This window comes from Artibeus jamaicensis, unplaced genomic scaffold (genome assembly GCF_021234435.1).
Source record: "Artibeus jamaicensis isolate MK-2021 breed Jamaican fruit bat unplaced genomic scaffold, CSHL_Jam_final scaffold_3151, whole genome shotgun sequence".
Taxonomy (NCBI): Eukaryota; Metazoa; Chordata; class Mammalia; order Chiroptera; family Phyllostomidae; genus Artibeus; species Artibeus jamaicensis.
Window position 1 is genome coordinate 2,697,987 of NW_026522037.1, and position 63,677 is coordinate 2,761,663.

General features: G+C 52.6%; 3 protein-coding genes across 21 annotated transcripts; 1 reads left to right on the forward strand and 2 right to left on the reverse strand.

Annotated features, from left to right (window-relative positions):
* Positions 1 to 17,355: 17,355 nt before the first annotated feature.
* On the reverse strand, positions 17,356 to 18,324 carry LOC119041525 (olfactory receptor 10AC1-like). Its single transcript, XM_053656945.1, has one exon. The coding sequence runs from the start codon at positions 18,322 to 18,324 to the stop codon at positions 17,356 to 17,358; it is 969 nt and encodes a 322-aa protein (XP_053512920.1).
* An 11,954-nt stretch (positions 18,325 to 30,278) lies between these two features.
* RBAK (RB associated KRAB zinc finger) lies at positions 30,279 to 44,800 on the reverse strand. 11 transcript variants are annotated; one of them, XM_037134871.2, is made up of 6 exons: positions 44,701 to 44,800; positions 43,982 to 44,461; positions 43,284 to 43,343; positions 38,486 to 38,612; positions 38,121 to 38,216; positions 30,279 to 35,710 (listed from the first exon to the last, which is right to left on the reverse strand). In XM_037134871.2, exons 3-6 carry the CDS (start codon positions 43,296 to 43,298, stop codon positions 33,795 to 33,797), a joined length of 2,154 nt encoding a protein of 717 aa, XP_036990766.2. In that variant the 5' UTR covers positions 43,299 to 43,343; positions 43,982 to 44,461; positions 44,701 to 44,800; the 3' UTR covers positions 30,279 to 33,794. The 11 variants fall into 11 exon arrangements, with proteins under 11 accessions (XP_036990766.2, XP_053512910.1, XP_036990764.2 ...); XM_053656935.1 differs by having other exon boundaries at positions 43,284 to 43,305; positions 43,982 to 44,033; positions 44,479 to 44,800; XM_037134869.2 differs by having other exon boundaries at positions 43,982 to 44,033; positions 44,479 to 44,800.
* An 876-nt stretch (positions 44,801 to 45,676) lies between these two features.
* On the forward strand, positions 45,677 to 60,197 carry ZNF12 (zinc finger protein 12). Of its 9 annotated transcripts, none has more exons than XM_053656941.1 (7): positions 45,677 to 45,776; positions 46,016 to 46,148; positions 46,358 to 46,496; positions 47,152 to 47,216; positions 51,015 to 51,141; positions 51,417 to 51,509; positions 56,525 to 60,197. In XM_053656941.1, exons 4-7 carry the CDS (start codon positions 47,202 to 47,204, stop codon positions 58,369 to 58,371), a joined length of 2,082 nt encoding a protein of 693 aa, XP_053512916.1. In that variant the 5' UTR covers positions 45,677 to 45,776; positions 46,016 to 46,148; positions 46,358 to 46,496; positions 47,152 to 47,201; the 3' UTR covers positions 58,372 to 60,197. The 9 variants fall into 9 exon arrangements, 8 of the variants coding, with proteins under 8 accessions (XP_053512916.1, XP_053512917.1, XP_053512913.1 ...); XM_053656942.1 differs by having other exon boundaries at positions 46,445 to 46,496; XM_053656938.1 differs by lacking the exon at positions 46,016 to 46,148 and having other exon boundaries at positions 45,677 to 45,998.
* The last annotated feature ends 3,480 nt before the right edge of the window (positions 60,198 to 63,677 follow it).

Here is a 63,677-nt window from a genome sequence, read left to right on the forward strand (position 1 = left end):
CAAAAACAGCCCCGGACCCTCTGGCTGACAGAGCGGATCTAGCCGGTGCCATTGCATCAGGGGACCCGCTAGAATTGGGGTTTGGGAAGGTGCGCCAGGAGGAGCAGCAGCAACTAGGAGGCAAGGGGTCCCCGAGACGCAGGATGGCCTGGACCACCGGTGTCTCCCCACTCCTGTACGTGCTCACCCCGTGCTGTCCGTGCAGCGAGGTCTCTAGCTCATCCCATCCCGCTGTCGCCTCCATGCGTCACTTCTCGTGGGGCGAGACCCTCTTCTAGTGAAGCCAGGGGACCCGAGTTGCTTCCTTAACCTAAGAGGGTTTCATCTTCCCTTCAGGCTCCCTCCCGCCTGCCACAGTGCCCCCCTAAAGCCCACCCCCTCCCACCTCCACCCTTTCAGACCCACTCAGGGACTTCCTGTCCTCCAGGGACAGGACTCTGCTAGAAGGTCGTGGAGAGAAAGCCCAGTACAATGGCAATGTGTATACTCTTCTGAAAGATTTAAACATTCAACAAGGACCATGTTTCTTGTTTGAAAAAATAGGAAATGCCACGTTGTAAAAACAAACCAAATCCTGCCAGGCAGGGGTAACCACTGTTAACATTTTGTGTGTTTTCTACAGAAGTTTTCTTATGTGTTTATGAAAACCCACCCCACGTGCTGACGTTGGTGTTTACAAACAGGACACGCAGGGAAGTGTCTCCAGGGATGACATGTCACCCGTGCTCTCTCGGGTCTGCCCTCCTGTGCGGGCTTCCTGGGGCTGCAGCCAAAAGTACCAACAACCGAGGGGCCTAAACACAGAAGTTTAATCTCCTGCGGTTCTGGAGGCCAGAGGTCCAAGGTCAAGGTGTCTGCAGGGCTGGCTCCTCCTGGGGCTGGGAGGGAGGGTCATCGAGGCCTCTCCCAGCTTCTGGGGTTTCCCGCCGCTCCTCGGTTTCTGTGGCGTCACCCTGATTTTTGCCTCCGGCTTCACGTGCCGCTCCCCTTGTGCCTGTCTGTGTCCGAATGTCCCCTCTTCACAAAGACACGGTCCCTTAGGGTGCACCCTCAGGACCTCCTGTGAACTTGCTCATCTGCCAAGACTGTGTCTAAATAAGGTCACGCGCTGAGGGCTCGGATGCCCACCTATCTTTTGGGGGAACACAATTCAACCCATAACACTTCCCCACCAGGACGATGTGCGGGGAAGTCCTGGTTGCCCAGTCACTTCAGGGCGGGCTAAAGCACAGTCTCCCTCCACTTGTCAGCAGCCTGACCAACCTTTCGTGCTCATGTCCAGCCCATGCTGCGCCCTCCTCCCCACGGAGCTGTGGTCAGGAGTCTCCCCCCTGGAAAGGTCTCCTCCTTAACCGTTCCTTCTCACTGGTGGTTTTCCTTCGCCCCCGGGGTCAGGGACGTACAGTCACGCATCGATTAATGACAGACGCAGGGATAGGTCCCGAGAAATGCGTCATTCAGTAATTTTGGGTTTGAGCAAACATCCTATTGTACACTCAGCACACACCTGTGTGGTCCAGCCTCCCTCCCACCTCGGCTGTGTGGGGTAGCCTGTTGCTCCCGGGCGGCGCACAGCACGTCACGGTGCAAAACAGTATGAGATTAATCAGTCACATGTTTTCATGCAAGATGATGAAAGCGATGCCATCAAGAGTCACGGTAAACACAGGACGTATGAGGCCACCAGGGTAACAGGCCTATGGCTTGATAGCAACCATTTTTAATAAGTACAGAGGGCATTCCAAAATGACATAAAAGTAGCTATAGTGACTATATAAACAAGTAACACCGTCATTTATTGTCATGGTCAAATGCGAGCTGTGCTGTGACGCACCTGGCAGTGCAGGTCTGTTTCCACGGGCCTCCGGACAGACACATGAGCAAAGTGTTCGCTAGGATGTGACGACAGCCACGAGGTCCCTCAGCGGCAGGGGATTTTCAGCTCCACCGTAACCTTAGGGGACCAGCATCACCTGTGCAGTCCTCGTTGACTGAAGGGTCGTTAGGTGGTGCCTGACCCTAGAGGGAAAGGAGCATGGATTTTGCTTGCTTGGTGCTACTTGTAACGCTCACTGCCTAGTCCTGGCCACCCTCTATTATGCAGGAGGCCGGGGGCACGGCCTGTGACACCAGCAGGGGCTCCCTAGCAGACTTCCGTGCAGACTCCACGCTCCTGGCCCCACAGCCCCCTCCACTCAGGGCGGCATTCCTCACCCAGCAGGCAGCCTGCCTGGGCAGTGTGCTGGCAACATGGCTCAAGTGCACTGAGCCTCCCCACCACCTCTTAGAAGTTGCATCTTTGCTCCAGTAAAGGCGGATGGTGTAGGTAGCTTTGCTTTCACTCTGCGCCCCTGCTCACCTGGCCGTCATGGGTGGCCTTCACCAGCCTCTAATTTTCAAGTTCCTCAGCTGTGAAGCTGGCACCGGTTCCTGGGTTCCCCCACACCCCAAACTTTCACAGGCACTCTCTCACATTTTCCTCTGGTGAACTACTGTGCACCTAAGAGTTTCCGCAGCTGGACACACGTCCGGCCTGGGGTTGTGAGGTCACTGCTCCATGTTTTGCAGCTCTGTCCAGTCTCCGTGAACAGTCCCCTTGGGGCCCCCCTCCCTTGGCTTGGGAGGGAAAGACAACCCCATCCGACACCCCCTCTGTAGTCTGCTGTCCTTCAACTACTTCCCTCTCAAAGGGAGGGGTCTGCTAGGGTGTGTCCAGCAGCTGTTCCTTAGAATTTGGGGTGTTTGGGGTTTGCCTAAAACTCCCAGGCACCTGGAGAAATCCCATCCATCCTCCTGTTACTCATCTGTGAGGCATAGACTATGCACCTGTTTTTTTTTTTTTTTTTCAGTTTCTAGTATTGCTGGAAGAAATACCTGATTCTGTGTCAGATAGGCCTTCCGTAGTATTTTAAGTTGATTCGTATCTTGCTTGGCATGCTTTAATTGTATCATAATTTATTGACCAGTTGTTTTGTTTTTTTTTAAATTTTTAAGCACTTAGGTGGTCTCAGATTAAAAGAAAAAAAGAACACCCTCAGGACTCCTTATGAAGTTTCTATAATTCTAGAGCTTTAGTGTCTCTGCAGCGTCCTTGGATCAGACCTCAGGGTGCCTCTGTCCCGAGTAGGAACACACCTAAGACCAGCCGTGTGTCTGCTCAGGAGAGAGATAGGTGTGGGGTCCCGGAGATGCTTCCAGCCACGGTACATTTGCTCCTGAACCTTCGTGTTCCTGTTCCTGGGGGAACTGAGGAAAGGAGGAGGAGGGCTCAGGAGAAGCCGTCAGATCTTGTCCCAGTTTTGGTAAGTGGCAGAGCCAGACCAGGAAGGCCCCCTGGGCAGAGGTCAGGTTCACCAAGACGGTTCTTAGCCAAAGTTATAGTGGACAGGCAGCAGCTAGAGAGGAGACGGAACAAAACTCAGCAGGGTCCCCAGAAAGGGTTGAGGGCCCCCCATTAACAGGTCCGGCCCCTGCGCCTTCTCGAAGCCCCCTTAAACGGACTTCCCAACCCTGTTTTATATGTTCCCGTGAATTTCCCCTACACCGGGGCAGGACTGGAGATTGAAGCTTTGGATTAGAGGATGAGTAAGTTACGGATATTTAAAAAATAATTACAGATATTTTATTTTAATTTTTTGGTGGCAATCTTTTTTTTTTCAAAGTGTAGGGGAATTTGTAATTACAAAAATTGAATCTTTTGTACAGAAACACTCTGTCCCTTGACCCCTGATGAATGCAACAGCTGGCCCCTGGCTCCCTCAGCTTTTGTTCCTGAAGAGGGAGTTAGAGAACTGTAATTACGATTGCATTTACTTATTTACTTTTCTTTTTGCACTTCTATTTCATTTAATTTTTTTAAAACATTTTATTTATTTATCTTTAGAGGGGAAGGGAAGGAGAGAGGGAGAGAAATATCAATGTACAGTTGCTTCTCGTGCGCCCCCTGCTGGGAACTGGCCTGCAACCCAGGCATGTGCCCCGACTGAGCATCGAACCGTGATTGTGTGGTTTGCAGGTCCGCGCTCAATCCACTGAGCTACACCAGCCAGGGCTATTTCATTTAATTTTTTAAAATCTATTTAATTGTTGTTCAAGTACAGTTTTCTGTCTTTTACTCTCATCCCAGCCCACCCCAAATAACTACAGATATTTTGAAAACAGCCAAAAGTGGCTGTTTAGACTCACGGGCCATTTGGCCTAAAGAAGCTTAGGAAATTCACTTGACGACAAAGAGAACAGTTTTCTGCTGGTCATTATCCAACTACCCAACGCGAAGCACTTCTGGCTTCAGTCTCCCGTCCCCTCAGAAGCTGGTCTGTGTGTGTGCACGTGTGCACGTGTGCGCGCTCCTGCCTGCGCGCGCTGGGCCAGCCAGGGTTCGACCACTCTGTTCAGTGATCAGTGTGCTATCAGTGAATCATTTCGTATGATTCCTTTTTTTTTTTTTTTTTTTTGCTGCAAAAAAACGTATTTCCCTTTGTAGGTAGTGTATTCATTTCCCTGGGGTTCCATGACTGGACATTTAGTGACTTCTGTTCTTTCAGAGGTTTCCCAATTTGTAAGAAGTATCTGGCCACTCAGTCTTTGCCCGAATGCACGACTGTTTTCTTCAGAACCAACTTCCATTCATTGAGTTTCGGGGCAGTGGTGGGCAGAGAGCAGTAGGCTGCACATGAGTTATCAAGACACGGAGGGGTGTGCTCGTTCACTAGAAAAACCCAAGTTCAAGTCTCCCTGTCACTTCCCAAGCTGAGGGGTCCTTGGGACCTGTCCCCCTGCCTGGGGGGGTGCAGCATTGTCTCTGAGGCTGGAGGAGGCCCGCCTCACGTCCCCTCCTCCCCCACCCCCATCTCTGCCTCTGCAGGTGTCTGCTCCTCCCAGACCAGCAGGGAAGCACCATGTGCCAGGTAAGTGTGGCCTTTCTTTGTACTGTGCTTTGTTTAACCGTGGATTTCAGGTTGCTGATGAGAACACAGCCAATAAAACAAAAATGCAAACGGAAATCATGCCCTGTCTGGTGTGGCTCAGTGGATTGAGTGCCGGCCTGTGAACCAAAGGGTTGCCGGTTCGATCTCCAATCAGGGCACGTGCCTGGGTTGCGGGCCAGGACCCCAGTCGGGTGCAGGAGAGGCAGCCACATATTGATGTTTCTCTCCCTCTCTTTTTCCTTTACTTCCCCCATCTCTAAAAATAAATAAATAAAATCTTTTTTAAAAGAAATCAAATCAGTGACAATTCAGAGGGAATGGAAGGATAAGGGAGTGGGAAGTGGGAGGGGGGGGTGGATGCCGACCAGGGGCTGCTGGAGTTGTCAGCTGCCCTGTCAAGTTCTGGTTGGCATTCCCGGCACTAAAAACGACAGCCCACCCAATATAGGACATGTGGGGTCTGTCGGGGACGAGCCTGTCACTGTCCCAGGGGAAATCCAACTCTGGGGGCGTTTAGACATTTGTGCGGTGGGGTCTGGTCCGTGCGGGGCAGCAGGCGGGCCTCTCAGCGATGACAACGAGGAAGCAGATGCCGGGGCAAGTCCCCCGTGACTCTTCCTCTCAGGGCAAACGGGACGTCACACCAGCGCAGAAACGTGCGACCGCAGTTGTCCAGGGTCGACATAAACAGCCCCGTGTGGCTCAGACCGACCTAGATACAGCTCCGCATCCCCTGGAGGAGGGGATTGATGGCACGGCCTTCGAGTTACCCATATTTTGCTGTGCATAATGCGCATCTGTTGCCCAGACTTTTGAGGGAAAAATAAGGATGCTCATTACACGTGGGTGTAATGATTACATACCATGGGCATGATAATCCTGTGTATAATGCACACAGAACTGTGGGTGCACATTATACAAGGCAAAATGTGGTATTTTCCCAATAATTGTTGACACAGGCGGAGAGCGAACAGCCCCCGGTTTCAGCCCTTGGCGGGTGCCAGAGAGCAGGCAGCCTGAGCATTCCAGCCTTTTCTCCGAGTGTGAGGAGGCGCCCATCTCCACTCAGAACTTGGACTAGACCTCAGCCACCCGCCCTCGAGCCCCTTCTCCTTCCGTCATCGTCCTCTCTCTGCAGACGCCAATGCCGTCCTTTGCCACCAGCCTGTCCCCACCCTCACGTTTCTGTTCCTAAAGGGCCCCTCGCCCCGCTGGGCTCCAGGGAAGCATGGGCGTGACGTGCACTGTGCAGAAGTCACGGGCCAGGGACCCAGCTAGACCTGGTTTGGGACAAACTATCGAAGCAGCACCCCACACGGTGGGAAGAGTGGGTATGCAGCTGGACTCGGGGACAATGACACCCAGGAACCCAGATGTCACCAGGAGTCCCTCTTGCCCTCTGTCCCTGTGACTTCCTTCTGTCATAGCAACTTCGTGGGGCCAGAAATGGGATGCCCACTGCTCCCACCCCTCACGTACACAAATCTTGCCACGGAAAGGGACCAGGTGTCCTCGCATAGAGCCATTTGCAAGACATTTGGGGAGGGTTCGGATGGGTCCAGCTTAGTTCAGGTTGGGCTGAGGGGCTGGGTCTGCAGTGGGGAGCCCCCAGGAGCAGCATGTACTTGGGAGCTGGGGCAGGGAGCAGGAATGTTCGTTGCAGAGGATGACGAGGCCTCACACACAGACATGACAGCTGCCCACTTGGGGAGGTAACAGTCGCGGGGTGCAGTTTCCAGGTCTTGGTGGGAGTGTGTGAGGTCAGTTAAGCTGGGACCGTCTGGATGTTTGCCACCAAAATCTCGAGGCAGGGCCAGCAGGAGAGGTGGCAGGCCGGGCAGCGACGCTGAGGCCTTCTCGGAAGAGAGAGCGGGCCGTGAAGCCAGATGTTTATTTGGTGTGTTCTGGGGAAGCTCTTGCTGTGTGGGAGACTGAGTCCCATTGGGAACCGCCCCCTCTCAGGCATCTATCTGTGATCAGATAATGACAACAAAAGTATAAAATTCCATCTGTTGAGCACGTATGTACCATGGAATTCATATTCCATGAATAATCAATCCTGTGAGGTAGATATGAACCCTTCCTCCCATTTGACAGATGAACAGGCAGAGGCTAGAGATAGTGAGCAGATCACCTGAGATCTCACGAACAGGTGATGGGTTGGGAGCTGAATGCAGGCAGGTGGGTGGGCCCAGAACTGGACCCTCAGTGGTCGAACTGAACGGCAGTTTCATCGACCGACACCATATCCCCAACAAAGGAACCCGTCCACACGGGGACCAGCTGCCCGGCCCCCTGCAGAACCTCATCAGGGTGCCGGGTAGAGGTTTGCCGGTGCCAAAGCCAGTGGGCGGAGAAAGACGGGAAGAGGCGATGGCCTCTTCACACGCGGCTGCTGGTGCAGCGCTGTAAGGACCGCAAAACACGAGGTGACCGTAACACCACTGAAGGCACCGAGTAAAGGTCCAGTAACGGACCCTAAGAAAGAGACCCATGAACTTGCTCTCGACAGGAATGTCCTTGTGGCATCAGAACGCGCTGTTGATTTCCCACGACTGGTCACACATGGCCGCTGGGGAAGCGTGGCTCGACATCAGTACGTGGCATTTTACTGCTGTCTTCTTCGTGTCTGTTCTATACTTAGATTCTGCCATCACAGCCTTTAAAAAAATATTTTTTATTATTTTATTTTTAGAGAGAGGGGAAGTGAAGGAGAAAGAGAGGGAGAGAAACATCAGTGAGTGGTTGCGTCTCACACGCCCCCTACTAGGGACCTGGCCTGCAACCCAGGCATGTGCCCTGACTGGGAATTGAACCCCGACCCTTTGGTTCATAGTCCGCACTCAATCCACTGAGCTCTACCGGCCAGGGCTACAGCCTTTAGTGTGTGATCTTTCTACCCAGCAGTCTCTTCTGTCCAGCCCAGACCATAAGGCCATTGCAGGAACCATGGTGCCTGCAGCTTTCGACCCCAAGCACCAAGCACAATGCCAGTAACATACCAGGTCTTCAGTAGGTGCCTGTTCACTGAATGAATGAATGGAGATCCAGAGGTGAGATCTTTTCTTTAAAAACGATTTTATTCACTTTTTTAGAGAAAAAGGGAGGGAGAAAGAGAGGGAGAGAAACATCAGTGTGCAAGAGATTGAGCCCTGGCTGGATTGAGCACCAGTCTGCAAACCAAAGGGTCCCTGGTTCGATTCCCAGTCAGGGCACATGCCTAGGTTGCAGGCCAGGTCCCCAGTGGGGGGGGGGGTGCACGAGAGGCGACCACAGTGATGTTTTTCTCTCTCTTCTCCCTCCCTTCCCCTCTGTCCAAAAATAAATAAATAAATAAATAAATAAATAAATAAATAAATAAAGTCTTTTAAAAAGAGAGAGAGAGAGATATTTCAGTTGACTCTCATGCATCCTGAACTGGGGACCAGGCCTGCAACCCAAGCAAGTGCTCTGACTGGGAATTGAACCAGCGACCTCCCAGTTCACAGGCTGGCGTTCAACTGAGATTTTTTCCTCTTCCACCAAATGTGCAAAGTTGGGGGCACGCTAAGCCTATATAACATCACATGGGGAAAACTGACCCCAAAGCTGGCGAGGCTCACCTCCTCTACCCCCGCCCTCTGTGCGGGGAACACGGGGTTAATCAGGGATGTGCTGTTGCAGGGGTCCTTGTCATTCAGCGACGTGGCTGTCGGCTTCACCCGCAAGGAGTGGCAGCAGCTGGACCCCACGCAGAGGACCCTGTACCGGGACGTGATGCTGGAGACCTACAGCCACCTGGTCTCCGTGGGTGAGCAGCTCCCCCGTGCTCCCCCATCCCATCCCAGCTCCTCCCCATCTCCCAGAGGTATAAGACCTCTCGGCCAACGCTGTTTGGCCTTATGCTTCAGTTGCCAAAGAGTCTTGCGCTCCTCTCACCTGGATTATTTATGAATTTACCTTCCAAGTGAAATCTCTCTGGCCAAGACGCAAATGTCCCTTGTGTGGCCTGAACGTTCTGCTCGCTTAGACGGCTCCGGTGGCTTGGCACAAACGCTGTGACTGTTGTCGTGAACAGGGTGTCAGGTCGCCAAACCGGCCGTGATCTCCAAGCTGGAGCTGGGGCAAGAAGCGTGGATGGAGGAGGAAGAAATCCGCAGGTGGGGCGTCCCAGGTGAGAGGACCAGCTGGCAGGGGGGCCGTGGACATACAGCCAGGGGGTCACCAAGCAGCACCCGAGGCTTTTCTGGTTTCAGGCAACTAGTCCTAAAAGCCAGGGGTCTTTCCAAGCCGCTGTGGACGTTGGGCCCAGGAACTTGGGATGCCCAAGTGACTCCCGCCACCTGCAAGTGTCACATGTCGCTGCATGGCCACTCCCCTCTCCCTGGACTTCACAGAAGGACAAAGTCCAGTTCTATTTCTCCTTGTCTCAGTCCTGCCATCCCTATTTAAGACCTTACTTGCTTGGTTTTTGCTGGACTCTTCATTCTTACCCTTTTCCCTATGGTTATGAAATAGGCTTCATCATGCATTCAGGGACTCCACAGATTTGACCTCTTTTAAAAATAACTCTTGCCCTGGCTGGTGTAGCTCAGTGGATTTGAGCACAGGCCTGCGAACCAGAGAATCGTGGTTTGATTCCCAGTCAGGGCACATGCCTGGGTCGCAGGCCCGTTCCCAGCAGGGGCTGCACGAGAGGCAACCACACATTGATATTTCTCTCCCTCTCGCCTTCCCTTCCCCTCTAAAGATAAATAAATAAAATCTTAAAAAAAAAAATAACTCTTAGCTCCTGCCACTTGTTTTTGTTTTAGTTGTTTTAATTTCACATGGAAATGCCTCCAAAACTAATTTACTACCTTGTATATGCCTTTAAATTCCTCTTCCTTCAAAACCATGTAATATGACCTCATTTGGTCTAGTAAGTCCTAAATAAAGCTTCCCTCCCATCCCTGTATAACCCCGTGGGGAGAAGCGCCTACATTTTTTTTTGTCCTCCTTTTTTTCTTTAAATCATCACCCAGGATGTGTTTATTGGTTTGAGGGCGAGAGGAAGGGGGAGAGAGAGAGAAACATGGATCAGCTGCCTCCCACACACGCCCTGACCAGGGTGGAGTCCACACCCTTTGGTGTCGGGATGGCGCGCCAACCCACAGAGCTACTCGGCCAGCGCCGTCCTCATCTCTGTGGGGCTCAGGTGGCGGGCACTGACGGCCTCTTCCGCGTGAGACAGGGACGCGTTAGCAAGCGCTTGTTCAGAGCAGTTGTTATGAATCAGGGGTGCACGCCAGAAAGCAGTTCCATGGTCACCTTGGGTCCGGGCGCCTGCGGTGAGACAGCAGGTACAGCATGTGGTTTAAGGTGTAAATGAAGGAAAGAGCAAATGAGGACCTGAGCCCAGGATGATGAGTCCAGCACTGCAGATCCTCAGAAAGGTTCCACGGGCACGTGGACGCCAGCACACCTGGAGCCCAGGAACGTGGTTTAGGGGCTGGCTGGTCTGCAGCCGAGCCCGTAGGACACGAGAAGGGGACACGTAAGGGTTTGTTTGTTGGCCAGATTTGGTTTTAAGGAACCACGACTGGAGTAAATGGCCTTCGAGCCATCAGACTCCAGTGGGGGATCTTCCCGGGGCAAGGCCAGCCTGTGCTTTGCACCCAAGGACTGGACACCAGACAGATCCCTAGGGACCTGTGAGGGCCCGTCATTTACCCGTGGGTGCATGGGCTCGCGGCGCTGAGACCACTCCTCTCCTGGTGAGGGCGAGGTGCTCGGAGCAGAAGGAAGGGCACAGGAGTGCAGATCCGACCCAGGAACCCAGGGAGGGAACCCAGCCACTTCTTTCAGTGCGAGTCCTTGGCTCATAATTCTTGAACCCTTCTCTCCCAACCCCTCCAGAAGCCCTAGTCTTTCTCTAGTCCTGGCTAACACTTCATAACCATCCTTATCTCCTGACGGGACCTCCAGATCAGTCTCCCCCTCTGAAGGGTGCCACAGCACGGACTGGCCTGTGATAGCTAGTTGCACTTGAGTCTTCCCAGCTCTGCATTCAGTGACATCACCTGGGTAGCTTGAAATGGACCCTGGTGGGGGAGCATTTTCACCATGGACACACTGGCAATTGCTGTGGACCAGACCTCTTCCTCCCCTGGCAAGCTGGCCCCTCGGTATTTCGGTGCCCGAACTCACCCTTCCGGGTTTCTCTCTCTTCCTCCCATTTCCTTGGGCGTTTTCAGTCTTCCTGTGTGCTGGGTGGGGCGTGTTAACATTGTCAACATCTTACCCCTATTTCCAGTATCTCATTGTTTCTTTTCAAAAGCCAAGGGACTAGGTGGTGTTTGTAATAGGATTAGCATTATTTAACCTGGGCAGCTAGCTTTGAAACCACAGAATTAATCCTCCTGCCAAACATTTCTGAAGAAATTTCCTTCTATGATGTAATCCTGAAAGAGTAACGAGTTTGTGTCTCTCCCCACCCCCTCCCCAGCAGAAGTTTTGCGAGTTGATCCCCAAGTAGGTCGCCAACGGCAATGCCAATGTCAACGCCAAGGCCAACTGCAAGGCAAGCCTTTGAGGCAAGTGGCATTCCTAGACAAGAAAGAGTCGACCAAAAAAGAGCGCCAGGGACGTAAAGACACCAGTCAGAAGCCAGACCTCCTTCCTTCAAAACAACGGGTCCATAAACGCGACGCTCGCGGAGTGAGTTTGCAACATGACGCGGACGTCAGGCCTAATGCCTACCTGGCCAGAAGGAAATTCAAGTGGGACGGACAGGGGAACTTACTTCTCTATTCCAAGCTCGACCCTCCACCTTCTGGGGCGCCTCCCCGTGAGTATGGCCAGTGTAGGAAAGCATTTAGCGACGAGCCCACCCTTGGAGCAGATCAAGGAACCATCAGTGGGGAGAAAGCCGGAGAGTGCACCAGCTGCGGGGAAGGCTTTCCCCCCAAAGCAGAACCCCTTCCATCTCAGAGCGTCCTCAGAGGCAAGAGATCCTGTGGCTACGCCCGAGAGGGGAGCGGTTCCAGGGAAGGGTTGCCTCCACAACCACCAGGAAAAGCGCACCAGAGAGAAACCCGCAGCAAACAGCAGCGGTGCTGAACGGGTGCCCCAGCCGGCAGGCCACCAGGCGCCTGGGCCAGTTCTCCGTGGTGAGAAGCCTGGTAAGTGTTTGGAATGTGAGAGAACCTTCTCCTACAAGTCACGTCTCATCGACCATCACAGATCTGACCCGGAGAGAAGGCCTGCACCTGGGGAGACTGGGGAATCTTCCTCCCGGAGTCCTGCCTCATCACCCATCCCAGAGTCCACACTCGGAGGAGCCCTGTGCGAGCAACGAGTGTGGCAGAGCTTTCTGGACACCCAGAACCTCACCCAGGACAGAAACCTCATCCGGCACCCCAGAGTCCACACTCGGGAGAAGCTGTACAGAGGAGGTTCTTATCAAGGAGTCTCGACACATCTAGGAAAGGAAACCAGCGGGTGTTCTGCCCACAGAAGCTCCTTCTCTGAGAAGCCCAGCACCGCTCACTGCTCACCGAGATTCCTCCGAAGGTGACATTCTGCCAATTTAGAGATTCAGGAGAAGTCTGTTCTCTTAAAACGAATGCTAGGCTGGTAATGACGCATTCCCGGGGGTGTCCAACCCGCGGCCCAGCACAAAATCGTAAATTTACTTAAAACTTTTATTTTTTTGCTCATTAGTTTTCATTAATGTTTGTGTATTTAATGTGTGGCCCAAGACAACTCTTCTTCCAGTGGGGCCCAGAGACACCAAAAGTTTGGACACCCTTGTGATGAGAAAGATATATTTTTATGGAATAGACTTAACTATAAAGCATATCTGCAGCTATATTAACTATGAGTACTGAGCTTTGATATGTGTGAATAAATTAAACCATCAAGCAACAGATCTAATGAGCATTGGGACAACCCTAGCTGTAGAGGGGTTATGTTCCTAAGAATACACAGAAAAAGCATTTTATTTATTTTTGAACTGCATTGGTAATTGAACATAATTGAGAGTTTGTGGACATAGACACCAGAGTCTACAGAATGGCATCTGTCACAACTTCCCACACTACATCACAGCCTTTTGTCTGTGTTACCCACATTGTAATGGAAACACCCCAAGTTCACGGCCAAACCAGAGGCCCACACACTGTGCTGCATTCCACTTGGGGGTTTCTGTTGTTTGTTTGCTGGCAAGTCTTACAGAAGCCTGTGGATCGTGACATCTGCCCGTGTCTCAATCAACAAGTGAGTGAGTTTTGTTTGTGTGGCACGTGGAAGTTCATATCTAAGTGCACGCCTGTCCATCGCTCAGCTAAGTCACTCTGTGGAATGGCAGCCTTGGATCGTCTGGCCCGGCCGTCTGCAGGGGCCTCAGACAGACACTAGTCCCCTCCCACAAGTGCACGACCCGGAGGGCAGCTTCGGAGTCACAAGCCAATTTCGGTCCCGTTATCACTCCCCGTAGCCCTTGGGATCGACTGTCTCCTCTGCTTCCAGTGCCTGTATGGCTTGTGTGCCCCTTTAGCTCAGAGCCCCATGCGATGCGCCAAGAAGACCAGGCTCACTTGGTTTGGCACTTGGTTTGAATGCACCCACATGGCTCTAGCTAGGGAACCCCAAAGCGCTCCACCCAGGGACCCCAGCAAAGGCTTGTGCTCCCCCCAAGCCTCCGTCCTACCTTTTGTGATCTGTACTCTGCCTTGCCCTTCCCAAGTGGCCCACGTGGGCATGCTGTGGACCTCCTCCAGCCTGTGAGTGAGAAGGTTCTCTGTGCCAGCTTCTCTTGTGGTCTGTTGGTGAACCAGCTCCCCCTCCTGCACCTCGGCAGAACGCGCGTTAATTTAACTAAGTCTTGACAACTGGCCTCACACACAGGGTGGAAGGGCCCCGGCCTGGAATTGGCCTCGGGGGAGACATTTTAGCTGCAAAAGTCTGGCTGATGGGCTCCCCAAGGTGGACAGCGGTGTCTGGGGGTCCCACCACAAAGTGCCAGCTCCCAAAGAAACACCCGCGTCCTCCTGGACCTCAGAGCATTGCCATCCCGGGAGGGTGAGTGTGTGCCTGTCACCCCACAAGGTGCTAGAGTTCAGGTGTGCTTCCCCACCGCCAGTACCGTCCCAGCTGCCGACTGTTGGGAGAATTGGCCACGATTTTCATGAGATCCTGCTGCGTTGGTTAATGGCTGGAACACAGGAGAGGCAACCCTCCCCAAGTACATTACCCGGTGAAGGTGCCAGGCAGTGCCCTGAGAAGGACAGGGAGATGGGGTGGCACGAGGACGCTGAGTGCTAACCAGACGGTAGGGGGCGCCATCACCAGGACCGCGTGGCTCCTGGCAAAGGCTAGTGCGCCCTCTGGTGTTGCACACGGTGCTGCTGTCTCACCGGTCCCCTGACCCTAGGGGATGTTCTGGATCGCACCCCTGGCGCATGGTGGCGCAAACTAATGTTCCGATGCAAACAGCCTGAGCGCCTGTTGCCAGGCCACCTGTAAAGAGCCTATGGAGCGGCCTGGGCGCCGCCCAGCGCCTGGTGCCCTCACATGACAAAGTGCTGGCTGGACCTCTGCTGTCGCCGGGTCTGGGGGCCACCATTGCGCAGCAGAGGTCGACCCTAATGCTGGAGGGTCGATGGGGACACCCTGGAGAGGGAAGGGGCCACCTGCAAGTCCAGCTCCCGGGGAGGTCCACCACGAATCTTCCCGGTAGCAATCCATAAGGCCGAGTCAGTTCGGGGTGGTACAGCTTGAATGTCAAACTCCAAACTGAATTGTATATTTGAAAGGTGCTGAGAGAGAGGGTCCTAAAAGTTCTTTTCACAAGAAAAAGCAAATTGGGAGTGTGTGAGGTGACAGATAACGAGACTTCCTGTGACGACCACTTCCCAGCGTATGCAAATGTGGGGTCATGACACTGTACGCCTGAAACTGATGTAACATCCTGTGTCCGCTATTGCTGAATAAAGAAAAAAGAAACTGAACTGAGACTTTGTGCCTCTCGAAACTCAAAACATCTGAAAAGATTTGGTACATAACAAAAATTTTAAAGGAAAAAAAATACAAAAGAAAAAAGAACCCCCCCAAAAAGGAAAAAAAAAACCATGAAAGAAACCAAAAAGAAACAAGTCGAAGACAAAAATACACGAGACTGTGAGCAGCGGGAGGGAGGAAAAGGGGTGGACTGGCTGGGGAGAGGCTTCAGTGCTCACCTCGTGCTCGCTGTGGGCTGAAGAAGTGCAGCCTTTAGCGATGTTTCTAAAGACCCCAAATGCACGGCCCTTTAAAAGCACACTAGTAGCTAGGGCTGGGAGGCTGAGCCCCTCCCCACTGTAGCTGAAAGGTAAACAACCTCTCACTCCAAAACAACTACAGCTGCCTTTGGGCAAATACCCAGACTGCTCACCCCAAGGAGGCCCCCTGCCCGCTAGTCTCCAGCAAAAGGCCTCCTGGGCGGTGGCTGTCACTCCCGGGTGTTCAGCCCCGACTCTGTGTTGCTGGTGGACCCCTTGGGCCTGCAATGACTCAGGAAATGCACTGGAACCAATTAGCGTGCGGGTAGCTGCACCACAGAGGGCCCTGCATCCCTAAGCCTGTCCTGAGGAGCAGATATGGGGAGGCGGGGTTGTCTAGCGTTTGGTCACGAGAACTTCTGGGAGAAGCAGGAGGTGAGTATGGAGACAGCCTGGAGAGATGGTTGGAGGCCATCTTTCATGGCACTTCGATGGTTGGCACGCCTTGTCGCCTGCCCAGACACAGTCCTCCCCGGGCTCTGAGTCAGCCTCCACGGGCACGCAGTTGCTCCCACCAAGAGGTCAGGGAGGCGGCATCTACCGGCACTGAGTCTGCCTCCTAGACCGCGTTCCTGAATGGACCCTTCAGGGTGTATTTCCCAGAACAGCTCCCTCCCTCAGCATCTGGGACTCTGGCCTTGGGGTACGGTCAGGGCTCTCACATTTTCCAAGTGCAGTCGTTACGCCAAGCTACCCTGCCGTTGCTGCTGAGGCCCTGCGCGATGGGAAGGGGGGTTCTCACAGCTGGCTCTGATGCTCTGAGGGACAGACTTGGGGAGGATACAGTCTTCTAGATCCTTCCCCTTGGCAGGAGTTGAGCTGTGTCTGGACCCTGTAACCTCCAAGCCACCCAGAGCTTGTCCATGGTGTGTTCCTCTCGCAGCTATTTAGTAAGAACTGCCAAGGTCATTGATCTTGAAATATAAGAATAGGGTCTGAGATGTAGCTTTATAGAGCTTACAATCTAATTGTGTGTGTGTGGGGGGGAGATAGTGGGGGATAGGTGAGTGGGAAATAAAGCAGTTATTTGTATTTTAGAGCGACAATAATAACTGAGAGGAGGAAGACAAGGGTACTCTCTTAGCTTGTTCAGGCCACTATATCAAAATACCAGACTGAGCAGCTTACGGAAGAACAGAAATTCATTTCTCATGGTTCTGGAGACTGGAAGTCCAAAGTCAAGGCAGGGGAGCAAGTTTTGCACACCTCTAAACCCATGTAATCACCACTCAAATCATGACACAGAACATTTCCAGTGCTCAAGAAATCTCCCTGCAGTCCAATCCTTCCCCAGGGAACCACCATCGGGACACTGGCTGGCACAAATGAGTGTGATGTTGGCCTTTTAAAAATTTTATTTATTTGTTTATTTATTTTTAGAGAGGGGAAGGGAGGGAGAAAGAAGAGAGGAACATCAATGCGTGGTTGCCTCTCAAGCGCCCCCTACTGGAGACCTGGCCTGCAACCCAGGCATGTGCCCTGACTGGGAATCAAACCACATACCTTTCAGTTCCCAGGCTGGCGTTCAATCCAGTGAGCCACGCCAGCCAGAGCTGATGTTGGCCTTTATTTCAACGGAAGCGTACAGCACGTACTCTTTGTATCTTCTTGTGCTCAGTATTGAGTCTCTGTTGTGCTTATTTTTGGCTGATAACAGTAGGCGGGTCTTTCTCATTGCCCTGACTTATTCCACTGCATGACTGTGCAGTGCATTGTTTGCCTCTATCAAGGTCATGAACATTTGGATTGTTTTCAAGTTTTTTGTCTATTACAAACTCCTTGTAGGTTAGCATTCATTTCTCTTCAAATGATACTTTGTGGCTAGAGTTTCGAGCAGAGGTCCCTAACCAGCAGTGATTCTGCCCCCCAGAGGACACGCTGGGCAATGATGTCTGATGACATTTTTGCTGATCCCAGCTCGGGAGTGGTGTGTGCTACTGCCATCTAGTGGGAAGAGACAGTGGTGCTGTTAACCATCCTACATTGCACAGAAATCCTCCCTGAGCCGGGCCGGCAGTTCCAAACGTCCACAAACGCCATCCAGGTTCTGTCCTGGAGGCATGCGGAGCCATCGGTGGCTCTGGGACGGTGAGGTCTCCGTCAGTCAGTGGGGGAGATTCAGAACAGATGCCACCTGGCATCCAGCATTAGGCGACTTCAGCCTGATGGGCAGTCCCCTGCGCCCCGGAGCTGAGCATGCGCTGCAGGGCGCCCTGCACGTCCCGGTTCCGCAGTGTGTAGATGGCCGGGTACAGCAGCGGCGTGAGGTTGATGTAGATGAGGGATGCCAGCTTGTCCTCCTCCAGGGAGCGGCTGCGCAGGGGTCTGGCGTACATGACTGTGGCACAGCCATAATGGAGCACAGCCACCGTGAGATGCGACGCCACTGTGTGGAAGGCCTTCCGGCGGCCCGCGGCCCCGCCGACGCCCAGAATGACTATCAGCACCCGGGTATAGGAGAGCAGGATCAGGGCCAGGGGCAGCACCAGCAGCAGCAGGCAGGCTGCCAGCAGGACGTGCTCCTGCAGGTCGCGGTTCCCACAGGCCAATACCAGCACGGCGGGCAGGTCACAGAAGACGTGGTTGACCATGCCGCTGCAGAAGGACAGCTGGAAGATGGCCGTGGTGAGGCCCACGGCCAGGACAGAGCCCCCAGCACAGCAGGAGGCCAAAAGGCACCAGCAGAGCCCTGGGGTCATGAGCTGAGGGTAGTAGAGGGGGCGGCAGATGGCCAGGTAGCGGTCCAGTGCCATGGCAGCCAGCAGCAGGCACTCGGAGCCACCCAGCGCCACAAAGAGGCCCATCTGGGCCGCACAGGTAGACGGGGCCACCGCCTGGCCACCAGGAGGCAGGAGGAAGCCAGCCAGCATGCGCGGAGTGAGCACAAGTGTATAAGCCGCCTCCACGGCGGACAAGGCCCCCAGGAAGAAGTACATGGGTGTGTGCAGGGCAGTGTCCACCACCGCCAGGACCAGGATCATGAGGTTTCCTGCCAGTGTCGCCAGGTAGAGTGGCAGGAGGAGGGCAAAGAGCAGCACCCGGAGCCACTGGGGCCACCCGGAGAAGCCAAGGATGACGAACTCCTGTGGGGCGGTCCAGTTTGAGCAGTGGCTCATGTTGGTGCCTGGGGGAGACACACGTGCAGGCGGGGAGGACGGTCAGGGTGGCCCAGCCTCCCAGGAAGTACACGTCCTCCGCCTCTCCTGGGCTCGGAACCCCCTGCCCAGTCTTCCAGGGGCCGCTGCTTGTTTCTCCCACCCCCTTGCCCCCTTCCAGGGACTCAGGGTCTTCCCTGCAATCCAGTACCTTCCATCCTCACCTCCCACAGCCCAGCATCCGACTGGGATTCAGCTGTGCAGAGCCGCTGTCTGCTCTCCCTCTGGCCCCCCATGCCCTGCACACCTCCCGGTGCCCAGGGGCCTTCGGCACACCTGTCCACCCCCCTCCGGGTCCTTCCCGTGTTCTAAACCCCACATCATCGGTACCTACGGAGCCAGGCAGTCTGCGTTCCAGCCCACAGGGACAAGATGAGGAAGCAGCGGGAGGGACTCCGAATTCCTAATGACAGCCTCCTTACCGCATGGGCTGGTTCTGAGTGATGGAGCCGGTCACGCCTGCAGACAGCCGCAGCGATGAAGGGGCTTGAGCATCTTAGAAGCTCCAGACACAGAAACCCCTGGACCCCCCTAGTTCTTTCTGCATAGCCACTCCTAGGCGGGATAAGGGGGGCACAGGGGGGCACCTCCAAGCTCTTTCCTAGTAAACCAGGTGTGCTCCTCTCCTCCTGCTCTGGATCTTGCTTCCTGTTTTATTTCTATTTTCCACTTCGTCCCCTTTGCCGGACTCAAGGAAAACCCATCCCAAGCTTGTCATTCCTCTCCGACTCAGTTACAGGGAAAATGACCAGGGAAGACGGCTCACCCTGCTCCGTGTTATGAGGAAAAGCAGCCTTCGTGACCCGTCACACAAAATGACCACCGTTCCTGAAGCTCTGATGACAGACCCTAAATCTAAGCACCCATCCCTCCCCCTAGCTGCAGACCCTTCGATTTCCACCCGCATGTCCCACCAACACTTCCAACTCAGCCTGTCCCCAGCTGAACATGTGATTCTAATCCCACCCCCCACCCCACCCCCGCTTCTGTGGACGGAGCTGGCTCAGGGCCACATGGGAAATCGAGAAGCCCCTGCAGGTGAACTCACAGTTCTGTGCCCTCCAGTGCCACCGGGTGCCACATCCTGCAGAAATACCCCACACTTCTGGAGGGTCCTCTTTCCTCTCATGACTGGATTTTTTACCCTTTTTTCTGCATAGTTACAGCAGATTCTACTCGGTGCCCCTGCTTCCAGCTGCTTCCTTCGATCACTTTTCATAGCACCAACTGGAAGGACCCTTCTGAACGACAGACACCAGGACGCTAGTTCTGAACTTCACTGGTCCTTCTTAACCTCTAGGACAAAGTCCAAAGTCCTCGGTGCAGCACCTGTGGTCCCTCAGCCCTGCGCGCCTGACTTCCAGCTTCGTCTCCTGCTGCGAGTTTGCACCACAGACCAAGTGGGAGTGGGTGGCCCACCACACCCTGTCCCCATGTCCCGGGACCCCCTGGCACCCGCACATCACCTGAGGGGGAAGCTGGGGAAGTTCTGTTCCTCCTCCAAGGCTGAGCTCACACGCTGCATCCCGGGGACACAGCCCTGTGCCCCAGGCAGGTTTGGTGTCCTCCTGGCCTCCCATGGTTGTCATGGCAACGCCACTAAACTCAGTCCCCTGGAATCAAAGGTGTGGGTCTTATCTGTTCTTTGCTGAGTTACTCTAAGCAAAGGAATTTGTCAGTCAGCCTTTATTTTCCCCTAAATGTACACCTCCTCTCGGTGTCCCTGTGGTGTCCCTCAGTGTCCCTGTCATGTCTCGGTTTTCGGGCCCTGGGACCCCAGAGTGAGAGGACTCACCCTTTACAAAGGCCCACTGTCCTCAACCTTTGTGGGCTCCTTCCCTGACGTGCCCCTCAGCATCAATGATTCATCTCAGGTGGGGTACACGTAATCAGTCAGCTTCAAGGTCAATGCCCTGTCCCCCCAAACCTACCAGAGTCATCTACATCTCCCCACCTAGCCATCGAAGTGCAACTGGCTACGTGGAAACACAGCTTCCAAACATTTCACATGTGACATTATGATGCCCACTGAAGCCCTCACACTATCTGACCAGGGTGGTGTTTAACCAATGGTTCCTCTCCTTGTGGGAGTCTGGTAGGGCATGTGGTCCTTTTTACAGAGCCTGGACCAACAGCCGCTGCGTTGTGACCATGCAGCCACCCCCGGGCACCAACCGTGTGACGGAGCCCTGGTCAGGGCGCTCCGGAGCCTGACTCTTCACCTGGAAGAGAGGAGAGTCGGACCACACGGTGTGCAGTTTCTTCCAGCTCTGATACTTTATGGTTCAACCAAAAGTTGTGTTTGTGGTTATGTATTTATTCCCAAGGTGAACCATTTCTTTTAAAGAGATCTTTCAGTGTTTCAAAAGCCCACAAAGAACTTGGGAGACATGAACTTAATTTAGAATTCTGACTCGGGCAGGGAGACGTCGGGTGAGGTGTATCATAGTTGATGTCGATCTCCGGATCTTAGAAGGGCCTTCGACCAGTGCACAGAGCAGAACAGCTCCTTACGGTTAGACCAGCGTGTCACTGCGAAGTGCCCACTTGCACAGGTGTGTGCAGTGCATTGTGGGGCACGTCCCCTCTCATCATTTGGCTCTAGGTGGCGTCAGATAATAGGTAAGTCTGGGGGCTGAGTCAGGAGGGTTGGTTTCTAGTCCTGTCTGTGATGTTGCCCAAGTCACCTCTTTCTGTGGGTCTCAGATTTCGCAGAGAGACAGACAGAGAGACAGACAGGGTCTCCCGTGTGCCCCAGGCTTCTGAACCTAAAGCTCCCTCCTTACAGAATTTCCTCCCTGTGACGAACGTGGGTCTCTGCTGCTTAATCAGGGGCCCTGCACTCAGGACCTGGCACCGGACCCTGCAGGAGCCACTGTCCGTGGCATCCCTGGAGGAAAAAGAGCAGAATATGAAAATTCTTTCAAGGGGACATCTGAACTCAGGGCCACCAGACCCGAATTCCCTCCTGAGCTCCTCGGTTCACTGGGCCCACTGCCCACTGTCCTACTCCTAAGCCCTGAGAGAGAGACAGACCCAGTGCCGGTGGGGACGAGGTGCTCTGAGTTGTGGCTGGAAGGAGTGCGGACTCCAGCCACTGCCCCGTGGACACCCTGTGCCTGTCTGGAGCCACCCTCACCGGCTCTGCTGCACCTGCCATTCACCACGGAGCCACACAGCCACCTGCACGTGCCACATCACTCTTTTCTCCCTGGCCTTGCACACACACACGCGCATCCCCGCAGCAGACTGTCCCGTCCGCACCTGGAAACCTACTCATGCTTCAAGGCCCACCCTGAAGGTCAGCTCCTCTGTGGACAGAAGTAATCAAGTGGCAGAGTAGAGTGTAGAAGCGTTTTATAGAGAATGGAGAGCAGACTGACTCCACCACATCGTTCCCCCTCTTCTCCCGTGGTCTTCCCACTTCAGGGCCCGGGGGCCCTCAGGAGGAGGTTACCTAATAAGTTTCCCAGGGCCCACTTAAGGGTCTGCCTTGGCCCAAAGCCCCGGGGCCTCATTAATGATCTTCTCCCCCACCTGTGGTCTCTAAGGAGCATGTGGTCTCAGAAGGCTGGGCACTGATGGGATGAGATGGGGGAGGACTTGGGAAACCTGAATGGGGGTCTCCTGGGAGATGCTGAAACTTTGGGGCCAAGGGGCCAGGAGGCCAACTCCCTGCAGAGATGAAGAGATTGTTTGCAGCAAGAGCTGGGGGAAACTTGAGCCCAGGGCAGTGAGCACCCACAGCAGGTTGGGAGAAGCTCCCTGGAGAAAGGAGAGGAAAGTTACTGCTTTCTCCACATTTCCCCAAAGTTTGATGCAAGGGGTGACCAGGACACTGGAGATCTCAGGATAGACTGACTGGTGTAGTTGACGGGGGTAGACATTTTCACCATCACCACCACCACCATCACCATCATCATCATCACCATCACCTTCACCATCACCACCACCATCATCACCATGACCTTCACCACCACCATCTCCACCTTCACCACCACCACCACCATCAGCACCACCATCTCCACCTTCACAACCACCATCACCGCCACCACTACCGCCACCATCACCATCATCACCACCACCATCTCCACCTTCACCACCATCACCACCACCACCACCCTCATCACTACCACAACCATCGTCATCACTGGAAAATACTGAAAAGTGCTGAACAAAATCCAACACACAGACTTCTTGTGATCTTGTTGCCCGTTTGGAGAGAAAATTATAACATTGCAGAATATATGGCTTTGTATCCTGCTACCTTCTGATGTTGAGTTATATTTATTTCCCACATACCACTGTACACATTCATTCTTTAACTATTTACAGTATTAACTTATTCTTAAAAATATGAAGTACCTGGCTCAGGTATAAAAAGGGTATATTAAAAGGGTATAAAAGTGCAGTCTGCGCCAGGACCCCTGCTCCACACTCACCCAGAGGCGGCCGCGGCTCCTTTCAGGGTCATGTCCCCTTGGCGACATTTTAGGTACAGACAGGATAGCATGTGTGTGCCTGAGTTATTAACTATTTTTAATGAGCAAAATATTAGCAGCAGCCTCAAACTATCAGCATAAGTCCTCTTTCACCTAGCAGCATATCTTGGAAATCATTCTATAGTGGCCTATTCTAGTTTAACATTTGTGTAGTCTTTACTATCTAGCAGACACTGTCCTTCAGTGGCAGAATATATCGATCCCTTCAATCCTCGCAACAACCCTTTTGTGTAGGCACTGTTATCGCTGCAGAGGCTCGAGGTGGGGCAGGCCTTGCCCACGGTCACACAGCTGCTGAGTGGGTCGTGTGCCTCTGCTCCACACTCTGCAGTGTGGCCCCTGCCTACCCCGCCCTGCCAAAGCACAATGACCAGCATCCCCATTCTTCATCACGTTGCATCCTGTGCCATTGCACGTCGGTGTCATAATTGATTTAAAAGGGTCTGTTGAGCCCTGGATGACATGGCTCAATGGTTGAGCGCCAGCCTGTGAATCAAAGGGTCGCTGGTTCCACTCCCAGTCAGGGCACATGCCTGGGTTATGGGCCATGTTCCCAGTTCGGGGCATGCAAGAGGCAAACACACATTGATGTTTCCCTCTCTTTCTCCCTTCCCTTCTTTAAAAATAAATAAAAATCTAAAAAACAAAACAAAACAATGTTTTCCTCCAAGCTAAATTTTTTTACAATATATTTTATAGATTATGCCACTACAGCTGTCCCATTTCCCCCTTCATTCCCCTCCACCCTGCACACTCCCTCCCCCACCATTCCTCCCTTTAGTTTATGTCCATGTCTCACAAGTTCTTTAGATTCTTGTGACACATGGATCTAAAGATATTTTCCACACTATATTTCCCACACTATTCTTGCTGTCCCCCTTATTTTCTACCTACCATCTATGCTACTTATTCTCTGTTCCTTCTCCCCCCCTTCTCCTCCCACTCCCCTGTTGCTAACCCTCCATGTGATCTTCATTTCTATGGTTCACTCCTGATCTAGCTGTCCTCTTAGTTTGCTTTTGTTTTAGGTGTGGTTCTTAATAACTGTGAGTTTGCTGTCCTTTCACTGTTCATATTTTTTATCTTCTTTTTCTTAGATAAGTCTCTTTAACATTTCATGTAATAAGGGCTTGGTGATGGTGAACTCCTTGAACTTGACCTTATCTGAGAAGCACTTTATCTGCCCTTCCATTCTAAATGAAAGCTTTGCTTCATTTGCTGGATAGAGCAATCTTGGTTGTAGGTCTTTGGATTTCATAACTTGAAATACCTCTTTCCAGCCCCTTCTTGCCTGTAAGGTCTCTTTTGAGAAATCAGCTGACAGTCTGATGGGAACTCCTTGGTAGGTGACTGTCCCCTTAGCTCTTGCTGCTTCTAGGATTCTCTCCTTCATTTTAATCTTGGCTAATGTAATGATGATGTGCCTTTGTGTGTTTCTTCTTGGGTCCATCTTCTTTGGGACTCTCTGAGCTTCCTGGATTTCCTGGAAGTATATTGCCTTTGCCAGATTGGGGAAGTTCTCCTTTATTATTTATTATTTGTTCAAATAAGTTTTCCACTGGTGGTTGTTCCTTTCCCCCTTCTGGTACCCCTATAATTCGGATATTGGAGCGTTTAAAGATGTCCTGGAGGTTCCTAAGCCTCTCCTCCTTTTTTTGAATTCTTGTTTCTTCATCCTTTTCTGGTTGGTCATTTTTATCCTCCTTCTGGTCCACTCTGTTGATTTGAGTCCCAGTTTCCTTTCCATTACTATTGGTTTCCTATGCATTGCCATTCATTTCAATTAGTTTAGCCTTCATATGTTCCTCTAATTTGTGACTAAAATCAACCAGTTCTGTGAGCATCCTGATCAGCAGTGTTTTGAACTGTGCATCTGGAAGTTTTGCTATTTCTTCATCACTTAGATTTATGGGCTCTGGGGCTTTGAGATCTTCTTGAGCCATTTTTGGTCTGTTCGCGCCCATTAAATATGAGGAGCGAAGCCTTAGGGGCGGGGCAGGGCCTCCAGGGTGGGGTCGCTGGCTTGTGAGGCTGTATGTGGTGGCGGGGTCAGAGAGGGGAAATGGCGTCCCCCTCTCCTGCTTCCCACCGCTGGGTGAGGAGCGAAGTCTGAGGTGTTCACCAGGGCAGGGTTGCTCAGGTCGCTGGGTTGTGATGCCGTATGTGGGGGAGGGGTCAGAGCCAGGAAATGGCAGCCGTCTTTCCTGCCTCCTGCCGCTGGAACCCGCTCGGTCTCATCTCACTGCCCACTCCCTCGCCGGTCTCTCTGCGCAGGAATGCGCCAGCACAGTCAACCCGCTGCCCTTCACCCTCACTGGATCAGTTGGTCGCTCACTGGCTCAGCCCTTTGCAACCCCACACCTGGGATCCGCACACCTGAGTCTGTCTGATCGAATTTTCCTGTGCAACACCGCTCCGCCAGCTGCTGGCTTCGCCCCTCTTACCAGTCAGGCTGAAGAATTCGTTGTTATCAGACTTCTGAAAAGTCCAATTTTCTGTGTTCTGGCTGTGTTTTCTGTTGCTAATATTTTGTTGTCTCTAAACTTGGTTCTGTGAGAAAGCATGGCGTATCCACCTATGCCTCCATCTTGGTGGAAGTCCTCTTCATTCTTTTCTGTTTGTTCTTTTTTTTCTTCCTTCTGGTCCATTCCCTTGATTTGAGTCACAGTTTCCTTCCCATCATTATTGGTTTCCTGTGTATTTCTCTTCATTTCAATTAGTCTAGCCTTCATTTGTTCCTCTAATTTGTGACTAAAATCAACCAGTTCTGTGAGCATCCTGATCACCAGTGTTTTGAAATGTGCATCTGATAGGTTGCCTACCTCTTGGTTGCTTAAAATTATTGGCTCTGGGGCTTTGAGCTGTTCTTCTTGAGCCATAATTTTTGTGCATGTTATGTATGAGGGGCAAAGCCTTAGGTGTTCACCAGGGCAGGGCGACCCAGTCGCTGGGGTGTGATGCTGTATGTGGGGGTGGGGTCAGAGAAGTGCAATGGCATTTGTTCTGCTCTCTCTCAGACTTCGGTCCCCTCTGCTGCTTCCCACAAGCAAACCAGGCCCCCCAGTGCCGGCTTCCAGGTGTGTGGGCCTGTGCACCCTCCAGGACCCTGTGGGTCTCTCCAACAAACTCTCTGTGAGCCTGGGAGCTTCTCCTGGCACCTCGACCCTGAAAGTTTTTCCAGTTGGTGCTTTTAGGCTTTAATTCCTGTCGCTGGTTTGTGCGGTCTGTCTCACTGCTTGCTCCTTCACCTGGTTTATCTGCACACAGATGTGTGACCTCAGGCAGCAAGCCGCCTTGCACCCCCACTGGGTCTGCCCGCTGTCACCCCCACGCCTGGGATCTGCCAACCACGCCTGTGCTCCTGGGTCGGTCAGGCTGCTTTTTCATGCCGGACCCTGCTCCACCAGCTGCTGGCTCCACCCCTCTTACCAGTCTGGCTAAATGGTTTGTTGTTGTTGGACTTCCGTACAGTTCAATTTTCTGGGTTTTGGTTGCGTTTTCTTTACTAAAACTTTGTTGTCTTTAAACTTGGTTGTGCGAGGAGGCACAATATTTCCACCTACGCCTCCATCTTAGCTGGAAGTAAAAAAAATTTTTTTTCAAAGTCTCTGTTGAAGGACATGGAGATGGTTTCTAATCTCAGTATTGCAGTAAACATCCCTGTCCCTGTGTTATTTGGGGTGTGTGCAACCAGTAGGTCAAAGGGTCTGCACGTTTTAAATTTGGGTATTTCACCAGTCACTGCCATGCTACCCTCTAGTTATCACAGCACCTTGTGCATCCTTCTGGAGCACATGGAGAGACCTGGCTCCCACATGCCTTCACCAGCACAGTGAGGAGAGAGTGTTGGGACACCGATAATTCAGTAGAAACACGGCATCTCAGTGTGACTTTAATTTGTACTTCTCTACGAGTAACACTGACCTTTTCATGGTTTTAAAATATATTTGTATTTTTGACACTGATTATGCACGTTCTTTCTCATTTTTCTCTACTCATCTTGGGTTCTATTTCTTACTGGTTATAACTTGTTTTTTAATTTCCTGCTTTGATATTTGCCTTCTGATGTTTGTAGTAGTGTTTGCCACAGGGAAAACATTTTCTTATATCCGGGTAGTCAGACCTATGCTTTCCTTTGTAGCTTCCGGGTAGTGCATCGTACTTGAAAGACTATACTTTAAGTCAAAGTATGCTTGCCTTTGTTTTCTTCTTAGACATTTATGGTTTGATTTTTATTACCCATTAAATGTTTAATCCATATGCAATTTATCCTGTAAGATGTGGGTAGGGACCCAATTTTACTTTTACATGCTAGACATGATTTTAAAAAAATATATTAAAAATGACATACAGCCCCAGCTGGTGTGGCTCACTGGATTGAGCACCAGCCTGTGATCCAAAGGGTCGCTGGTTTGATTCCCAGTCAGACCAATGGGTCACTGGTTCGATGCCTGGGTTGCAGGCCAGGTCCACAGAGGTGTGTGTGAGAGGCCACACATTGGTATTTCCTTTCCCTCTCTCCCTCCTTCCCTCTCTCTCTAAAAATAAGTAAAGAAAAAATCTTTTAAAAATGACACATAATAGACTTACAGAAAAGTGCACAAAATAATGCTACTGTTGGATGAAATTTCACAAAGTAAAAAAACAGAACATCACCAGAGCCCCAGAAGTCCCACTCACCCCCTTGCCATTGCCACCACCGCCACCGCTGCCTTCCCTCTTTCCTGAAGGGAAATTTGTTTGTTAGCACCTTGTATTAGTTTCGCACTTGTGTCTGGTGTCAAAGGATGTGACAATCACTTCTGGAAACGTGAAGCGTGGGAGACAAGGGCTGCCCGTGGTCCAGACCCCAATTTATCCCCCAGTGGAGAAAAACACTTTGGGAAAAAGGATCCCTGGCACCTCCCTCTCAGATGAGTAGGCAGCACTCATCCCAAATGTGGTGGACGGAGAGGTATGCACAGCAAACTGTGACACTTCAGTGAAAAAAATAACACAACAGAGGTAGCTGACGCCACCACTGCACTGAAGAGGTGCATGCCAGTGACTCAAGGAGACAGGGCTCAGAAGGGGTTTGAAGAGCTCTGTTCCCCGATGATGACTTCAGCTCCCAAAAGACGGCATCCACGCAGGAATACCCGTGGAGAGAGGGAGACCTCGCCATCCCGTGGATCCAAAGAGCGAAGAGTTGCCCCCATTCCTAGTGACTCACTCCAGGGCGGAGCATGACCCTACAGGGACCATCTCCTCAGGTCTATACAACAAGCTTCGGGAAAGCAGCCCAGCTGCGCCAGTCTCTCCGGGCTAATTCTCCACAACGAAGCCTCTTTGAGAACTCAGTGTGAGCCCCATTCTTGGGGGAAGTGTTGGGCCGCCCCTCCCTGCCTCAGGCAGCTTCTAAGCCGCTCTAGGCAAAAGCAGACAAATCAATCCTTTCCCAGTTGTGAGCGGGTCTCGGGAGGAAGCAGCAAGCTGGCTGCAAGAAAGAACTTTATTTCTAAGTGCAGCTGGGGATGGGGGCTGGTGAGGACACATGTCTGCCCCCTGCCAGTGCCCCGATGCGCACTTCCAGCCACTGTGGCTGATGATGACCCCGGGAAGGGACAAGAGTGGGTCTGGGGAGTGGGCTGTGTGGGGCAGGGGAGGCCCCCCGTGCCCGTGCCCCTCCGGCCCCCTTGAGGAGCCCATCGCAGAGGGCGGATGCTTCTCGCGGAGATGCAGTCCCTGACTCCCGGGTGCCCCGCTGCGCAGCCACCTCATGACCCCAGAGGAGACCTACACTTTGGGGCCGGGTTTTTGGCCACCCACAGCTTTTCGTGTTCTCCAGCCTGGGCACCTGGGGAAGAACAAGATGGGCTCCAGGAGGCGCTCCTGCTGCCAGCCAGGAAGCGCGCTGCCCCCCGGCCAGGGCCCCTGCGGAGGCGCTGGAGCCCACAAGGCAGAGGGTGGCCTCCCTGATCCGTAGCAGGTCCTTTGCGCGCTCAGGGGGCGGGCTGAGGGTTGCATGGCCTTCCCGGCTGCCCTGTGTCCCTTCCTCTCCCTCTTCGCTCTCCAACCACTGACCCTCTCGGCCCAAGCAGGCCACACCCCATATCGTCCCCACTTCTTACCGGGTTCCTGCCCTCAGTCCTGTCTCTGGTCTGTCCCACTCTCCCCTATTCCTGCCCCTCTCGTCCTGCGGGTCCCCTCCTCCCTGGGTCTCTCTCGTTGTCTGCCCCGTCCCTCCTTCCCCAACCAACCCGCAGTTTAGAGGCAGTGGCCACCTTGCAGTAGGTTCGGCTGACTGTCCTGGGTTTCGACATTCGGGATGGGAGTGGCAGTGGCGGTGGGGACGGGGGTGACAGAAAGCAGCAGCAGCGGCGGCAGCACCAGTGGACACCACATGGCTAAGCAGGGCTGGGGAAGGGGGTGGGAGGAGACAGACGGGCGGTCAGAGGCCCCCCCCCCCCCGCTGTACACCGTGCGCCCCCTCCCTCCGCCCCCTCCCGTGTGCCTGGCCCATGGCCCCAGAGGCCCGGCCCTCACAGCCAGGCCTCAGTCACAGTTCACCGGCCACAGCCCGGTTGCCGGCCTCGGGCTCCCCCCGGACTGTTGGATACAGTTCCCGGAGTTGACCCTGGAGCTCTAGGCTCGGCCCGAGCCCCGCCCACCAGAGCCCCGCCCGCTGCTGTGCCACACCCCCACTTCCGACCACACCCCTCGAGCCAGGACAAACCATCCCCTGGACCTGTCTCTGTCCCAACAGGCCACGCTGCTAAGTCCCTGGAGTCTCGCCCTGCCTGGTCCCTCCTTGCAGACCAGCCCCACGCCGGAGCGGAGCCGCGGCACCCGAAGCCCTGCGCCTGGGGGTCCCCGGGGCGGGGCCGCGCAGTCGTCGTGGTCACCCCCCCCCTCCAGGCCAGGCCGGAGGAACACGGACGCCGCACCCAGGCACGAGTGGGACGGATTAGGAACAGTGCTGCGCGGGCTTCTGTCCTCCAGGGTTAGGGGTCTGGCCTTGCCTTCCGATCGCTGGAGAGAACGGCGTGGAACGCTGAGCCCACAAGCAGTGGTAACTGTAGAGGGGGAACTCACGCTCAGGCCCCCACATCCGCCGGCCTGGTCGAGGGCGAGAAGGTGGACACAGCCCAGTGCACTCGGTCCCGGTCCCCACGTCCACCGTGCGCCCGTCCCGCGCCGCCGCTGCTAGGCCCACGCCACGTCAGGGGACTCACGGGTTCTGGTGCGAGGTCTCAGTTAACTGCTCCCTTCGCTCCAGCCGCGCTGCCACCTGTACCTCAACGATCACCTGAAAACTCTTAAATTTGCTTTTTCACGGGACCAAACTCACCGTTGTATTTGTGTCTCAGAGAAAGGTCGCCTCTGCGGTAATGAGGCCCCCAGAACTCAGAAATGCGAACTCGCAAAAACACAAAACGTTTACACACATCAGTTTTATTGAAGAGGCAGCTCAGACCCACTCACATATGCAAAGGGTAGGATGATAAAAATCCGTCGCTGCCTGACCTTCAGACGTGTGACTTAAACTACGAGTGAGTCATTAAGCTTTCGGGTCGCGGTGCAGGGAATCTTAGTGGTTGCCTGAAAACCACTGGAGTATCTCCTGTACAGAATCCCACGATCTACCATCGAACTCTGTTCTGCAGCACGTCCCTGCCCGTGCAGAAGGTGGCAACAGCGCTGAGCAATGAAACGGTAGACATTCGTGATTTTAACAACTTTTTATGTTAGAAGAATACACATGCAGGACACACACACCTTGCACGCACAGCACACTCAAACACTCAGATTTCGAAACCGCTTGTTACTGGCACCAATGGGCCCCGCTCCCCAGCCTCTGCCAAGGCCATCCTGACTTCTAATTGCGTAGACGTGCGTGTTCTTGTCACACACGATGCTCATGTGTCTGGACCATTTACTCGACATGGTCTGTGTGGAAACACGCCACTCCCGTGCCTTCGCCCTGCTGCAAGCATGCCCTCAGACGGTTCTGGTTTCCGCACCTCACGCGAACACTCCAGGACAGGCACCGGTGGTGGACATGTATGAGCATTTCCGCCGGGTCTGGCTGAAACATTGTGCACACGTCCGGCCTGCCCTGCCCCTGGTTCCCCAAATGGTCCCATCGGCCAGACCAGTAGCAGCACATTCTTGCTGAAACTTGATGCTTTTTAATGCTTTTCATTCTAACCATTTCAGAGGGTGGGTGGTAGTACGTATGAGGCTTTTAAAATTCGCATTTTCCTGATTACTAATAAAATTAGCACACTTTCTCATGTTCATTGGCCATCTAAATGTCCTCTTTGGTGAAGTGGATGTCCAAGTCTTTTAACCATTTTCTGATTTTGTTGATTTGTAGGTGTTCTTTTTCTGTTTTAGATTAGGAGATCAGCAACTATGGTCTGTCCAGACTACCGCCTGTTCGTGAAGTCCTACTGGGACACAGCCACGTTGGCTTGCCCTGCACCGTGCAGGGCTCTCTGAACAGCAGCACAGCGGGGTGGCTGTGGCAGAGACCGTCCACGGGGCGCAGCCCAAATGCTTACCACCAGCCCCTACACTCAAGTCTCCAGGCGTGGGGTGAACTGCACATTCTTCTCCCCACTGTGGTTTGCCTACTTGCTTTCTTAATGGTGTCTTTTCTAATAAACAGAAATGAATGTTTTATTTTATGGTTTGGTGTCTTTTGAGACTTCAGGAAATTTTGTTTATTGTAAGGCTACAATCTAAGTTGCCTGCTAACAGCCTTATGATTTTACGTCACACTTAGACCCGCACGTCATCTCAACTGTTCTATTAAATTATGGAATTTCATGGACAGAGCATTTACTGGAAAGAACATGTTTTCCCAAGTTACACAGCATTACCATCTCTATCACCAACCGATGGTATCATGGATGGGTGTTTCAGGACACATAGTCTGCTCCACTGGCTTATCTCTATGCCAATGTCCCACCATCGTAACTTCTGTGGCTCTGCAACTGGCCTTGATGTTTGCACATACAAGTCCTCTTCCTCTTCTGTCCTTGAAGACAGCCTTGGCTATTGTCAGTCTTTTGAATTTTCACACAGATTTTAGAATGAGCTAAATTTCATAAGAACATTAATGTTGTTTTGAATATTTGAATTTTGAGGAAAACTGACATCACTTAAAGAATTGTGCTGGAATCCACGAACTAAACACACTTCTCTGCTTAATAACTGTTTGCTTTTTAACTTGAAAACATGGTTAAGTAAGTTTTCCCCTAGGCACTTGAGGACTTTTGATGCAATTATAAGAGGTATTGCTTCTAAAATTTTCATTTTCTATGTTCATTGCTGGTATACTAACACAAGCCTTCCATAATGAACTTATATGCAGAGACCTTGCTAAACTTACTAATTGACTTTAATTATCTGTAAAATCGGCAGAATTTTCTATGCACACACCATGCCATCCGCAAATGAAAGCTTTACTTCATTCTAAACCTTAAGCCTTTTGATTGTGTTCCTCCTCCACTTTCCTGGCGAGGTCCATCTGCATAACGTCAAATAAAATTAGTCATAGTAGACATCCTCGGCTATTTTTTTGATCTTGGGAGAACACTTTCAGTATTTCACTCCTACGTATGGTGCTGATTGTAGCTTAAGATACGCTTCACATGATTAAAGCAGCTCCTCTTTGCACAGCTGGCTGAGAACACAAACGGGTGATTTCAGCACATTAGTTTCCCAGCACTGCATTCCTTTCCTCATGTGATGTGCACAGTTACTCACTTTTGATGATTAAAACACCTCCCATTCCTGGGGTAAAACACACTTGCTCACTGGGTGCCCAGATGCGGTCAGGTAGCCACTGTAACAGTTACCTGGCACTCAGAACAAAATTGTCAGGATTCATTTGGACTCATTGGAACTTACCCTCCGAGTCACGTGAACAAACAACAGGCACCAAACCCTTCCACCAAGGAAAGGGGAGAAAGGACATCGTGTTCATCAGAAGTGTCTGCGAGACTTGTATTAATTTGTTCCGAAATACTGGAAATATGGGGTAGTGCCCAAAACAACAGCCCTGTATTCATATGAAATAACAGCACACATACAATTTCCGGATTACCTACCCGGTTTGAGGGCAGGGCACGCCCCACAAGTGAGAGCAGGACAGCTGTCCTGTACCACTGACACAGACCTAATGCCAAATTACCTACAGTCTATGAAAAGTCGGTTTTAAAATATTTTTTTGCTCAAATGTAGTTGAAAAATACAAACATCACTATTAGTGAGGCACTTATTAGAAACTCATTTATAAATGCCTCTGAATAGAAAATTACGCATTTTATAATTTTGTACCTCCCAAACATCTAGCCAACATTTTGCCATCTCGTTACGCAAATAAGATCACTGCCTTCTCACACATTACTCCAACCCCAGTGTATAATTGCATAGAATTATTGCTAGATCACATTTGTAAAACACGAGGGAAACTTCCTCCCGGGTATTAGTCCTGATGACCTGAAAACTTCATTTTATACAATGAAGGTTTATTCCGAGGTGATAACTTCTGATAGCTTTCTTAGAAACACGTGATTTTACACCAGAAATATGGCTTTTGGTCTAACAGTGTCCAAGACAAAATATTTTCCCCAGTTATTACTTCAACAGACTTTGCCTTGGTATGATTCCCTGATATGTAAATACAATTTGAATCCAAAATAAATATTAAATATTTATAAAGTTTACTCCCGTATAAATTATCTAACGTCCAATGAGTTGTAGTGTCTTGATGAAGGCTTTGCTTCTTGTTATCTTCTTAGGGACTCTTCTCTATGAAAATTCAGATTAGAATAAACCTAATGCCTAAATGTTTTCCCCATTCAGAAGCATGAACTCTCTATCATGGTATCTGACCCAAAAACTGTGTTCAGGGGGTTTTCCAAAATGAGATTGGACTCACAGGAGGTTGCCCACCTGAAGTACATTCATATTTCCTCTCCTATGGATTCGCTGATGGCTGTTGAAGGCTGACCTGTGGTGGAATTTTTTTCCACACTCATTACATTCGTAGGGCTTCTCTCCTGAATGAGTTCTGTAGTGGACCGTGAGGTATGACTTCTGAGAAAAGACCTTCCCACACTCGTTACATTCATAGGGCTTCTCTCCCGAATGGCTTCTATAGTGCACAGTGAGGTTTGACATTCGAGAGAAGACTTTCCCACATTTACTACACTCGTAGGGCTTCTCCCCCGAGTGGATTCTGTGGTGGATGGTGAGATACGACTTCTGAGAGAAGAACTTCCCACATTCGTAGCACTCGTAGGGCTTCTCTCCCGTGTGGACTCGCTGATGCCTGAAGAGGGATGAGTTATGGGAGAAAGTCTTCCCACACTCGTTGCAGCCATAGGGCTTCTCTTCCGAATGGCTTCGATAGTGCACAGTGTAGTACGACAAGTCCGAGAACAGTTTCCCACATATGTTACACTCGTAGGACTTCTCTCCTCTCGAAAGTGACGGGTGCCCGTCAAAGGCCGAGTTTCCAAGGAAGGGTTTCCCACACTCGTGACACTCATAGGGTTTCTCTCCTAAAGGGCTTGCAGGATGGGCAGTGAGGCAGCTGAACGGAGAGGACTTCCCACACTCACTGCACTCATGCGCTTTCTCCTCTGTGTGCACTTTGCGATGTCGAATGAAGGCTGAGTTTAGATTGAAGGTTTTGCCACACTCGTTACATTCATAGGGTTTCTCTTCCAAATGGCTTCTATAGTGTATGGTGAGGTACGACACCCGGGAAAAGAATTTCCCACACTCACTACACTGATAGGGTTTCTCGCCCGTGTGTGTTCTCTGGTGTGTGATAAGGGTAGACTTTCGGTAGTAGGACTTCCCACACTCATCACACTGATACAGTTTCTCCCCCGTGTGCGTTCTCTGATGGTCGCTGAGGGCGGACTTGCGGGAGAAGGACTTCCCACATTCGTTACAGGGATATGGCCTCTCTCCTGAATGGTTTCTCTGGTGCAGGGTGAGGTGCGTCTTCTGGCAGAAGGTTTTCCCGCACTCGTTACATTCATAGGGCTTCTCTCCTGAGTGAGTTCTCAAGTGCTGAGTGAGATGCAGCTTCTGACAGAAGGTCTTCCCACACTCGGTGCACTTGTAGGGCTTCTCCTCCAAGTGTGATCTCCGGTGGACGGTGAGTGTCCCCTTCTGGCTGAAGGATTTCCCACACACGTTACATTCATAGGGTTTCTCCCCTGTGTGAGCCCTCTGATGTATGATGAACTTCGACTTTTTACAGAAGGACTTCCCACATTCACTGCATTCAAAAGGCTTCAATTCCACTTGTGGTCTCTGGTACACATTAAAATTCGACATCGGGAGGAAGTCTGATCCAGAATCGCTCCACTCATAGGGCTTCTCCCCGACATAAGCGCTCGTACGAGCAATGAAAACAGCTTCACTGTCTAAGGTGTCCATGCATCCACTGTAGTCAAAGGGTTTCTCTAAGATACCAATTTTCTGAAGAACACTTCCTTCACACTGAGAAAAGCCCCCCCCACTCTGATTAGATGCATAGGGTCTCTCTCCGTGGTGTGTTTCCCTGCATTCACCACACTCGCCCCGTTTCTTTCTTGCATAGCTCCCATCACTAATGATTAATTCCGAACTTGGCTCTAAATTGTTTCCACATGAGACACAATCATGAGATATGTTGGAAGGAGCAGGGCTTGCTTCTGTGTTACAAGTTTTGTCAAATGCATTCTCTGTCTCTTCAGTCAGGGTTTTGCTATTGATACAAACTGCTTGCCTTGAATGTTCATCTTCATTTTCTGGGATTCTGTCTAACACGTCATCAGCTTTCCAGACTTCTTCTGCAAAGGAATAAAGGCAAATGAACCTTGTGAGTCTGAACACACCAGCTACAGAATGGGAGTGGTTCCGAGGGTCCTGCTGTGGGGTTGACTTTGGTGTTTACACTAACCTTCACAGATAAAAAATGCAGAGCCTTCTTTCCCCTTTGATTTGTCCTGAAAGACAGACACACATGTACACACGGGGCGGGGCTAGGGGGCACAGGGAGGGATGAGAGTGGAACAGGACTCAGCATCAGTGGACAAAGGGAGAATAAATTCACTTTGAACACAAGTACCTTTGTTACTTTACAAATATGTTGAACACTTTGATAGAAAAGGTCAAATGAACCCAAGAAATGAAGAGCAGAGGACAAAGCCATTGAACGAGTGCCAGATCCAGGCAGAAACTGGACGACTCAGAGCAGACGGGGTCCATGGAGGAAGAACAAGTACTAGATGAATATTCAAAGGGAACATTCAAGTTCAAATTACATTTGGAAGAAAGAGATTACAACTTCTATTAAATGGGAATATATCACTTCATATCAAGATTACTGTAGTAACATATTCACTAGTATAAATCCTTCGACAACCATGGCCTTTCTGTCCTGCACAGAAATCCAAATAAACATTCCAGAAGCTCCTTTTTTCCTCACGCTCAGAGACAGTCCCACAACCAGGGCCCTACCTGCCTAGCCCTGATCACGTCACCAGGACGGCGAGTTTCCAGGGAATTTATGTCCCGAAGATGTAGGACCAGACGGCAAGAAAACTTTCCAACAAGATCACCCCTTGCCCTGGCTGGCATGGCTCACCCGCTCTCTGAGGGGCGGACAGCCTTATTCCACGCCCACTGGACTTGCTTTCACAGCTGAGCGCAGCAGCTGGGAGTGCTGAACTCCGACTCCAACACGTGACAAGCCGGGGGACCCTGGACAAGTGACTCGGCTGTGACGCAGTTTCACTCACCTGGACTGTGGTCCATGGTGCCTGAGGCACAGGGCTGGGAACGGACCAGCTCAGTTAGCACATGTCGTCTGCTCAGAATGCTCTGATGAAGCAGACGCTCATTCCATTTTGTCATTTACTTCCTTTCGGCTTTCTGAGTTAAATGTCCCCAAACCACGCCCGGGTCTGACAGGACACAGTGACTGAACTCTGAATACAAACTACAGTCCCACACTCCTGGATTTCATTTGGTGTAAAATCTTAAATACCAGAACCCTACAGCGGGCCCTCAAACACTAACTTTCTCTAGCAAGATACAGATTTTTGGATTCTCCCATCTCTCATTAGCTGCTCTCATCCACATTCAACTCAACACTGACCGCTCTGTGCTATAAAATCTACACGCCCTGAGCCCCCAAAGCCCCAAATATCAACAGAAAACCCCTGAGAGGCCAGACCTCACCAGTGAGACTTTTCAGGACCTGGATCCACAGTGCACGTTCAGACCAGCACGGCACTAGTCCCCACAGACACTCACTGTTCGGGGGCGGGGCCTGGGCTCCTGGCCCAGCCACAAGCCTGCACTCAAGTTCCTGTTCTCTCGACCTGTCCCTGCAGTGAACAGAGGGACGGGCCCAGGACTACTGACTGGAGAAGCGAAGAAGGAAGCTGGCACCTGTCAGGAAAAACAGTCCCCTGGACGACAGGTTGAAGGTGGTGGGTGTCGAGGTGCACCAGCAGCACAGATACAGATGAAGACCTCAAGGTTGAGACTAGATGACCCCTTTTAAGGGTCCCACAGAAATGCAAAGAAGTGGACAGCAGGTCCCAGGGGCAGCACCCTGAAGAAGGCCAGAGAATGAACCAACCCCCCCTCCCCATGGGACAAACACGTCTAGAACGTCTGCTGTGACACAGGAATGGACAGACAGACATGAGAGCGCTCGGGGAAAAGAGGAAGGTGCAGCTGGTGTCAAGACACCAGACAAACGGAGGACCCACGAAGCTGGAGAGTGGTGGTGGTCCGCACCTCCCTGCAGAGCCCATGCACACTGGGCAGCGAGCTGGGGACCAGCCTCACACCTCTGGGAGGGGACGAGGTATCAGCATCTGAATGCACAGCTTGGGGACAGAAACTGGGGGCAGAAAACGAGCCTGGGGCATTTCTCAGCAAGAAAGAAAAGAAAATGCAAGACAAAAAGAACATTTCCTGCAGGCCTTCCCAGTGCCTGGAAACAAAGAAATTCCGTGATAAGAAGAAGGCTAGTCACTGCCCACGCACGGCCAGGGCGGGGACTGTGAGTACAGACCACCCCTGCAGGTGGCGTGAGGCCACCGGGAGGCTGTAGCCACGTGCTGGACGGTGAGTGCGGCTGGAACATCGGGAGCTAGGGCTCAAAGCACCAAGGCACACGGGCGCTGGGGGTCACGCCCGAAGATCTAAGGGTGATTCTGAAACGGTGACATCCCACTAACTTACCTGGACAACGCTGGCGTGGGAAGTCGCCTTCTGCCACCCATGGCTCCTCCCCCTGCTCCAACTTGACGATCACATGGGGTTTGGTGCTGTCGTACCCTGTGCGTGAGAGACAAAGCCGGGCTCGGGCCAGCTGCTTGGCCCCCACGTCTCTGCGCAGAAGGCGCTGCTCGGGGGCTGCAGGGTCTAGTGGCCCGTTTTGCGCCTTATCAACGCTAGAACTTTGGGTGGAGAAGCAGAGACACGGACACTCCCTGGAACCCACAAGGAATTCAATGGTCTTATCACTTATTTCTTCAAAGTCCAGGACAAAATGGCTGGATGAGAAGCCCCCCCAGAGCACCGCTCTGAGCGCCCACCCCACTCACCCAGGGAGACCAGGTGGCTGTAGTTCTCCAGCATCACGTCCCTGTAGGTTGTCTTCTCCACGGGGTCCAGCTGCTGCCACTCCTCCTGTGTGAAGTCCACAGCCACGTCCCTGAACGACACTGGCTCCTGCAACGGCACCGTGGTCGAAATGGGGTGACGGGGACCAGGCGTCTGGGGACAAGAGCTTACTGAGCTCACTGGTGAAGTCAACCGGGAGCGTGGTTACCTTTTACACTACGAGTTGTAGGAGGAAAACTAACCATATAGCAAATGTATGGCCTCTGAGTTCCTTCCTATGTCAAAAAATAAAATAAACTAACAAAACTCTCAGACCACAAAGAAACTGGTTTCACAATGGAAGCACCTGAGTTTGGGGGCCACGGAGGAGTAAGGCTTCATTCCTGGCCTCAGGAAGTTGTGACCCCCGCTAATCAGACACCAGGTAAATGCACAAGCTGTTTATCATTGGTCTGTTCTGCAGCCACTTGGGCTGGGGCCTCCCCTTCCCGGCCCCATGCTGGTGCCTAGGGCCCTCCCTGCCCCCACCTCCTCCCACACTCGCTGCTCTGGAGGCCCTGCCCCCATGGCCCACTCTGCGTGACCACACTTTCCCTTCCTTTGCTTTTTATCTCCAGTATCTCCTTCTCAAGGCAGCAACAGCTGCGGCTGGCAGGAATGCTGAGGTGTCTTTAGGGTAAGGCACATGAGGCGGTGTGAACTGTTTTCATTTTCTGTTGCCAGGCTGGGCTCCACAGGCTGGGCTGGGGATCTTGCAGGATGAAGGGGAAGGAAGAGGGTGACGTGTGAAATGTGTCCACGGCAAAAAACGCAGTGGCATCAGTATTAGGGGGTCAGCACAGGGCAGAGACCAAGAGGGCACTTCGTCAAGGACAGCTCTATCGCAGTAAGAGGCAATTCCAACTCGAGAGCAAGCTGAAAACACACAATTACTTTCCTGCCTAAGACCAATTCAAAGATATTAACAACTGAGTCCATTCTCCTGGGAGCCCTGGGACCCGGCTGCAGGTTTCTAGGAGCAGGGGTTTCTTGAGGGAGTTCTTCAGATGTAGGGTAGAGTGCTGGGAGGTCAGAGCCGCGGAGCACACTCTGCACAGGGTGGGAGCTGGGCCACAGCACAAGTGACCGGCAGGCTGGCCTGCAAAGCCCTCAAGCATCCCCAGGCCCATCAGCAGCTCCTGTTGCCACACAGCAACACCCTGACTGAAATCAAGCGCAGGGCCACCTGAGCTGCCCGGGGCTTCCTGTTCTCACTGCACAGAGTGGCCAGAAGATGGGCGAGTATGGTCGAAATTGTGCAGCCAAAACTGGCACAACACGCCACTCCAGAGCCCCGGAATTAAGGGGTGACACATTCGCTGTCCAAACAGAAAACTTCCGTCTGGGACAAAGAGTGAGCCAGACAGCATACCGGGAATGGGGGTGTAATCCGAGACCACCCCAGGCAAACCAGGGTGAACAGTGAACTCAGTTCGTGATGGACGTGGAGGTTTTCCCGGAGGCCATGCTTGGAAAACGACTCTCACTGGCGAGCAGCCCGGACAACTTCCCCCTGGCCAAGCAACAAGCGCTGGCGAGCCTGGGACCCTGGGGCACACTGCTGGTGGGAGCGGGATGTGCTGCGGCTGCTGTGGACACAGCACAGTGGCTCCTCAGAAAGTCAAACAGAATTACCACACGGTCAGCAATTGCATCCCTGGGTCTATGCCCCGGAAACTGAACGTAAGGACTTGAAGAGATGTGGGTGCACCCGTGTTCACGGAGGCATTATTCCAACAGCTCAGGTGTGAGAGCAACCCAGGCGTCCACGGGCAGATGAACAAGCCGGAGAAATGCGGTACACACTCATAATGGAACGTGATTCTGCCTTAGAAAACGGAATTCTGACAGATGCCACAACACGGATGAACTTCAAGGACGTCGTGCTAAGTGAGATAAGCCAGGCACAAACAATTCTGTGTACACGAGGCACTTAGAGGAATCAAAGTCCTAGACTCGGGGAGGAGAACGAGAACAGGGCTGCTGGGGGCCGGGAAGAAATGAGCAGGGGCAGAGCCTCAGCTCTGCTGGCTGAGCAGCTTTCTGGAGACACTGGCAGGGACGGCTGCACGGCACGGGTGTGCTTACTGCCACTGAGTGGTAGCATTTAAAGGTGGTTAAGACAGCGAAGCTGGTGTTAGGTATATTTTACTGTGATAAAAAGATCGGGGGAAATGAAGTGGCTGCAGTCCAATGACACACACCCCTCCCATTCCCTTCTGCAGCCAGCGCCTCCGCAAAGTGAGGAGGGGCCAACTGGGGCCCCGCGTGCAGTGCGGCTTTAGCAACTGTTCTCTCAGAAACTGCAGTCGGAAAGTCAAGAATCGTCAGCTGAGGAAAACAGCAGAAGTAAAAGATGTGCGTCAAGATGAACAACCCAGCAACAATGGGATCAAATCCATAAAGGAAACAACTAACATTGGTTTGTATTAGTTTATATTTTTAAATATATTGGGCAGGATATTGCCTCCATAAAATGTGATCATTCTGCTCAGAAACAACCTCCAGAGGACACTTCGAAATGAAAGACCGGGTTATTACGTCTTATTAAGAAAGCCAGATCCAACAAATTTGACATTTTCAGAAAGACAGAACATGGAGGAGGAACAACAGGAAACAAAGGCAGAAGTGGAAACGGTACCACAGTGGGAGACTCGCTTCGGCCTCCACACCACGAGGGGTGTATAGCAGGCAAAGGAGAAACTGGGGAGAAAATACAGCGATCCAGCAATCTCCTGATATAATATACAAAAGGATAAGAAAAAAATCTAAAAGTTACAGAGGAGAAAAACCCACCAGACCCTCCGTCACCGACACTGTTTCTCATGGAGAACTGCCCACAGCTTTTAAAAGGAAAGGGATTTGGGATCTGGAACTCCCACCCAGTCAAACTGGCATGTGAGCCTGATGACAGGCACCAACACAGCCGAGCTGCTGGTCCCCCACTGAGGGGCCTCGGGTGGCGATAGCAGAGCTGACGGACAGAGCAAATAACCTGACATGCGGGTTATTCCAAGGCCAAGTCAAATGAGCCATCAAATCACCGAAAGGAGGTAACAGCCTTCTGCCTTAAGTTGGCCCAGAAGGCAAGGAGTGGGAGGGGTCAGAAGACTGTTTTCTCAGTAAGTAAAATTACACACCCCATCACGGATGTCAACACGAATATCCAAAACGAATCTAGTTATCAAATTGAAGAGATCACATATAACAGCTAAATGGGACTCACTCCAAGAAAACAGAAGAGTTTGTTATTTGCCAATCTGTTAATATGATATGACATTAAAATACAGCCCAGAAGCAAAATCTTGTATCTCCAAGATGCTGAAAAGCCTCTGGCAATATTCAAAATGCATACTGAATTTAACAAGAAAATCCTGCCCTGGCTGGTGTAGCTCAGTGGATTGAGCGTGGGCCTGGAAACCAGAGGATTGTGGTTCGATTCCCAGTCACAGCACATGCCTGGGTTGCAGGCCAGTTCCCTGCAGAGGACACACGAGAGGCAACCATACATTGATATTTCTCTCCCCCCCTCCTTCCCTTCCCCTCTAAAGATAAATAAAGAAAACTGAAACTTTGAACACCAGATGTTATATCAGAAAGAATGGTATTGTAAGTTATTGCCACTCACCTTTTGAAACTCTTTATTGTTCAAAGACATATATAAAAATATGGGTAAGTTTTTTAAAAAGCCAAGAAAAGGGGAAAAAAATGTCAGTTTGGAAGTAACAAACGTCAAAGGCAGATGAATGGTCACTTGAGGAAAGGACTGGAAAATGTTCACTGGATTTGACTATAATTAGGTCACTGCTAATCTTTACCACCAGATGCGGGAAAACGTTAAGGACAAAAAACAAGACTCGGAGAACTCAGCTGGGAATGGGAAGTGAGGACGCCTTTCTTGGAGAATGCTTTTTTGTCCTGTTTGCTGGCAACCAAATAAACAGACTAACAGAAGTATCTGAAGGACAAACAGGTAACTGCCCCATGGCTTCAGTTTTATCCCTAAACAGTAAAAATGGAAATGTGTCTTTTTTTCATCGCAATGTGTTGGTGCCTGTAAAACTCACAAGCACCAAGTTCTCCTTGGGTAGGAGGCCCTCTGCTAACAAAAGTGAGTATAAGCCGATATTGCAATGACTTCCTGGGTGGTTATTACGAAAGTTATCCACATTATGTCAACTTGATCAAAGAAAATTTTCCAAGTCCCAGGACACCTTTACAACCCACAAGGGACAATAATAGTTTCTCTTCTTATTCTAGACACATCACATAATGGATGGCATTTTCCTTTTTCTATGACAGGCAAGGACATTGGTCATATTTGCAGCTCAACTTCAATAGCTCTAAAGTATCAAACCACCTGCATATGTGAATTTGACAAAGATTCTTGGTGCTGATCTGACACTGTCAAAACTGCATTTCAGCCCGGGCTGGTGTGGCTCAGTGATTGAGCGCCAGCCTGTGAACCAAAGGGTCGCAGGTTCGACTCCCAGTCAGGGCACATGCCTGGGTTGCAGGCCAGCTTCCCAGTGCCAGGTGCTCAAAAGGCAACCACACATTGTTGTTTCTCTCCCTCTTTCTCCCTCCCTTCCCTCTCTGAAAATAAATAAGTAAAATATATATTTTAAAAAACTAATCTGTATTTTACATGTCTTTTACATATTACTATGTTCCTATTTTAAAGTACGGATCCTTATAAACCTCCTAACAGGTATTACACAGCCAAGTGCGAAAACTCACCTGGAATTCACGCATTTTCTTGCTGCTCTTGGAAAAGTGTAGAGATTGTTAACAGTGGACCTAGGAGAGAAGAAGCAAGTAACTGAAGTCATGTCTACCCAGGCCTGCTGATGCAAGAACCTCTTGCATAAAAGCCACCAATGAAAGTTCAAGAAAATGACATCGTGTGAACACTCAGAAGGGGCAAAAAGAGTGACAGAGGAGAACACAGGCCTGAGCCAAAAGGGTCAGAGGTCATTAGGTCACTCCCATTGGTGAGGATAAACACTGACTCCTTTTTCAAGTGTTGGTCTCCATTAAATAAAAAGTGGGAAAAAATCACTTTAAAACGTTTATATATTCCCTTATTGTTCCTTTCAATTCCTAAAACTCAAAGAATCCACTGGAATACAGAATAGGAGCTCTCAAAACTGGGATAAACGTGCATCAAGGCATGGTTTCCTTTGTCCCACTAAACTTGATTAGCGCTGCTATTTATCTTTTACTAAAAAAAAAACAAACCAGTAATAAAGTGGGGCCAACGCCTGGCCTGGGAGTCTTGGTCCTGTCAACAATCCCACCTGCAGACAAGTCACTGCCCATCTCAGGCCCAGTCTCTGTCACCGGGGCAGCACCACTCCCCCTTGCAGACTCAGCCTGCTCTGCCCTGTGTGACTGACTGCACACGGCAGAACCAGGGGGAGTCAGCGCACACTTACACTTAGGTCAGAAAACAAAGGTCCTGATGGGCGTTTAGAGACCCGTCTGTAACTGGAACACCGGAGGAGGAGAAGCAGAGGAAGGGGTGTCGGGTGTGCAGGGAGGGGACACCGCACGTCCGCAGCCCAGGCTGACACCCTAGTCGCCCAGGAGACCGAGAAGTCACAAGTCCCAGGGGAGCGCCCACTCCCGAGCAGCCCGACCCTGCACCCCGGCCCAGGCACAAGGATCTCCGGGAAGTGGCCAACGCTCCCCGTCTCACCCTCGCGTGTCCTCTCCCGGGCGAGCCTGCTCACCGCGGCCGGGAAGACCCAGAACTGACCCGGGGCCGCAGACGCACAACCTACCCCGGCGGGACTCGCTGATCTGTCCCAAGGCTCCCGAGGCTCTAGGACCGGACTGTTCCTCCGGCGCCCCTCCCCCGGGGTTCCCGCCGCTGCGCCTCCCGAGGCCGCGTCCCCGAGGAGCCCGCTCTGGGCCTACGGGACAAACTCACTCAGGAAAACGTCCCTCGCGGGGCCTCACCGTCCGGCGCGCCTCGGCCCGGCCGCCGCGACGCAGCCCAGCCCAGCCCAGCCGGGACCCCGCCGCCTCCCCCGAGCTCCTCGGGCCTGGCCCGCGGGCTCCGGGGTCGCTTCGGGGGTCCCCGCTCCAGAATCCGCCCGCCCGCGCGAACCCTGGCCCGCACAGCCCCGCGCCCGCTGGGTGGCGGCCCGACCGGACAGCGTCCAGCCCCGCAGGCCCCGGGATCCTCGCCCAACGGAGGCCAAAGCCTGGGAACCACGGCCAGCGGTGACCTGGGCACGGACAGGAAGCGACAGCAGCGCGGTGGTAGTGCGCGTGCGCGAACACGCACTCAGCCCGAGGTGCACATGCGCACGAGGGCGCCAGAAGTCCGCTTGGCAGGACACACCAGGGCAGCGGCACAAATACCAGGACTCTATTTCCCATAAGTCTACGTGCCGTCGAGTTAGGGGACGTCTTAATAGTCATCCAGCCTGTTAGAGGCGCTGTGCGGACAGAACTTGCCGCCCCCCTCCCCGACAGTGAACCCCAGTTTCCCCATAACTTAAAGGGACGTGTGTAATGTCGCCGCTGCACCACGTGACCCGGCGACCTAGAGTTTTCCCTACTTTGCTTAAGCCTGAGAATCAGCGACGACCGACAACACTGATAAATAAGAGAAGGGTGTTACACACCTGTAAGGGTGTTACTTACAGATGTGATATTTAATTACAACATTAGTAAAGATTTTCGATAACATCACTGAGCATTAGCTTGGAATGCCTTTCTTCTCCTTGTTGGGAAAAAGAAACCCACCGCCGACATACACCCAGCGCCGATGTTTCCTCTTGCGCTTCACTTTACTCCGTTACAGTAAGGAAAACTCTAGGTCGCCGGGTCACGTGGTGCAGCGGCGACATTACACACGTCCCTTTAAGTTATGGGGAAACTGGGGTTCACTGTCGGGGAGGGGGGGGCGGCAAGTTCTGTCCGCACAGCGCCTCTAACAGGCTGGATGACTATTAAGACGTCCCCTAACTCGACGGCACGTAGACTTATGGGAAATAGAGTCCTGGTATTTGTGCCGCTGCCCTGGTGTGTCCTGCCAAGCGGACTTCTGGCGCCCTCGTGCGCATGTGCAACTCGGGCTGAGTGCGTGTTCGCGCACGCGCACTACCACCGCGCTGCTGTCGCTTCCTGTCCGTGCCCAGGTCACCGCTGGCCGTGGTTCCCAGGCTTTGGCCTCCGTTGGGCGAGGATCCCGGGGCCTGCGGGGCTGGACGCTGTCCGGTCGGGCCGCCACCCAGCGGGCGCGGGGCTGTGCGGGCCAGGGTTCGCGCGGGCGGGCGGATTCTGGAGCGGGGACCCCCGAAGCGACCCCGGAGCCCGCGGGCCAGGCCCGAGGAGCTCGGGGGAGGCGGCGGGGTCCCGGCTGGGCTGGGCTGGGCTGCGTCGCGGCGGCCGGGCCGAGGCGCGCCGGACGGTGAGGCCCCGCGAGGGACGTTTTCCTGAGTGAGTTTGTCCCGTAGGCCCAGAGCGGGCTCCTCGGGGACGCGGCCTCGGGAGGCGCAGCGGCGGGAACCCCGGGGGAGGGGGCGCCGGAGGAACAGTCCGGTCCTAGAGCCTCGGGAGCCTTGGGACAGATCAGCGAGTCCCGCCGGGGTAGGTTGTGCGTCTGCGGCCCCGGGTCAGTTCTGGGTCTTCCCGGCCGCGGTGAGCAGGCTCGCCCGGGAGAGGACACGCGAGGGTGAGACAGGGAGCGTTGGCCACTTCCCGGAGATCCTTGTGCCTGGGCCGGGGTGCAGGGTCGGGCTGCTCGGGAGTGGGCGCTCCCCTGGGACTTGTGACTTCTCGGTCTCCTGGGCGACTAGGGTGTCAGCCTGGGCTGCGGACGTGCGGTGTCCCCTCCCTGCACACCCGACACCCCTTCCTCTGCTTCTCCTCCTCCGGTGTTCCAGTTCCAGACTGGTCTCTAAACGCCCATCAGGACCTTTGTTTTCTGACCTAAGTGTAAGTGTGCGCTGACTCCCCCTGGTTCTGCCGTGTGCAGTCAGTCACACAGGGCAGAGCAGGCTGAGTCTGCAAGGGGGAGTGGTGCTGCCCCGGTGACAGAGACTGGGCCTGAGATGGGCAGTGACTTGTCTGCAGGTGGGATTGTTGACAGGACCAAGACTCTCAGGCCAGGTGTTGGCCCCACTTTATTACCCTTAAAGCTTATAGGTAAGAGATCCTTTGGGCAGCACACTCGAGTTGATACAAATAATTTAAAGACTTAGCCATCCTTGAGTGTGCCCCTTTACCAAGAGCATCCTGTGGGTTTTGTGATCTTAAGCTGTTAGAACAATAAGAAAGATAACTATAACAAGTTTTTAAAAAATTTTTACATGAAACGATGTAAGACTCTTTCAATGGGCTTTGATATTCATTCTGTAATCAGAAATGTATCCACTACATCATCACATAATCATGTGGGAGTTCAGGACATACAAGTGGATGCTCCCTCCTTTTTACTCTTCCAGTGACTTCTTTAGGTCCAAAGGGACAGTCTCCCCTAGGCATCTGTGATGGAACTTTCTCCCTGAGTTCTCGCTGAGCTCTCACGCAGGAAGCGCACTTCCTGGGCCAGCAGACCACCGAACTCTGCTGCTGCGTTTCCCTTCTCCAGGTCTGGTTCCACTTTCACGGTCCACCACGGTTTTCCAAGAGGAGCGGAAAATGAATAAATCTCTGGTGAGTTTTTCTGGTTATGTGTCTATTCCCTGGTTTTTGCTTTATAATAGACCTTAGGAGGTGAATAATTCAAACTTGAAAATGTGAAAGTGGACCCGGTAAGGGAGGTGCTCAGACACCTTGGGGTGGCAGATCAGCGCCAGGCATTTTCCGTCACGTTCATGTGTGTGGACAGCATGGCCCTTGGGTGCACTTAAAGCCAAAGTACATGTGTGCTCATGTTCTTAATATTTGTAGCAAAAAATGGCCAATGCCATCCATTACGTGACTTACACTGACCAGCTAAAACACTTTTCTGTCATGGGTTTTAAGATCTTGTTGACACTGTCACTGTGATAGCGCCTAGCCTTCCTAAGTGACAATCCCTGAGCCGTTCCCACTGGTACGGCTTTCTGTAAGCCAAGGGCATGCCACACAGGGAACACTCAGTACACATAACTGTTCAGGGGACCGAAACGTCATCTTCCCATAGATACGTTGTCTTTACTGCTTGATCAGCGGTAAAGCGAGGACCACCTGGAGCGAGGACCATCTGAAGGGTGGCCCTCTCACCCTTCAGATGAGTCCCCCAAATGCCTCTGGTCATCTGTCGGGGATGCACAGCAGAGCAGGCAGTGACGTCTCTGGCACAGACTCCGCATCTCCCACTCAGGTTTTATCCTGTGGCCTACAGCGTGGTCCTGTCCCTGACCCAGAGAAGGCCCCCCTTGCTCTGCAATAGCACTACTGCCTGAGTATAGGCACAATTGCCTTGCCCATCTGCAGTCTCCTTGTCGGTTTCTGTGACCAGGTCTTTCCTCGGACATGATCTTAAGAGGCAATTCTTCCCCTCAGGGAGCCTCCATTCTCCTTAGAGGAGGTGACTCAGAAGCAACTGTGGGAGCTCATGGCTCTGCCCCCCAGCTATCGGCTCTGCCGTGTGGCGAGCACAGGCTGGCTGTGGCTGTCCTGGGGCCCAGCCACTTGGCAAAGGGGGAGGTGCAGGTGGATGGGGCAGTTTGTACCTGTGGCGGCCCTGAAATGAGCCAGACCTCAGTGGCTGCAGAGGCTGTCGAGGTGCTCAGAGGATGGCATGAGGTGCTGGGAAGAATCTTTGCTTCCTCCGGACGAGGGCCTGCTGGGAGGGCCGTGAACACAGGATTGAGTGAGGGGCCGCCAGCACTGTCCCCACGTGGGTTTGTTCCACAAAGAATTTGAAACCTTTGCACTGGGAAAGTGAGTCCTCCGATAAGAAGACGTCGCATTATCCAGGGACCGCTCCTGCAAAAGGCATGAAATGCAGGGGAGGCGCGAGTCCAGGGGACTCAGGCTCCCAGTGAGATGCCGGAAAAGGAGTTTGACTTGGGGGGCTGTGGCTGATGCAGAGCCCCAACAGTCTGTCTGTGGGCTTGCGGTTTTCTCTCAGTCACGAGTGAGGTTTATATTTTACGGAGTTAGAGACCTTCCTCCCATCAGTGGGCTGCTTTTAGAGCCGTTTGAGGTTTATGGAAGTCACGCAGACCACGGAGGTCTCACGCTGCGTCCTCCCAGCTGCTCCTCTTGTCCCCACCTCACGGCCGTGTGGGACTTCACTACAACTGAAGGGTCGGTATCAATGCATCGGTATCTGAAGTCCACACTTTACATTAGGGTTCACTCTCTGTGATGTGCGGTTTAGGTTTGGGCAAATGTGTACTGACGTGTGTCCACCATTACTGTGCCATACAGAATAGTTGCAGGATCCGAAAGTCCCCTGGGCGCCACCTGTTCCTCCCTCCCTCCCTGACCCTGACAACTGCTGTTCTTACTGTCTGTGTAGGTTTGCACTTTCCAGAATGTCAGATACTCAGAACCATTCAGTGAGTGTGCCCTTTCCAGACTGGCCCATTTCCATTTCCACGGAAGTGCCTGTTCGCGCCCACCGCCAGGCATTCTATCACAACACTGCTTTGTTTTCTCGCTTACAGTCTTAAATGTTTATACGTTTTTCCAGTTTGGGTCATGTCAGTAAACATTTTCTTCTGAGTTTACTTGTCTTTTTACTTTATTTTCCAGGATTACCATATAATTCTGTCGTATTTTCATTTTGAGAAATTGAGTACTTTGTATTTTTCTAAATGTCCCCAAATGAGCACCTTTGCATGGGGGTGGTCCTGGTTCAAGGGGGCCCCCTTTGGTGAGTCCAGGTGCGGTGTCTTTCGTGGTGGTGGGTGGGAGGGAAGGATTCGCTGGTCTGGTGATTCTTTCGTTTCTGCCCGTTCGCCATCTTCCCCTCCCTGGCTCTAAGCGCCACATCAGTCGCTTTCTTTGGACTGGCCACGCAGGTGGTGTGGGGCTCCTGACTCAGGAGGCTTGTGTGTCCGAGATTGTCTTTGTCTCTCCCGATGGGGGGGAGGGCTCTGGGGTCCTGGGACTGCGGTCTTCAGCCCAGCAGCCCCGCTGTTCCTGTGCGGCCTGTGACACGCGGAGGCAGTGGCTCACGCTCTCCTGGGTCCTTGTCACTTACTGTCCTCTGGGGGCTACTCTGTCTCTCAGCCATGGCCAGTGGAATTTCACTGCTCGCTTCTTCCCTGGCCAGTCAGGAAAGGCCTCTTGGAAAGGGGAGGGGCCGTGTGCCCCTCCCCCACTGCAGGGGCATGATTGGCGCTGTGCGCAGGGACAGCTGGCTCTGAGAAGGTGGAGGCTGAGCCCATGGGCGCAAAGCGTTCTCCTCCCGTGTGCGTCGCTCCGGCTTGTGTGGAAACGTCTAGACGGTTCCGCTGCTGAGATCGAGAAGCTGTCTCTGGGTGGCCACTCTGTCGTGGAGTCTTTAAAACACACTGGCGGGTGCCGTTCCCATTCCGTTGGTAACTAACCTAAAAACTCCTCAATATCCGCAGTTCTTATCGGTCTCCTAATTTGTTATCCAAGTTTTCTGAAACCCCACTTTCTTAAAGCTGCTTGTTTTAGGGCAGAAGAAAAAATAGTGCAATTTCCCCTTCCCTGTATGCCATGCAGCGCACGTGGGCAAACTGTCACCGCGTCACCGAACCAAACGTCATTTGCAGCACCCACAGCAGTGCCGTTTTCAAGCAGCAGCAGGGCGCACAGACACTAGCGGGTAGCGAGGGTTCCGGAGGCGGTCTGGGCAGACTGGCTGTGGGCTGACCGTGCAGTAAAACGGAAAACGGGGCTGGATGTTGCCTGGCTTGCTTCTTGCTGTGGCTGGCACTGCAGGCCAGCTCTTTCTGGAAGCTGTCAGAGGACCAGGCTCGGACAGGAACAGCAGCTGAGTCTTGGGCACACTGAGTTTGCAGCCTGCGACCTGTTGCAGACAGGTCCAGGAGTCCAGGCTGGCGATATAGATTTGTGAGACGTCAGTGTTTAGACGGTAGTTAGAGCCAGGAGGCCGGATGGGGCCCCGTCTGGCAGATGGCAGAGTAGCAGGCGAGAACGGAGCCCAGGGCCCCTCCGGGATGCCGTGGAGCAGTGGGGCTGGCGAAGGCGCCTGAGCAGGAGCCAAACCAGCACTGTCTGGGTTCTGGAAGCGAAGCGAAGGAGCAGAGTGCACCCTGTGCTCCTACGGGTGCCCCTCAGGCCTACGCCTGCCAGTCCCCCACAGCTGGTGCTGTTCCTGGCTCACCATGCGCGGCAGCACGATCTTTTCACTGTGTGCTGAATGAGCGCTTTCCAGTGTATCCGACAGCTCGGTTTCCTCCCACGACCTGGGACATAAAGGGTGTACGACGTTCGTGGTTGACTTGACCTGTGAGCTTGGCCAGCCCCTGTCCCTGGATGCCTTCTCTGCGTTATCCGGTTCCGAACATGCTGCTGTTGCAGGGGCCAGTGTTGTTCAGGGACGTGGCCGTGGACTTCACCCAGGAGGAGTGGCAGCAGCTGGACCCCGAGCAGAAGACAACCTACAGGGACGTGATGCTGGAGAACTACAGCCACCTGGTCTCTGTGGGTGAGCGGGGCGGGCGGGGTGGGCACCTGGAGCTGGTGAGTGAAGGGGATCTCCTGTTCACTGGCTGTGACTCTGACCGCAATAGAACAAATGTGAGTCGTGTACTCTGGGCACCAGGCAGGGTGCTCTGGTCTGCTCCCTGGTGAGTGGTCTTCAGTTTGACATGACCCAGGTGGGCACTTGAGCCGTGCAGGCCCTCGGCCAGCACTTTGCTCAGACGGAAGCGAGCGGAAGCCCAGCAGCCGGGCTCCAGTTCCCTTTATTTCTGTTAACAGGGTGTCACATCGTCAAACCGGAAGTTATCGTCAAGTTGGAGCAAGGGGAAGAGCCGTGGGTGGAAGGAGGGCTCCTGCCTCCGAGGTGGCCAGGTGCGTCGGTGGGGGCGCTGAGGGGGCTGGGGGTGCTTCCCCGGGGATGTAATGGCCCCAGACCTCCGGAAGTGACCGCAGGTGGCTGCCTGTGCGCTCTCGCTTCCCGGCTCACCCCCAGAGGCATCTTCCTTCCCCACAGAAACTGCAGCTTGAGAAGCTTTTCCGTGCTTCCCTCCCACAACCCAAATCCAGGCTCTTCCTTCTTCCTCCTAAACTCTGGGTCTCGCCCACTGCTGAGGCTGGCGACAGCAGGAACCGGGTTCATCCTGTCTCTCTTACTGTTCTGCCCCTGAGCCTTCCCCAAGTCCTGTCACAGCAGGTGCTCAGTCAGTGCCACAGACGGGGAGGAACTGTGACTTGTGTTTCCTCCCCACTCCGCCCGGCCCCTCCACAAATGTGGCGAAGGCTCTGCCTCCGCCTCCAGCGGTTTGCTCTGTGAGGGGCTCCTCCTGTCCCGAGTCTCTGGGTTCCTGCTCTTCTGTTCCATGTGCCCAGGACGCACGCCCTTTTCCTCTGGGACGCACGCCTGCCTCCTGCCTGGGTTTGCAGGGTGTGTTCACATGACATGCCCAGTGGCCCTGACGGCCCGTCGCACAGGATGAGCCTGTGGTGATTCCATGCGGTTTCCTACAGGGACCGTCATCTCCCCACCCTGGGAGGGTCACCACTGTGTGCACTGTGTTGCTGGGAAAATTGATTTACAGTTGTTCCCCAAAATGCAGCCAAACTCCATTTAGTCCAGATCCCTCAACATGCCACGTTTACGTGGCCATTGTCCCCAGAGCTCCCATGGCAGTGGTCTGGGCAGACCACATACTCAGGTCCACGCTCAAATCCCAAACCCTCCGCTCCTTGGAGTTCTCCCATCCAGCTCTAGTCCTCACTCCCGTCTCTTCCTTCTTTCCATTCGTGGGGACACCGCTGGGAAAGTTAGGTCTGACCACGGCATCTAGTCTTTGCTGGTCTATCTGTAATGTTTTTGCCTGAGCGTCTCCCGGCCCGACCCCAACCCTGTACAGCGTGCTCTCCCGAGGTGACGTGTAGGGCGTGTGTCCTCCTCTGACTGCCTGGGAGCCAGGCAGGGGGCAGAACGTTCTTGTCCATCGTTCAGAACTACCTTACAGGTAATCGTCTCTGAATACGCCCGTGCGGGTCACATTTCCACATCCTGCAGGTGCATGAGGGACACGCACCCGTAGGATTCAGACTGAGGACAGCATCTCTGATCACTATGGAAACAGTAAACAGAGCCATACTTCCTAAGAGATGGGTTTTGGTTATGAGGGAACAGAGGCATCTGGAGTAACATGAAGGTCAGCGTTTCACACGGGACACTAATGCCCCCAGCAAGGCTGGACCACTTTGTGCTGATGTGATTGTATGGGCAGAACTGTCTTCAGCTTTAAGGGAGAATGATGCTCCTGGAGATGAGAAAGGATTTGAGAAGTGTTTCCATAAAGCATGGGGACCCCCTGAGAAGTAGGCTTTGAGTCGATCAAGACTGGAAGTCCAGCCAACTGAGGGACTCAGCAGCAGCAGAGACTTGGGGCCGAGTGTGAAGGCAGGCTGTCTCTCAGACGAGCGCTGGAGGGCGCGGTGCACGGTGCCGGGCTGCCGCCTCCAGACGGGCTCCTCCGTGGCCATGTCTGGCGACCCCTCTGCCCAGGAGACAGGCTAACTTTGCTGGAGCAGGAGTTGTTTCAGTGACCAGGAGAATCCTAGTTGGGGCTCTTGTTGTAAATCGGGGTGGTGAAAGGGTTCCTGACCGGACTTGTGTCTGTTGCTGCTTCGACAGTGGACTTGGGGAAGTTGTAGGTTTGATGTGGAAAAGGGCAAACACAATAGTCCAGTTTGTCTAAAAATTTGTAAGATAAGTAAAAGTAAAGGTCACATTTTTTGGAGCAGGTTGAGGAGTCTAATTGTTAGCGTTTGTTCACTGAATGAAACTCAGGGGTGGGGAAGTGCTGTTCGCGTTCACTTCGGTGACAGTGGCATGTAGGCCAAGAATGAGATGAGTCCCAGGAGAAGGTCCAGAGACTGAAAACGGGGAAAACAGCTGCTGAACACACAGGGCCTGTGTCTGGTGCCAGGTGCCGTTCCGAGCACGTTGTACGTATTGACCTAACGACCCCACAGCAGCCCCACGAAGCAGGTGCCGAGTGGTCTGCATGTCACCAGGATACTGCTGAGTCGGGGGGGAGAGGCCAGGAACTTGCCCTGGGTCACCTGCCAGACTTCATGGTCAGTGTGAGTCCTGTTGAAATACTAACACTGCTAGAGTAGTTAAGAAATCCAGAACCGGGAGAGGGCGACCGACGCTGTGGTGGCTGTGCCCCCCATTGGGCACACCTGTTCCTGGAGCTCTCCTTCGAGAGGGGCGGAGTTAGTGGCGGAGCCCTGGTTGCAGGGCCATTGCTCTAACCACGAGGGGATTTAGGCATCAGTGTGCTTGATGCTGCTGTGTGGAATCTAGGGGGAAAAGGCAAATAGTTTGGAAGGATCTTCTAGTCAGTGCTGTCGCAGACCTCTGAGTATGAGGGGACAGTGCCTTGGGCTGTCATGTCCCTCCCAGTTGACAGGAAATGACACTGGAAAGCTCTGTTTGTCCTCCTCCAGAGCAGGTCCATCCTTGGAGAGGTCTTTTTATTGTTTTAATATATTTTGTTGATTATGCCATTACAGTTTCCCATTCCCCCCCCTTCATTCCCCTCCACCCTGCACAACCCTCCCACCCACAAACCCTCCTTTAGTTCATGTCCACGTGTCACAAATTCTTTAGATTCTACATTTCCCATACTATTCTTGCCCTCCCCCATCTATTTTCTACCTACCGTATATGCTACTTACTCTCTGTACCTTCTCCCCCCTTCTCCTCCTCCCACTCCCCTGTTGCTAACCCTCCATGTGATCTCCATTTCTGTGGTTCCGCTCCTGATCTAGCTGTCCTCTTACTTTGCTTTTGTTTTAGGTGTGGTTGTTAATAACTGTGAGTGTGCTGTCCTTTCACTGTTCATATTTTTTATCTTCTTTTTCTTAGATAAGTCCCTTTAACATTTCATATAATGAGGGCTTGGTGATGATGAACTCCTTGAACTTGACCTTATCTGAGAAGCACTTTATCTGGCCCTTACATTCTAAATGAAAGCTTTGCTGGATAGAGCAATCTTGGATGTAGGTCTCTAGATTTCATGACTTGGAATACTTCTTTCCAGCCCCTTCTTGCCTATAAGGTCTCTTTTAAGAAATCCGCTGATAGTCTGATGGGAACTTCTTTGTAGGTGACTGTCCCCTTATCTCTTGCTGCTTCTAGGATTCTCTCTTTCATTTTAATCTTGGCTAATATAATTATGATGTGCCTTGGTGTGTCCCTCTTTGGGTCCATCTTCTTTGGGACTCTCTGAGCTTCCTGGATTTCCTGGAAGTATATTGCCTTTGCCAGATTGGGGAAGTTCTCCTTTATTATTTGTTCAGATAAGTTTTCTACTTGTTGCTCTTCCTCTTCCCCTTCTGGTACACCTATAATTCGGATGTTAGAACATTTAATGATGTCCTGGACATTCCTAAGTCTCTCCTCATTTTTTTGAATTCTTGTTTCCTCATTCTTTTCTGTTTGATTTTTTTTTTTTCCTTCTGGTCCACTCCGTTGATTTGAGTCCCAGTTTCCTTTCCATTACTATTGGTTTCCTGTGCATTTCCCTTCATCTCAATTAGTTTAGCCTTCATTTGTTCCTCTAGTTTGTGACTAAAATCATCCAGTTCTGTGAGCATCCTGGTCACCAGTGTTTTGAACTGTGCATCTGATAGGTTGGCTACCTCTTGGTTGCTTAGAAGTATTGGCTCTGGGGCTTTGAGCTGTTCTTCTTGAGCTATAATGTTTTGGTCTGTTCGCATCTGTTACATATGAGGGGTGGAGCCTTAGGTGATCACCAGGGTGGGGCGACCCAGAGGCTGGGTTGTGACGCTGTATGTGGGGGTGTGGTCAGAGAGTGGCAGTGGCACTTTTTCCACGCTCTCTCTCAGATTTTGGTCCCCTCTGCTGCTTCCAGCAAGCAAACCCACCCCCCCACCCCGTTGCCGGCTCCCAGGTGTGTGGGCCTGTGCACCCTCCAGGACCCTATGGGTCTCTCCAACAAACTCTCTGTGAGCCTGGGAGCTTCTCCTGGCACCTTGATTCTGAAAGTTTTTCTAATTGGTGCTTTTAGGCTTTAATTCCCGTTGCTGGGGCCCTGGTTTGTGTGGTCTGTCTCACTGCTCGCTCCTTCGCCTAGTTTATCTGCGCGCAAATGTGTGACCACGGTCAGCCAGCTGCCTTGGGCCCTCACTGGGCCTACCTGTTGCCACCCTGCGCCTGGGATCTGCCAACCGCCGCTTGTGCTCCTGGGTTGGTCCAGCAACTTTTTCCTGCCCGACCCTGCTCTGCCATCTGCTGACTGTGCCCCCTTACCTGTCTGGCTGAACGGTTCTTTGTTGTCAGACTTCTGTATAGTTCAATTTTCTGTGTTTTGGTTGTGTTTTTGATACCAAAACTTTGTTGTCTTTAAACTTGGTTGTGCGAGAAGGTACAGTGTTTCTTTCTACACCTCCATCTTGGCCTGAAAGTCCCCTGGAGAGGTCTTATGACCTCCCTGTCCCCAGCTCTCCTTGTTTCCTTGTCACTCATCCCCACTTGTGGGGAGTCCCCTCTCGTCTGGCATTCAGCAGGCATCCTGTCTTCTGACCACCCTCTGAGTTTCTCTTTAACTTCTTTATCCAGTATGAACAGGGCCTTATAAAGTAATAAAGATCACAGGTGCTTGTGTTCTTGTCAGTTTATTTCCCCTCTGGTCACCACAGGAGAACAGCCTCCCGTGAGTGTGTGATTCCAGACCAAGGAATGAGGGAGGGGAAGGATGTGTGGAATTATTTCCATCTGTGAAGCTAGCCCCTGTGACCCGATGAAATGCTTGTGTATGTCTCATTCCGTATCTTGTGCAGGAAGATGTCCAAACTTGGTTAATTTTGCCTCCTTTTAGAAGCCTGGGAAGTCGATGTGACAGAGACAGCCCAGGAAAGTGAAGATAGGTGTTGGAGGCAGACTGTACTGACCTACAACGAAACCCTGACTGAAGAGGGAGCCACTCTTCTCGGTGAGACCTTACATGTGGAGACAGACACTGTTCCTTCAAGGAAAGTACCGTACAAATGCGACTCGTGTGGGAAGACCCTGAAGCCCACTTCCGAATACATCAGCAGCGACGGGAGCTATGCAAGGACAAAGCCCAGTGAGTGCAGTGCATGTGGGAAGTCACTTCTCCACGTGAAGCTGGAGAAAACGCATCCAGGAGAGAAAGCGTATGAATTAAATCAGAGCGGGGAAGCTTATTCTCTAAATGGAGAGAGTATTTATCAGAACGCTCCTATTTTGGAGAAGCCCTTTGAGTATATCGAATGCCAGAAAGCCTTTCGGGGGGACCCGGCGTTTGTCGCTCCAATGGTGGAGAAGCCCTACAAGTGGAATGAGTCGGAAATGGCCTTTCTCCAGATGTCAGACCTCAGTGCCCACCCAGCGTCTCACATGGAGATGAAGCCCTACGAGTGCAGTGCATGTGGGAAATCCTTCTGTAAAAAGTCTAAGTTCATTATCCACCAGAGGACGCACACGGGGGAGAAGCCCTACGAATGCAACCAGTGTGGGAAATCCTTCTGCCAGAAGGGGACGCTCACCGTCCACCAGCGGACGCACACTGGGGAGAAGCCCTACGAGTGTGGCGAGTGCGGGAAGACTTTCTACCAGAAGCTGCACCTCATCCAGCACCAGCGGACGCACTCGGGGGAGAAGCCCTACGAGTGCGGTTACTGCGGGAAGGCCTTCTGCCAGAAGACGCACCTCACCCAGCACCAGCGGACGCACTCCGGGGAGAGGCCGTACGTGTGCCACGACTGCGGCAAGACCTTCTCCCAGAAGTCGGCGCTCAACGACCACCACAAGATCCACACCGGTGTGAAGCTCTACAAGTGCACCGAGTGTGGGAAGTGCTTCTGCCGTAAGTCCACCCTCACCACGCACCAGCGGACGCACACGGGGGAGAAGCCCTATGAGTGCAACGAGTGCGGCAAGTTCTTCTCTCGGCTGTCGTACCTCACCGTGCACTACCGGACGCACTCGGGGGAGAAGCCCTACGAGTGCGGCGAGTGCGGCAAGACCTTCTACCTGAACTCGGCACTCATGCGGCACCAGCGGGTGCACACCGGCGAGAAGCCCTACGAGTGCAGCGAGTGCGGGAAGCTGTTCTCCCAGCTGTCCTACCTCACCATCCACCACCGGACGCACTCGGGGGTCAAGCCCTACGCGTGCGGCGAGTGCGGGAAGACCTTCTACCAGAACTCCGCCCTCTGCAGGCACCGGCGCATCCACAAGGGGGAGAAGCCCTACGAGTGCTGCGTCTGTGGCAAGTTCTTCTCGCAGATGTCGTACCTCACCATCCACCACCGCATCCACTCGGGCGAGAAGCCCTACGAGTGCGGCGAGTGCGGGAAGACCTTCTGCCAGAACTCCGCCCTGAACAGACACCAGAGGACGCACACGGGGGAGAAGGCCTACGAGTGCTGTGAGTGCGGCAAGTTCTTCTCGCAGATGTCGTACCTCACCATCCACCACCGCATCCACTCGGGCGAGAAGCCCTTCGAGTGCAACGAATGTGGGAAGGCCTTCTCCCGGATGTCGTACCTCACCGTCCATTACAGGACACATTCGGGAGAGAAGCCCTATGAATGCAACGAGTGTGGGAAGAAGTTCTACCACAAATCCGCCTTCAACAGCCACCAGCGTGTCCATCGGAGAGGGAACATGAACGTGCTTGAGGTGGGCCGGCTCCTCTGAGGTCAGACCTCGTGTCCCAGCGGAGGGCCCACTCAGGGCGCTGGGTGCGCGCTCCTGCCACCGGGAGCGCGAGTTCCCAGGGGAGCGAGGGCCAGCCTCCGCGCATGAGCCAGACGGGTAACCCGACAGTCCACAGGGTGGAAGCCACGGCCGCATGACTTCTGGTCACCAGACTACACAGGAGAGAAGTTTGTGAACACGCAGCTGTGTGTACTTCTGCGTGATCTGCACTGCTACACATCAGGGAGTTCGTGCCAAGGGGGAGCTGCCGTTCTGAGGGATGTGGAAAACACTCCCCTTTGGAAATCGTTAATACTAAGAGTTATGTTTTCTATGTGACAAGGTTTTTTTTGTTTGTTTGTTTTTGTTTTGTCAAAAAGGCACGTTATGAAGAGATGTGCTCCTTGTGTAAATAGAAGCTGTAAAATCAGGTAACTAACCAGGACCAGCCGCTTAGCCTGCACTGCACTCACAGACCATGTTTCCTCGGAATGGATGCCTTTGCCTGCTTGCTGCCCAGGATGGCGTGTTACAGGAATTGTCTGTTCATTCTCAGTCAGGTCTGAAAGGGCAGCGTATCCTTATTGGAGTGATTTGTAAGACACGTAACAAGGTTACTCATTTTAAATAGCACCACTCTTAGCACTTGCTTCGCACTGCCATTGAACTGCAGGGGTGTGAAGAATGCTTCTTGTGCTCTTCCTTAGCACTTACAAATGTACTTGATTATTGTTAACGAACTAATTCTTCCACACAGAAGTCAATGCTTTTTATAATAGTGCCCACTGTATCTGAGTCAGCAAGACACAGAAATGCATAAAATAGGTGGGAAACTGCACGGCTAATTTTAAATTGTGACAGGAGCCTTGAGCACTGAGAGTCAGCTCAAGTATTCATTGAACTCTATACAGTTTTAAAATACTTCCATTTTTATCGATTTCTTTTTCTAATTTGTTATCTAATTGTTTTCACCTGTTGTTATTTGGCTGTCTACACAAATGTAAGTGTGCAGACCACCATACAATGTAACTTGGCAATCACCTGTATCTTGATCAGCTATAATGGCACTCATACAGGCTGTGCTCTACTCCTTCTGGGACTTGAGGGCATGAACACGTTCCCATGGGTTTGTGGCCACGTTGCTGAGTGACCACCCCCGTCACATGCTCCTTGCTGTTTGGTGGCAGAATGTGGGTGGCCATTTCTCCTTATGGAATGGGGGATAAATCCTGATCAGTTTTGACCATTGATGAAAATCCCTCTCATTATCAGAGATGGAGGGGTCATAGGACCCAGTTCTAGACAGGTGCCAAGGAGACATCTGACAAGTTGTTCCTGGAGGTTTCCTCCAAGATTCAAGGAGTCCTGAAGGGTGGCGTGGAACCGTTGTGATGCCTGGTGATGTCTCCCAACGATGAAGGCCACTGAAATGTGACACAGCAGGAGGATTGGAGGGACCCGGGGCCTGGACGATGCTGCCGAGACCGCTGAACCAACCAGCAGTGAAGCCACTTCACGTCTGGACTGTTTCTTTTGTGAGAGACTAAATTTATTTTTAAGCAAGTGGATGTAGGTGGCTCTGTTACTGGTAACTGAAGATACAAAGTTATACTTTTTTAGGAGCTACACAACTGAGAAGTGGACTTTAGGTAAATCATTTATTTCGAGATGTTGATACAGAGATTTATTTTCTGTAAATTTTGACGTAAGTAGCTTCAGATTAGAAACAATTGAGCGCATATGTATCCTTGAATTATGACATCGTTGACCTAAACACCTCTGGAACCTGATACAATCTTCCTTTTTATAAAGCATGACAAGCTTCATTTCGGTTCATTTGTATCATTCGTGCATCTTACTACAATGTTAGTTGACAACATACAGTGTAAGGTAAGGACCTGCTTTTATTTACTTTTCAGAGCCTGATTGATGCCTCTCTTGTTTGGGTAGCTCACCCCTCGCCACTGAGATGAGTCACCACGTTTTTTTGTGTATTTCCACCATACCCGGTACCTGTGTCTCACACTTTTGCTCACACTTGACTCACACTTGTGTCTCATACCTGTTTCTCACACTTTCCTCCACGCTCTTCGAGGTGACTGGAGTGTGCCATGGGACAGGACAGAGAGGTCTGGCAGGTTGTAGAGTTCGATGTAGGAGCCATGTGTCACAGTACGTCTGTTGGAACAGCTACAAAGGTTTCCCACGCTCGTGCGTCATTGTTGTTCCTTAAACCCACAGTGTGTGCTTCAAGTAAAATGCCTGAAAAGCTGCTGCGGCTGACCACGTTCCCTTCCTCTGACGGAGAGCCTGCACGCTCAGGGGCAGCCCCGAGGCCGCCCCTTCAGCAGCCTGGCCATGCAGTTTGTCGTCGTGTGTTTATGCCTCGGTCACGGTTGGTCTTAGGGCTGACGGAAGGCCACGTTGGGAGTGTTGGACTCTTCTGGTGAGCATGCAGGACGCACAGGCCTGCACTAGTGGGAGGAGGCGTGGTGCAGGCTGGGTCAGTCTCCCTACTGGGCGGCAAAGACTGAAAACCGACACTAGTGCTTGCCTTTCGAACACAGGGCCCTCATAATTCACGCTGTGAGCAGGTCAGGAGCCCTGAGGGGGCTTTTCACGGGCTGTGTGGGGAGGGGAGGTCCCCCCATGTTTCAATCTTCCCTCAGTCGGTGGAGGGTTGGGTCAGTCGCTGCTGCCATGGCCTCCAAAACAGGTGGAGATGAAGACATGGCCACGTGCTGTCTGAGGCCACAGCCGCCCTTGCCTCTCTGTTCCATCCCAGTCTGCCTGGCAGGGAGACCCAGTCGGGCTCCCCAAAGGGGGCTGCGTCCTCGGTGACATGTCTGCACCCAGAGACTGGCCGGCTTTATGGAGCACCTCTCGGTAAGAAGGAAACACACTTAAAGTCTGGCTGCTCGTCTCGTCTCATCACGGAGGCAACCACATCACACACAAGTTGCTCTCCCTTCCCTGCATGTAAAGTCTGTGATTCCTGCCAAACTGAGGAGCTGGCACGGGCTGCTGGTTTGTTTCCACGACCAACTCAGTGATGCCCCAGAAGAGCCAGCAGGTCCCAGCCCAGGAAACTCAATGGACTGGGAGCCGGCTCTGCGGGAGGGCAGATGCGGCTCTTGGGCGGCGGGGAGGTATGGGCAGCCGGATGCTGTCAGGGCAGGTGGAGAAAACTTGGACTGGAATCGTTTTCCAGACCACACATGTTCTCGTCCGCCATGGTGCAGTCCCGGGACAGGAAAGCAGGGCTTTGTTGGAGCAGCCCCCCCTCAGGCCAGCTCAGATGGGCAGACAAGCACGGGGGGTGCCGGCGTGCGGACCTTAGCTCCACAGCCACACCGTTGCTGGGCACATTTCCCAGGTGGCACTTCTGGCAACCATACAAAGTTCCCAGAGGAGAGGATCAGTCCACAAGGGGGCTCATTCCCATTGGGGACATCCTTTCTCTTCTGTACCACGTGCCTCAAACCGCTCCAAGGAGCAGAAACGAGGGATCAGCAGAGCTGATACTCTGCTGCTTGTATCAGCCAAGATTTGTGGAGACCCCAGTAAAAATTAATTCCAGGAAAAAAACGGGCGTATGCACTTCCTAAGAGGCAGCACACCGCACCACCCACAACCGGGAAGCTCAACGGGATGTGGAATTCACATTCCAGACTTTCTTTACATTTACAGTTCTAAAATTACATTCAGCCCTTTGAAGGCAACCGTGAGGCTTCTGTGGCCTCTGATGAAAATGAGTTTGACACTCGTGCTGTAAACTATTGAATAAGACAATAGTTTTAATAAGTGAATAAGACCCTTGGTTAGGTCCATACTACAACTGGACACATTCTCAGCAGAGGACACTCTGTGTGGGACCTCACCCCCTTCCCTTGCGCCATGACAGCCGTGCTGCTGGTGAGCCGGCTTCCACCCTGACCATAGGGACAGCACTTGCGTTGGCTCATCTGGAACAGCCCCATGCAGGCTCTGGTAGCTGCCCGCCTCTGGCTGTCCCACCTCCGTGCCCCCAGGGCACAGGGGCACAGGCCTGGCCCAGCTCTAGGATCTTTGTTACGGAGGGACCCTGAAACCCAACATTCCAGACATGTCTCACACCACAGAGAGTCTTTTGATGAAAAAGAAACAACTTAAATGTGAAGACCACCCTCAGTTCACAGTCTACAGAAAGAGGCAGCAGGCCAGCGCTGGCCCGTGAACCGCTGGCTGACCCTGCTTTCTCGGATGGAAGAGTAACAGGAACAGGGAAGCCTCTCTGGATGACGTCACAGAAGAGGTCTGGCCTCCCTCCTGGGACCACCGTTCGTCTGCAACTGCACACGAGACCACTCCCCTGTCCCAGTTCAGCTGATCTAATGCCAACACGGGATCAGCCAACCACACGCAACCTGCGTGCTCCCCAAGTCTCATGCCCAAGAGGCTATTAAGAGTCTTAGCAAGAGAGCAGGGTTAAGGTAGCCCGCTGAGAATCTTTGTAATCTAACCAGAGTGTTCACAGACTCAACAACAAGCCCAACAGAAAACATTAGCTCCATTTTCAAGATTCAATTCCTAATAAAATGTGCACTATTTTTGTGCAGGGCCACTAACAAGGAGACCTTTTCCCCAACCTACCCAAAACGCTTCCCGAAACATCCTGCTGGCCAGGCTCGGTCACATGCCCAACCCCAACCTGTCCCGGTCGGTGACAGGGGGAAAAGCCAGCCTCGTGGAGCCTCCCCAGGCAGGAGGGAGCTGAGCGCAGCCTGCCCACTTGCTGCGAGGAAACCATCACAGCCCCTAGTGCCTTGTGATGCCGGGGCTCCCGGGCTCCTACTGCTTGGGCTATACGCCCTGTACCTCTGCGGCCCCCGTGCCACCCTCGAGGACAGGATGGCAAGGGGTGTTTTCTCCACCCAGCACCACTTTGAGTGTGATGAGCACTGCGATCACAGCTACTTCTGAACAAGGCCGTGCTGCTCACATGGCTGCACCCTGCACTTTATCGGCGTGATTCCATTAACTCAGCTGCACCCAAGACAGTCACATGCTTTAAAAGGCACTGTCGTTGGACTGACAGTGGACCAGTAACAATCGGAGTGACCGCTCAGACTTGCCAAAAGAAAAACCCCAAACAGTGAGAGAACAGGTGAGTGGCATGGCACTTTTCCAAAACCTTTCACAAAATATTTCAGAACTCTCTTAAGAAAAATATAGCGAACACCCATGTGTCTACCACGATGTTGGACACTTGCTAAAATGCGAGTATTTTTACTCGAATTTTATGGAGTGCGGATGCTGCATCTGTG

Excerpts from the sequence above, each read along its gene's own strand:
- RBAK (XM_037134871.2), bottom strand. Across the intron at positions 38,217-38,485 it reads CAGCCACCTGGTCTCCCTGG|GGTACGACAGCACCAAACCC; the intron begins GTGAGTGGGGTG and ends TCTCACGCACAG. Across the intron at positions 35,711-38,120 it reads CCCACGCCAGCGTTGTCCAG|AAGAAGTCTGGAAAGCTGAT; the intron begins GTAAGTTAGTGG and ends ATTCCTTTGCAG.
- ZNF12 (XM_053656937.1), top strand. The coding sequence starts at position 50,970 with ATGCCTTCTCTGCGTTATCCGGTTCCGAACATGCTGCTGTTGCAGGGG. Across the intron at positions 51,142-51,416 it reads CAGCCACCTGGTCTCTGTGG|GGTGTCACATCGTCAAACCG; the intron begins GTGAGCGGGGCG and ends TTCTGTTAACAG. Across the intron at positions 51,510-56,524 it reads CCTGCCTCCGAGGTGGCCAG|AAGCCTGGGAAGTCGATGTG; the intron begins GTGCGTCGGTGG and ends GCCTCCTTTTAG.
- LOC119041525 (XM_053656945.1), bottom strand. The coding sequence starts at position 18,324 with ATGAGCCACTGCTCAAACTGGACCGCCCCACAGGAGTTCGTCATCCTT.